Source organism: Musca autumnalis, unplaced genomic scaffold (genome assembly GCF_047663935.1).
Source record: "Musca autumnalis isolate F117 unplaced genomic scaffold, ASM4766393v1 scaffold_5, whole genome shotgun sequence".
NCBI lineage: Eukaryota > Metazoa > Arthropoda > Insecta > Diptera > Muscidae > Musca > Musca autumnalis.
This window is the reverse complement of record NW_027412088.1, coordinates 80050426-80122514: the sequence shown is the minus strand read 5'-3', so window position 1 is coordinate 80122514 and position 72089 is coordinate 80050426. Positions and strand designations below refer to the sequence as shown.

The following is a 72089-nucleotide window of genomic DNA, read 5'->3' as shown; positions in this document are numbered from 1 at the left end:
TCTTCTTCATAAACGAAAGGAAACTAATTGTTCCATTTTACTTCAATACAATTCTTGGTGGAGGGTCCCTGCAAACATTTGGAAGATTGTTGGACGATTTTTTGAAGAGATTATTCTTCTGCGCTTCTTTTCGGCGATCTTTTAGCGAATTTTTATATAAAAATCACCCACGAGAATAATTTGCCATTCGTGGACGATTCTCAAAAATGTTTGTTTATAATCAATCGCTATGACGAATCTTCTGCTATGCTTATGGCCGCTATTGTTAGAGCAGGCGAATAATATATTATTCTTCCGAACCCCGATTACGCGATTGTTACCAAAATTTTTGATTTGGTTGCTTATAATTCTCATAAACCCATTCTACATAATTTTGATACAAACGGCACGTATAATATTATGAGTATTGACAAACACAAATATGTCCGGGTTTTGCCAAGTGAAATGAAGAAAGTGAATGGAACCAGTATACAGCACTACAACATAAGGAATACTTAAAAATTATAACAAATCAGAAACGAAAACAAAAATGGTAAAAATCAAAGACAACAAATGAAAAAAACAAATAACAAGGAAGAATGACAAATAAATTTCCTTTAATTTTTTCTTTATATTTTCTTCTTCTTAAGATCGTCCATATGATTTGTCAGCGAATCTTGGTAGCGATTCACATTGCATAAACATTTACTTTAGGTTGGTGATACGCGGAAGATTTTTAAGCGATATCGCCTGCGAGAAATTGATCGCCCAGGAGAATCGCGAATTATTCTTAGGCGATAGAAAATGTTTGCAGGGGTATAACAAGTTCGTATGTATTAGTTCAATGGTGTGGGTGAAGAGAGAAACATTTCCTGAAAGCATGTGTGCACTGTGTCGTAATATCCCAATAGAAAATCAAATCATCGACGACATTTTCGTCGACGATTCGTTGACGAAATTACCGAAATTGTCATGCACGACGCGATGCATGACCATGTCTTGCAAAGTGTCGTGGCAACAAACTCAAAAATGTTCAAAAAAGAGTGCTATGAAATGATTGTTCACATATTAATTCAAATATACAATTTTCATTTTGGAATAATTGTATGATAATAAAATCATCAAATTCAGAAATCACGTCAATACTAAACAATGTTCTTTAACCAAAGAGCGGTAAGTGAGAAAAATTATGTTAAGGAACTTTTAAAATAATTAAAATTATTCTTTTAATACATATATGTAGTGAAGTCATGGAAAATTCCGAAAATTCCAGCGGTTTTAAAAGTTGCGGCAGTGGTATATGGTAAGATTATAGATTATTTTAGTGGTTAGTGGTTTAGCCAACATACATTCATAATGTTTTCTTTTTACAGAATCCATATATAAAGGAGGTCGCCCCTCCATAGTTTGTGATGAGAAATTGAGGCGCGGATAATTCCAAAAATAGGTGGATCGGAGAATATTCAGGAACAAATCATTATTAATGTAAGCTAAAATTTATAAAATGATGTATTTTTAATGTAATAAAAATAAAAATTTGACACACGACAAAAAAATGAAATTGTCTTTAATAGGGTCGTTAACGACAAATAGCAAGACAGTGTCTGCAAAGCTGTCGTCAACGAAATAATGGTTTTTTGTCTTCGAAGTCGTCGTCGACGACAGCTTCGCTTACCTTGTCGCCTAAGTTGTCGTGCATGAATACTAGGACACTTGTGTGAAAAAGTCGTGAACGATCCCAAAGGCCTGTCTGCAAGGAGTCATGAACGAATTGGAAATGTCGTGTAGGATTCATTAATGTTGTCTTAAAGACACTTTCTACTGGGATGTGGCGTATACAAAATATATTATGATTTAGTAAACATACGCCCAATATATCGCTATTAGAACCAAGTACGGATTTTATGGTAGCAGTAGTTGTTTTCTTGAAAAATGCTTTTGATGCTATTTGAATTTCTGCTGTAAATTTTAAAGAAACATTTCAAATGCAAGCTCCTGATAATAAGAAAATTATATTTTTTCTTTGTAGTTTCTTTAAAAAAAAATCTGGCAACATTGGCGCAACCAAAACTACACTGGCACTCAAATGCCATTTGTTGCGGTATAGCTGGTGTAACCATAACAGTTAGTAGAAAGTTGTTAACTTTTTATGCATTCAAACAAATGTTGGCATGCATACTTTATATGTTTCGTATTCTACGGTGTCTTCCTTGTTGCCTTCTTTTTGTTTCGGAAACACATTTGAAGTGATTGCAAAATCTCAAACCTTCTTTTTATAGGTATGAATATATTACGGGTATGTATGTTTCCTTTTGCTTTTCACTTGATGAAGGTAAAAAGAGTAGTTGTTTTGTACTTTTTTTTCTTCGGTTGCATAGCCCCGTTCTTTGAATATGACAAGTGCTTGCTGGGAACAATAACTGCAATATTGCCATCAGCATCTTTTGGTTACATGATGTGATGTCCATCTAATGAAAATTGTATGCAAAAACAATTATGTACATATGTATGTGTGTAAATGTGCATAGAACTACATATGTTCATTACGTATGAATGTATAATTGCACAATGTGTGTGAGTCTTCATAAAATGAAACTTATGTCGTTTAAATTCATTATTAAGCAAGAACTCATGGCACTTTTCACTTCCAAATTTCAAATGAGATTAGATTTTAAAAAGCAGGGGTTTTCTTGTTCAAATAATGTTTGATCTAAAAATTGTATGATAAAAAACAAGTAAGCAAAGGTTATAGACGGACGGGGCCGACCATGTGATACCCTACACCACTGTCCCTGGGAATTAGCTTTCAGCAAATCAAAATTCCTTTATGGAACAAATAAGCTTATTATTGCCACATTATTACATTAAGCTTGGGACCTACATTTTATCGCCGAGTTCGACAGATTATTATTGCCATTTTATTACATTAAGCTTGGCACCTACAGTTTATCGCCCAGTCCGAAGGGCGTGTCCTAAGACACCACTTTTAGAGAAGTTTTATATGGCTGAAATACTCAGAAAATGTCGCCAACATTACTGAGGTGTATTTTGCCACCGTTGAAAGTTTGATGTTACCTCGCCGAGGAATCGAACAAGGCTGACGTGAAGGTGAAATATAGGTCCACTGTATGGAATAATATTAGAAACGAAGATACGTAATGATTTTTTTGCTTTGAGCATATAAAATGTCTCCGAAGTCTATTCTTGAAAAATCAAAAAATGTTTTGTCATATCTAATATGGTGCAACCGTGGTGCAATGGTATGCACACCCGCTTTCACGCTGAATGCCCGGTTTCAGTTCCTAGGCCAGGCCACATGAAATTTTCAACGGTGACAGAATACCTCTCAGTAAGGATGGTGACATTTTCTGAGTATTTCAGCCATGAAAAACTTCTCTACATGCGGCGTCTTAGGACACGTCGTTTGAACTCATTCATATGAGAGAAGCCTCCCTTGCGCTACTGGGATGTTTGTGGAAAAATTATGTATATCATTATACATTTCTAATAGAAGTTCCAAAATTGGAAAATTGACATTGGTAGCCTCTTCTGATACATCTATAAATTTTCTTTAAATATCAGGATCCTTTTTGGAATACGACTAATATAAATAAATATATAAGCCGCTGCTTCGCAGACGGACATTGCTCCAATTTTATTGAACACCGCAAATGCTAAATACAAATGTTCAAAGGGAACATTGTGAGTTTATTGAAGATTTATCGTCCAAAAAAGTGCACTTTTACCACACATATTGTTTGGAAATGCACGCGATTTTGTGCTGTTTAGGGTATTTCGAAAATAGTTCATTGTGGATATATATTGTGATATCAAAAATATATTTTAACCGGTAAAAAACAACTAATGTTGAGTAGAAATTCAAATAATTTCCATGCAAACAAATTTATGGCTAGGGTTCCACGTAATTTGCATTAATGCTGCGAATTTGTGTATTCTGCACAAAACCTATTATATATAAGGCAGTAGTCGCGTTAGTTAAACAGGAGACACATTATTGCAATTTGCATCAGGGGAAAGGTCAGTAGTTCATTTTCCATATGTAGGCTAATTTGGTGGTACATGCCCTCCACGAAGTAAAATATGAACCAAATATAAAATTTTTATATTTTTCATGCAAAAGTAATGGTCCATTTAACCCACTAGATAATATGAGGTCATTATCCAAAATTGTAGGTATGTTCTTCGACTTAAACTCTTACATCGTGCAAAATCTCGTGACTATTGATCTATAACTGCGACCTCTGGCGTGCTTCTGATTACACTACAAACAAATAACTGGAGATATTAGGCTGTAACTCTGTTATCTGAACACGTAAATCATCATAATAGGCATCAATGGAAAGGTCAAGAAATTGCCTTCCTAATTTTATTTGCGTGGGCGGATTGTATCTTCCAGGAATACTTATATAAGCTGTATATAAAAATTTTTAACAATTTTCACACAAAAGTTGTGGTCCATTTAACCCTCTAAATATTATCTGATCACTATCTCAAATTGCAAGTTTCTTCTTTGTCAATACTCTTACCCTAGTTAAAATTTCGAGGCGATCGGAATATTTTTGCGACCTACAGAGCAGCTACAAAATCGGATAAAAATGATGTATTTGGTCCATTTCACCCGCTAAATATTCACGATCATCACCAATAACAATAGGTGTCTATTCTGGTCAGAACCCGACCTCCATGCAAAATTTCGTGACGATCGGTCCATAATAGCGGCCTGGAGTTTGATTACAATTTATAATGGACAGACGGACGGACGGACACACATCTCAAAATCGCTCTATCTGGTCGAGATATGAAGATTGGTATACCACATTGGGGGTCTACAACCGATATTTCGCGGTGTTACATGAATTTTTCCCAAAACAAACTTATAATACCCTTTCCACATAGTGGTGTAGGGTATAAATATTGTGAACTGTGAAACTCCAAATTTCCACATTGCGGTGATATACAAATCCAATGATATAAAAACTGGGAATAATTGAGACAATTTATAGCATGTATACACACATACACATTATATATTAAGCAGTAGGGCCGTTTTCTAGCAAACACTTTATTGCAAATTGCATCAGGGGAAAGGTCAGTCGTTTTTTCCATATGTAGGCTACTTTGCCGTCAAAGAACTAAAATATCGACCAAAAATAAAATTTGTATATTTTTCATACAAAAGTAATGGTCCATTTCTCCCGCTGAATAATATCAGATTATCATTCAAAATTGTAGGCATCTTCTTTGACCTAAACTCTTACCCGGTGTAAAATTTCGTGACTATTGGGGTAAAATTGCGACCTCACGCCGAGATATGAAGATTGGTATACCACATTGGGGATCTCCGACGAATATTTCGCGGTGTTACATGAATTTTTACCAAAACAAACTTATAATACCCTTTCCACATTGTGGTGTAGGGTATAACAAGTACGAACGACGTTACGTTCGGAACGAAATTGTTATACCCTCCACCACTCCTATAGTGATAGTGATAGGCGATATTCCTATACTGTGTTCCCAACGAAGTACGTACATGGTAAAAAGCAAATTAACTTTACAATTTCATTTGAAAAAAAATTAAAAAAAATTGCGAGAACATCTTCGATTTTTGATATAGAGGTTAAAGAAAAAAATCCGGTTTCAAATCTGTTCGCGTTCATAAAATTGGCCATTGCGCCTAAAAGTTATACCGGTTTTTATTCTTTTATAAAGAGAAAATATTTCCTGTTTCTATTCATTTGGCTTGAGGTCAGAATAAATAAAAAATAGACATACCCCCATTATTATAAGTCTACTTTTGTTATAGTTTGGATTTACCGAACAGATTTATAGCGTTCCCGTTGACTTAAAGTTAAAAGTGATCATTAAATTTCATGGAGGCCCTTTTTGCATTCACTTTTAACGTTAAAATTATATTTTTAATTCCTCCAAATTGGTTTATTTTGCGTTTTAAAATCCACCCAATAGTAAAAGAACACATATAATAATGGCCCATAGTTTATTTTTTAATGTTGATTTATTTTTCCGATATTTCGACTATCATCGATAGACATCATCAGTTGGTTTTGTTACTTCCAGAGCTTATTACATCCTCTTTTTGTTGACAAGAATTCCCTAATGATGACTATCGATGATAGTCGAAATATCGGAAAAATAAATCAACATTAAAAAACAAACTTTGTCTGTTTTTTATTTATTCTGACCTCAAGCCAAATAAATAGAAACAGGAGATACTGATCAAATAATTAGAAACAGGAGATACTGATCAAAGGTCAACTAAAATCATACGAACAAGAAAAAATATTTTAAAATTTCTTATTTGTTATATTGAGAAAATGTATACACTTTCTTTTATAAAGAAAAAATAATTTGAAATTTCTTATTTGTTGTATTGACAAAATGTATGCATATGTCAGTAACAGCATTTGATATCCATACGTAGATGCACCATTATTTCTGGGAGCAAATCTAAATTATACTACATCATAGTACGTATAAACGTATAAAAAATATATCTAGACAACGCGAAAAAAATTATGAAACCGAAATTATTAACATTGGCTTTATAAATTGCATCTTATAGCAACAACAAAAGAGAAAAAACTTATTGCTAAAATATTATTCCAAACATATATTTATACCCTACACCACTATGTGGGAAGGGTATTATAAGTTTTTTTTTTTGGAAAAAAATCGTCGGAGACGATTCGGAGACCCCTAATGTGGTATACCAATCTTCATATCTCGACGAGATAAAGCGATTTTGAGATGTGTGTCCGTCCGTCCGTCTGTGGCAATTATGGACCGACAGTCACGAAATTTTGCAAGGAGGTCGGGCCTAGACCAGAATAGACACCTATTGTTACACTATGCAACACTGAAAATGCAAACAACTTCTAGTATGTATTTTTTGAAAGTACATATTGAGACTACAAAAACTCTAGTAGGTTTTTGTCCTGTCAGGTCCAGTTCAGATTTTATGGCCTCATCTAAACCGGGCTAAAACTACAGTTTTTTGCATTTATCGGGCCTTTATCTCAGAAACGATTAGGAATTTGGCCTTATTGTCTTTGGCACTATTGTAGCCCTAAACTAGTATAACTTATCTTTTGAACAGACTATATAATAAAAACTCCATCTAGGACATCAAAATCGATAACATATGGAAAATTTTACCTAATTGCTAAAATTCTGGTCAGTATCAGCTAAACTTTTCGGAGTTGAACCAAGTAACCTTTTGCAAAAATTTTCCAAATGATGTTCAGCAATTCTTCAGAACATTCTGAAACTCTTAAATGCTTACTTCATGTTGTTTCAGCGGTCTTTTGCATCATATCTTTTACAACACGTATTTCAAACACAGTTAACATCGACAGTTTATTCTCGCATTTGGGATTTCACCATATTATTAAAATATTTATTAAATCGTCGTTGAATAATACATATACTCAATGCAACATGATAGAGACATTTTACAACAATGGCATGTTCTGAAGAGTTGTGTATTACATTCCACCGAATATTTTTCGACAATTAAACATTAAGAAAAAATTAACGGTTTTGCAGATGTGGTACGAAATGTGTGCAAATTATGGAAATTTTCGATATTTTATAAAATTTGAGGCAATAAATGTAGTTTTTCGAATTCATTATTTTTCCAAATAGTTTAATCTTGCCCTTATCTAAAAATTGCTTTAGAGGTCAGATGAAGATTCGCATTGTTTTCCGAGATAGAGCTCAGAATTGCTTTAAAAAGTCAATATTTAACAATGTTTAGATTGGGACATAAAATCCATGCTGAATCTGACACAACAAAACAAAACTAGGGTTTTTGTCGTTCGGGTCTGTACTTTCAAAAAATCTTCAGCTTATATTGTTTGCACAAGATTACCTTAAAAATGTTGCACAGTGTTATTGGTGATGATCGTGAAATATTCGCGGGTGAAATGGACCAAAAACATAATTTTTTATTCAATTTTGTAGTGGCTCTGTAGGTCGCAATAATAGTCTGATCAACGCGAAATTTTAAATAAGATAATCGGTTAATTGGACCAAAACTTTTGTGTGAAATTTTTGAAAATTTTTAATATACAACTTATATCTTTATTCCTAGAAGACACATTTCGGGCAAGTAAGCTACACTTGGAAGACGATCTCTTGACCTTTACAGTGATGCCAATTATGTTGATTTACGTGCTCAGATAACAGAGTTACAGCCTGATATATCCAGTTATTTGTTTGTAGTGTAATAAGAAGTACGCTAGAGGTCGCAATTATAGCTCAATAGTCACATGGACCATAACTTTTGTATGAAAAATATACAAATTTTGTTTTTGGTCGATAATTAAATTCCTGGATGGCATACATATTGATAAATAAAAACTGACATTTCCCCTGATGCAAATTGGAATAATGTGTCTTCTAGATAACGGGCCTACTGCGTAATCTATAATGGGTTTTGTGGAGAGAACCACAATTTCCTCCCATACTACAAATTGTCTCTATCATGACACAGAAATTTTCAGTTCAGTTGTCCAATTGGATTTTTGTACAAATATTGCAGCATGGGGTCGCTTCGCCACCCTTAGCCTTTAGGTTAAAGGGAATATATACAAAATACGACTAAAGATGTACCTCATCAAAATAATGGTTTTAGACCCCATGTATGGTTGGACGAAATTCGTTTCAAACAATCTGGAGTCTCTTACTGACAAATATCAGAGATATGGCAAATTGCATTGAATATATATTTATTAATATTAGGTGCATTTCAAAAAGGGATATTTAAAGACAATTTAAAGATGTAGCAGGAGGTGCTAATCAATGTGAAAATTCACAATTTTGGCATATTGTTTAGAAATGTATAATTTATATAATTGTTACACAAATATCCCAGTAGGGACAAGTGAGGCTTCATGGATTCATGTTATGTCAGTGATATGTGACGTAGTTTTTATCGCCGAATCCGAAAGGCGTGTCCTATGTTGCCAATTGTAGAGATGTTTTTCATGGCTGAAATACTCAGGAAATATCGCCAACATTACTAAAGGGTATTATGCCACCGTTGAAAATTTGATGCGGCCAGGCTTGGGAATCGAACCCGGACATTCAGCGTGCAAAGTGGTTGCACATAGCTAATTTCTAGAGGTTGTGATGTAGGGTATCACATGGTCGACCCCGTCCGACTATAGCCTTTGCTCGAGGCTAAGCGACAATTTTCATTTTTAAGAAAAAAAAAATAGTCTCTAACGGATACTTCGATGTGATGCAAAAGGTTGACGTAGGGGATGAAAGATACCAAGAAACGGCCCTGACCGGCTTTAACATGGCAAATCCCAGACCAAACTATCTTGGTCCCTCTTTCATCTCAAGTGGACACTGACCTACCCTTGGTGTCATCTGGAGTGATGCTTAAACACGCTTTAAAGGTAGTGAGTTAAAATGTGCCGCACGTCGTTCATATATAAGAACGATAAAAACTGGGTTGGGCATTGGGGTAGTACCCCCCAACTTATTATAAAAAAAGAAAATAAAACCCCTCTGAAGCTGACCCCCGCATACGTTTTAAGACAAAGATCTGGGATTCTTCACCTGGAATATCCGAACTCTTTAAGAGAAGAAACAGTTTACGCATTGGCAGATGTACTTGAAAAATACAAGGCCGATATTACTGGGTTGGGAAAAGCGTCACAACAACATCTAAAGGTGACGCACTGTATTATAGCTGACATGACACAAAACATGAGTTTGGTTGCTGATTTGTAGTTTGTCTGAGGTTAAAACATCTGGTCTCTAGCTTCACCCCAGTGAATGAAAGATTTGCCACAATTCGAATAAAAGCAAAATTCTTCAACATTAGCTTTATCTGTGCTCATTCTCCAACTGAAGACAAGGACGTTCAGATTAAAGATATATTCTACGAGCGCTTAGAAGAAAGATACGACCGTTGTCCTGCCCATAATATTTAAATTATTCTAGGCGATTTAAACGCCAAAATTGGAAAGAAGAATATCTTTGGCCCAACAGTCGGGAAATTTAGTCTTTACAGTGAAATACCTGACAATGGAATGAGGCTGATGTACTTTGCAGCGGCAAAAACATGGTAGTTAGCAGTACCACATTTAAGCATCTCGATATTCATAAGGGCACCTGGCTGTCTCCAGATCAAAGAACAAGAAATCAAATTGATCATGTTGTTATAGATGGAAGACATTCATCGAGCGTGTTGGATGTACGATCGTTCCGAGGTGCAAACATAGACTCGGACCACCACCTTGTTGCAGCAAAGTTACGTACCAGATTGCACCGTGGGAAATAAAGTACGAACAGACACAACACGGAAGATAAACATCAGTAGGCTACAACCACAACTTATATCCACAGAATATTGCTCTCAACTGGCCTAATTGCTTAATCAAAGCACTCCTCGTCTCGATAGCATAACAGCACATTGGCAAAGTATTGTCACAGAATGAAATCCGAAAGTTCTACCAAAGAGTGAAAAATAAAACTGATGGTTTTAATACAGGTTCATCCTCCTGTAGAGACCTCTAAGGTAATTTGGTAAATGATACAGAAACTGTACTCAGGATTTGAAAAGACCACAGATCCCATCCCAGAGATGGTGTTGAATGCATACCGCACGGCCTAGTTCACTATACAGTTCAGTGGACAATGGTCGTTTTTATGAACGAACTGCGAATGAGTTATATTATCTCTTTTTTTATGAAATAGCTTATACACAAACGAACTATGGTACTGATTTTATACTATATTTAACAACTATAAACCTGAGCATAGTGTGTGACCGTCCACAAGAAAGGAGATAAGACTCCCTATTGCTTATAAGATAGTGTGGGGGAATTGTTTGATCGACTAAAGCCTCTGGTCTTCAAAAAATTTGGACCATACCGGTGCGGCTTTAGACCTGGGAAATTCACCATTGACCAGATATTTACCCTGCGGCAAGGCCTGGAAAAGATCCAAGAGATGCAGTTTGACATTTACCATATTTTTGTCGATTTAGGGCAGCCTTCCACAGCCACCGCAAAGCTCATTCGGCTTTGTATGATGAGTCTAACTGATACTCGGTCCTAAGTTAAAATAGGAAAGATCCTCTCCGAACAGTTCAGTACCAATAGAGCTTTCGTGTAGCTTCTTCAACATCCTGCTGGGAAAAGTTATACGACAGCAAAACTTACAAGAAAGACGCATTTTACACCAATAGTCGATCAGTAAACGAAGTAACTGGGACCTTTAAGAAGTTCGAAGGGGAATCAGCTAAATTTGGTCTGGCAATAATCGGCGGCAAAACCAAGCTGATTGTAATATATAATATAATTGTTCTACAAACATCCAGGAAGGCACAAGGAAACTTCTCCCGTATCAATGAGTGCACCCCGATTCGCCTTAGCTCAATGATATGGGACCTACTGTTAATCGCAGAGTCCGATCGGCGTGTCTTACGACACCACTTGTAGAGAAGTTTTACATGGCTGAAATACTCAGGAAATGTCGCCAACATTACTGAGGGGTATTTTGCAACCGTTGAAAATTTGATGTTGCCTGGACTGGGAACGTCCAATCGTCTTTAGAGGCCCAAATAAGTAAGTAATATACGTACGAATTTATACTTCCACATGGAATGACACTTCGTTCACTACATTTACCTGTTACATATAATGAGCTAACAAGTAGTTTGAGGCTTCGGGTTGCATTTCTTGGGAAAAAAATGATCTTTTTATCCAAAAATATGGAAAAACAATGAATTTCCCCAATCTTAGCGTTCCTCTAACCGATTTGAGGACCATCATAACTGAACCTAGCTCTGAAATGTTTCGCCAGAGTTGGCTAGTTGGATATTTTATTATGTCCTACATCTATACCGCTTCCTTTTAATATTCATGTTTTTACATAGAAAAATATATTTATGAAAGGTACCAGCTGTTATTTTAAATTTTAATTACAAATACAATATTATCTAAATATGTATATCAAAAAGATTCTTTTATAAATATTTCCATTAACAAAATGAGACCAAGAGTTTTTACACTTACTTCAAAAAATATACATTTTGCAATGTGGAAAAAACATGATTTTGGTGTTTCCCTGAAACTGTCCACTATATTAGCATTCCACCTAAAGAATATTAAAAAATTTTAAGTCAACCGTACCTTCTCCCCAAAACCAAACCACGAATAAATAACCAAGTCCAATATGTACGAGTTACATTGTTTTAAACTTACCCTAGTGTAAAGAATAAATTGTGGTTAGTGGTCGACACCTGCTCTCGGTGGCAATTTTGCTATGAAAAAAACAAGGTAAAGTCCCAATAGAAAATCAAATCATCGACGACATTTTCGTCGACGATTCGTTGACGAAATTACCGAAATTGTCATGCACGACGCGATGCATGACCATGTCTTGCAAAGTGTCGTGGCAACAAACTCAAAAATGTTCAAAAAAGAGTGCTATGAAATGATTGTTCACATATTAATTCAAATATACAATTTTCATTTTGGAATAATTGTATGATAATAAAATCATCAAATTCAGAAATCACGTCAATACTAAACAATGTTCTTTAACCAAAGAGCGGTAAGTGAGAAAAATTATGTTAAGGAACTTTTAAAATAATTAAAATTATTCTTTTAATACATATATGTAGTGAAGTCATGGAAAATTCCGAAAATTCCAGCGGTTTTAAAAGTTGCGGCAGTGGTATATGGTAAGATTATAGATTATTTTAGTGGTTAGTGGTTTAGCCAACATACATTCATAATGTTTTCTTTTTACAGAATCCATATATAAAGGAGGTCGCCCCTCCATAGTTTGTGATGAGAAATTGAGGCGCGGATAATTCCAAAAATAGGTGGATCGGAGAAAATTCAGGAACAAATCATTATTAATGTAAGCTAAAATTTATAAAATGATGTATTTTTAATGTAATAAAAATAAAAATTTGACACACGACAAAAAAATGAAATTGTCTTTAATAGGGTCGTTAACGACAAATAGCAAGACAGTGTCTGCAAAGCTGTCGTCAACGAAATAATGGTTTTTTGTCTTCGAAGTCGTCGTCGACGACAGCTTCGCTTACCTTGTCGCCTAAGTTGTCGTGCATGAATACTAGGACACTTGTGTGAAAAAGTCGTGAACGATCCCAAAGGCCTGTCTGCAAGGAGTCATGAACGAATTGGAAATGTCGTGTAGGATTCATTAATGTTGTCTTAAAGACACTTTCTACTGGGGTATTTCAATACAAAAGCTATTTGTTGGAAATAAAAATGGGGTTATACGGAATGCGAACGCAAACGGAAGGAAGGAAGTTTCAGTTTTATTGTTTCAATATTCCGAATTATTAAATTCAACTTAATATTTCTGTCATTCTGAGAAATTGACAATTTAATTAAAATCGAACAAAATCTCTACAATTTAAGGTATGAAGTTAACAAAAAGTTACCATTTTATAAAAAACAATATTTTACATTTTCGAAGACATTCAGGAATTAAAATCAATACATGAATTTAAACATTTTAATTTTTATCAACTTAAAGAAAAATGCTTGTTCTTAGGTCTTGTTATACCTTGACAATAAAAGACGTTGCTGTCGTTCAGTACTCGTATCTAAATACATAACTAGACATCGGATTTTTGCATGTTTTTTATTTCTCATCCGATTGGACTCAAATTTTGGATCTAGGCGTTTTAAGGGTCAATTTTTCGATATTTGGGGTCATATCAAAAACATGCAAAAAATATGCAAAATATATGCAAAAAATATGCAACAAATATGCCAAAAAATATGCAAAATATGCAAAAAATATGCAAAATATGCAAAATATGCAAAAAATATGCAAAATATGCAAAAAATATGCAAAATATGCAAAAAATATGCAGAATATGCAAAAAATATGCAAAATATGCAAACAGTTTTTGGCCGAAAATCGCCATAAAAGTCGTAAAATTGTCAATTAAAGTTGGAAAAACAATCAAAAAATACATAACAGTGTTCTAAATTAAGACTGTTGACCGTATAACATCGTTTTTGTCAGCAGATTATTATGTTATACGACAGTGTGGTGTAGGGTATAAAAGTATGGTATTGTAATACAATTTTTTTATTATTAAACTATGCAAAAATATAAAATTTGATAGAATACCAAACGCTCTATGTAAAATTCAATACTTTCTTTGTAGTAATTTGTAGCGTTGCACAGAGGAGAAATTTATGTTAAAAGTTGATCAAAAGCCCTAGAAAGCTCATTTATAGTCCGATTGATATAAAATTTTGCACAAAGCATATCTTCTGTATAAAGATTAATCCTATAGAAAATAATGAAAATCGGTCCAGATTTGGATGCAGCTTCCATATATATTCGCATCTGATATGAGATAAAAATGCACCAAAATCACTGAAATTTGACACATGCAGCCTGAACAAGCCTAAAAAAACATTGAACCAATTTTCAAACAAATCGGTACAGATGTATATATAGTCCCATATACATATATTTCATTCCAAATTTTATTTTTTTAAATTTACTTAAATTAAATTTTTCTCAATTCACATGAGAAAAGCCGTGAATGTTTCTGAATAATACAAACATATTCGATAGGTGTAGGTTTAGTCTGATAAATAAGAGCCCCGATTATAACGCGGAGCAAAATTTAGTGTGAGTAAACCATTTCATATTTTAGTTGAGAAAAATTAGATTTTTTCGGAATGGCGCAAATATGCGCAATTTTTTATGATTGAATCTGATATTTGAGACTCAACGCATAAAATATTAGAAGAAACTATGGTCGGGAAACGACGGGGAAATAGACTTTTTCACTATTGAAATAGTAGTAATCTTAAAAATTATCATAAAAAAATTTCATAAAGAGGATATGTATCACCATTATTAAAGAGCAAAGATGTAAAATCAATCTGAAAATTTTAAATGCTAATCTTGTTCGGAGACTGTACAAAAACAATAAATCTTGAAAAATATAAAATTTCGCGAAAATAATGTTATTTTAATGTTCATCTAATTTCTTAGTTTTCGAAAATTTACTTTTTGTTTTCAGTATGGCTGAGTTCAATCGACTGCTGCATTGGATTGGTTAATCTTACAAAGTCGAGGATGGTTATAGCAAATGTAGAAAAGAGTCTGGTTGCCGTTTATCAAATTTTTTCATAAAAAAACGATTTTCATATTTTGAGTTTTGAGCAACTTTAGACCTATGTTTCCCCTCTGTGCGTTGGGCTGGTTATTGTTCAAAGGGAACAAATCGATGTCGGATTTTTTAAGGCAGCAACCGCATAAGGTTTTTAGTTGGGTCAGATTTTAAGACTGTCAAAGTTTGAGCACAATTGGAATATGTTAACATGTGCCACTGGGGCCCTGACGTTATGCAAATCTCGATTTTTTTTTTTTTTGGCTATTTAGCGATTTCGGCGACCCATTTCTCTGGAATGGTTAAAGCTTTTTATCCATATTAAGCATTAAATTAAAGGCCATTCTGTTCTTAACATTTCTTGCTGAACAACAAACTACGTAAGTATTACAGAATTCGAGATAATAAAGCCAATGTCCCGAAAAACGTGACTAGGTACGCCTTTGTGCGAAAATGGAGACTATTAAAAAACATTTTCTTCATTTTTATAAATTTTTGGAATGAAAACAAATGTCTTTGACATTTTGTTCTAAATTAAATTTATTCGAGAGTCAGACATCATGTGGTTTTTTGGTTCTGGGTACAGCTGACTACTTGAAGAACGCTCTGCTATGTAGTTCGCAACTTTCAAGTTGTTTACCATACTTTGCGCCTCCTGGAAATTCGGAGTTAATGTTTAATCTCTTGAACAACAAGAATTATCCCAGATCTTTTTCTAGGATTTTCGGCAGTTGCTCTTTTGGAAGTTTGGATCGAATATTTCTGAAGAAATTTGAATCTTTGCTTTGTTAAGATTTTTGTTGCCTTTTGGCTCTTTACGGCGTTTGCACCGTTGGATCAAACAATGCCAAGCCAACAAGTTCAGGACTAAGATCCACAGGTGATTTATTATTTTGTTATTTCCTTTTTCTGATACTTGTTTGTCTATGTTTTCGTATTTCAATAGATTTTCAATGAGGTCTAGCTCTTGTTTTTATGCTAAACGTATCGTAGAATCTGAAGAACCATCTGTCCCGAAAACAATCAAGCGTGGCTTCAAGAAAATCGTAACTATGCAATTGTCATTGGTGCTGGACCCCTGTAAGATGTATAGGAACGTTACTAGTATCATTATGGCTACAGTAGAAGCTATTGAAGAGGATCCCTACAAATATAAGGTCTCTAGAAGCTTTATCTGTGAACAGCGGAGAATAAACCGTGAAAAATAAACGCAACAGCTTCAAGGAACGAGGCTATTTGTGTGCACTGGCATGGAAAACTATTACCAGATATTCTCAAAACAGAGAAGAAAAAACGGGTTGCTGTTCTGGTATCACATGGGGGTAAAGAACAACTCCTATGCGTTCCTGAAACTGACAGTAGCTCATGGGAGAAACAAGAACTAGCAGTGTACAAATGCCTAGAAAAATGGGGTCCACGAGCTCGAGCAGATATTGGAGAGCTTCTGTACCACCGTACAAACTTGTTAGAAAATTGTTGAGAGGGATTTTTGACTGCAAGTTTGTAAGCACATCCGGACATCAACCAAACATATTCAAGCGATTTCTATAAGAATAGTCTGCGATTGACAAATCCAAGTTCGAAGTAGGCGAGAGTGTTTTTAAACTACTACCCAGCCCACTTCCCAAGAACAAGAGGCCGTAGAAGCACCTTGCGTTTAAATCGTTCGAGACTGGACGCCCCCAGAATGATTTTTTCTATTTTATTTATTTGGTATCCCACACGACAACAACTAAGTGTTATAAGTGAGAGTTTGGGTTATTGATTTTACAAAACGTATTATGAACAAGATAATGTTTATATAGATATAATATAGGATATATTGGGTAAACATTATCAATAGGTTAAAAAGAAATAGAGACAATAGATTGAGTGAAAATAGTGAAAAGCATATTCAGAAATATTTTTAGGTCCAAAACAAGACCTAAACCGCATTGAAGATTTACTTAATACGAAAGGCATTCACAAACAAATATCAGATAAAGGAAATAGCAAAATGATAAATCATATGTGGTACCTTAGTCCTGAACTTATTGGTCTGGCATTATTTGATCTGATAGTGCAAAACACCGTAAAGATCCAAAAGACGACAAAAATCCTAACAAAGCAAAGATAGAAATTTCTCCAGAAATAATCGAATAATCGATCCAAACTTACAAAAATCAACTTCCGAAATTCCTAGAAAAAGGTTTACCAGGCATAATTACAAGTGAGACTTAATTGTTGTTCAAGAGATTAAACTTTAACTCCGAATTTCTTGAAAAAGATTCTGTAGCTTGACCACATAACATCAATTACCGGGAGGGGTAAAGGAGGGTAAATAACTTGAAAATTGTGAGCGACATAGCAAGGAGTCGAGTTCATCACCAAGTTGTCATCTGTACCCAGATGGCTCCAAAACCACATTATGTCAGTCCCTTAATGTCCGTAATTTCAACGCGTAGTTATCTATGAGTTCACAGATATATCCCGTGTAAGCAACATTTTATAATTTCAACGCATAGGTAACATTACTGAGTCAAAAACGGCCGTGTTACTTACACCAAGGATTTTACCTGGTTAATCGTTGCCAATGTGTTAAAAGTTGTAAAACACTTCTATGTGGCAATGATTTTGCGAAATCATGAATGAAAATCACCAATATTAACACATCATTTCAAAATGTACACGCCTCGGTAAATGGCATGTAGAAATTACGCGTAGGCAAAGATAACTAATAGGTAGCTGCGTACCCGTATACCCAGACGTTGAAATTACGGGCATAAGTAAGTTAAAATATGTATGAACAAATGGTAAGCGTTTGTCATTGAAGCCATACAATGAATGTACAAATGTCCATCTTTGTAAAAACAAAATTGCATTTGAAAAAGGAAATGTTTGATGGAAAGCGATGCCATTCCACGGCCGATATGTCTGATGAGTCTCTACAAAAGGCGAACCATGTCACATAATGGTGGTTGTGAGGGTTCGAATCTTCGGCTTTCCTTTTTCACTTGCAAACATCATCGTTCATTAAGCTCGACTCCAACGAGAAATTAATTAAAATTAATATTAAAAAATCCGAGATCGATTTGGTCTTCGAGTTAAAACCAGCCCAATTCTACAAATTAAATTAAGATGCTAAAAAAAAGAAAATATTGAATTTTACATAAAACGTTTGATATTTTATCAAATTTTATATTCTTACATGGTTTAATAATAAAAAGAATGGTATTACGATACCATATTTTTATACCCTACACCTCACTGTCGTAAATGGTCTCAATAACAAATTAATCTGCTGAAAAAATCGACGTTATACGGTCAATAGTCTTAGTTTAGAACACTGTTATGTATTTTTTGATGGTTTTTCCAACTTTAAATGACAATTTTACGACTTTTATGACGATTTTCGGCCAAAATCTGTTTGCATATTTTGCATATTTTTTGCATATTCTGCATATTTTTTGCATATTTTGCATATTTTTTGCATATTTTGCATATTTTTTGCATATTTTGCATATTTTTTGCATATTTTGCATATTTTTTGCATATTTTGTGCATATGCAAAATATGCAAATATGCAAAATAAATACGAAATATGACCCTGCCATTGAATTTAGATTTCTTTGAAACGAATTTTGGTCCAATCAGAATCTTCGTATCTTTAATATTAAAAAATATGCAAATATGCAAAATCCGATGTCTATACATAACGATGGCGAATACATAGAAAATATAGACGAAAAGGAAGATGGTCGGCCATAATGTTCATTCTCGCAGAAGACATGTACATTAATTTTAACAATAACAAATCGTTACGAAATAGAGGTCAATGGTGAAATGTTCCGATGCTCTTTAGTCTAGTATATTTTCTTTATATGATGTCTGTATATCAGTTTATTAGCAAATGCCCGCTACTTTGTATGCTGAAAGGAAATAAAATATGTATAAACAATATTTAATATGGAAATGGTGAAAAGTGAAGATTATCGATTTAATTACTTTAAGTACTGTACACTGTAGTTAGAACTTAAAAAAAAAACAATTAAAAAGCGTTAAGTTCGGTCTGGCCGAATTTTTTATACCCTCCACCACGAACTGTATTGAAGTGAATAGGAAAAATTACTTTAATTTCGTTTTATTACAGGAGTAGTACATATATCTTAAATGTTCATACCCTTATCAAAAACTTAATACCAAATATCAACTATTTCGGTGGGGAACGAAGAATAACTACCAAATGTCAGTCATTTCGATGGGGGCTATATGAAGACGTGCACCTATGCCAACAAATTTCAGGTGGAAAGTTTTTGCCCTCAATGAAGACTAACCCCCTGTTTTTGTAAAAAAAAATGTATTCCTCTCACTCGAATTGTCAAATTTGTAGATCGATTTACTCGCTTTAGCACGAATGTAGAGCGCTGATTTTTAAATGAGAAATTCTTAGCGATATATGGAACGTATATACGAAAATTTAGGTAAGTATGTCTTCCGGGGGCTGGGCTATGAATGCCTAAATTATTACGAAAATAGACGAACGAACAAAAATAAGTTACAGCGAGTCAAAAAGTATCAGTCGGCTTTGCCAACAGAGATATACCCCCAGCCTCTGTGAATTGAAACTTTCATGTACGGTCAGATCGAATGTGTTTTGGTCCTTTCATTATTTTGTGGCCTTTTTGATGGAAGTGGATCTTATTTTGGTAGTCATATCTTTTCGATAGATCTCGCGCCCACTAGTCATTTCAGTTCGTCATCGTATAACTTATGGAGCAGTATGCCAGGAAGCACGGACTTACGGAAAACCTAATACCGTTGTAAGAAGGACAAAAACGAACAGCATCGGCATACATGTCCAAAGGATCTTCGAACAGACCTTAAACTGGACAAAATATTAGGAGATCCAAAGTTTGGACCAAATTTGTTCAAGAGATATTGTGCATACCATTTAAGTGAAATTTTTTAAATATTCGGGGGAACTACCGGAAGTTGTGGACCGGTATTGCCTATCTTCGAACTGAAAGTATGACAAAATATCAGGAAGGCCAAATTAATTATGGACTTGCCCCTGAAAAAACTTTTACCGTCGTAATTGAGGCAGCGAATGGAAATGGCTTCAAAAAAAAAAAAAAAAACAGAGTGAGCAGGTCTTAGAGTGAACCTATCCGTAATTTTGTGTGATAGGTACACAAAGGAGTGGACAAACATAGTCCATATTCGAACCTGATCTATATCTGGTAGATATATTAGGATGTGTAAAGTATGGATCAAATCGGTCACTCCGATCAAGAGTTATCGTGCTCACATTTTTTCCGAACATGTTTGAACTTTTGTGGGGGAGGTACCTGAAGGAGTAGATCGATATGGCTTATGTTCGAACTTAGTTATTATCATTATCGTGTTATCGTGCGCACCAGCCAGACTGACGGACGGACATTGCTAAATCAACTCCAAATTGTCTAAAACACATTTCGTCCAAACATACTTGGGGTCTAAAACCATTATTTCGATGAGGCATACTTTGCCCGTATGAAATGCTGAGGGTATAAAAACAGGGGGTAAGTACCACCTTGCAGCCATTTCGGTGTATAATGAGGCTAAAACCTTCAATATACCGAAAATTCGGATGTACCGTTCTATGGGGGGTACATCAAGACGTGGACGTATGCCGACAAATTTCTGAGGGAAATTTTTGTAGCTCAGAAAAAGACTAAATACCAAATTTCAGCCACTTCGTTTGAATAATAAGGCTAAAACCTTCAAAATACCGAAAATCGGACGGTACCGTTTTATGGGAGCTATATGAAGACGTTGACCTATACCGATCAATTTCAGGTGGAAGGTTTCATACCCTCAAGGAAGACTATGTACTAAATTTTAGCCATTTCGGCGTTATAATGAGGCTAAACCCTTCAAAATACCGAAAATTGGATGTATAAAAAAAAACGTGGATGTATACCGACAAATTTCCGCTGGAAAGTTGCATACACCCAACGAAGACTAAATATCAACATACAGCCACTTCGGTGGAATAATGAGGCTAAAACCTTCAAAATACCGAAAATCGGGCGGTACCGTTCTATGGGTGCTATATGAAGACGTTGATATATACCGATCAGGTGGAAAGTTTGATGCCCTCAACGAAGACTATGTACCAAATTTTAGCCATTTCGGTGTTATAATGAGGCTGAATCCTGGCGACATTTCCTGAGTATTTCAGCCATGTAAAACTTCTCTACAAAAGTGGTGTCTTAGACACGCCGTTTGGACTCGGCGATAAACTGTAGGTCAGTGGTCCCACTTGTATGGGAAGGTGCGAAAAAAATATTTATAATCGTCGGATCAATCTGATTTTTTTCAGTATATGCTAAAAGTAAGTAAAATATACTTTAGCCAAAAATCATCAATATGGGTCCAGTTTTTTCTAAAGCCCCCATGTATTTTGAAGCTTTTATCTAAATTTTAGGCCCTTATTGGCTGTACTTGGGGTTCACAATGGTCAAAAACCTTCTGCGCCAAAAATTGTGGTCTTAGGTCCAGGTCTCGGTATAGCCAACCGAACTTAACATTTTTCTTGTTTTTCATATTATATGTAGCATCATACATATATCAAAAATATACAAATGTAAAAATATACTGATAAGAAGATCCCATAACAAAAATATATAAATCTTTAAAGAAAAAAAAAAACAAAATAAACAATTATAAAAAATAATTTAAAAAATTAAGTTTCAGTGTTTTATCTAGATATGCACATAAAACTAGAAAATAATTTGTCGTTAGCCTCTATAAATATTTTCTTTCTCATGATGGAATCTCTCAAATAAAACGCTTGCCGTTTAATTAATGCAATAAAAAACTCTAAAATTTATAAAACACTATAAAATTGGACCAATATTGATTTTGATTCCATATTCATGTATTGTCATCTAAATCTGAAAAGTGTGCAAAGTTTCAAATCGATTGGTCAATGGCGTGCTCCCTCGTATTTACTACCGCTGGCGCATTGATGTGTTGTTTACATTAATTCGTCTTGTTGTACATGTGTGTATTTGCCAAGCATTGTGTGTATTTGCCATGAATATTGCAGAACTTCCCAGATTATTGGGACTGGAACAGTCTATGCATACGCAAGCGGATATAATTACGAGCGTGTCGCGGGTGGGCAGAGTCATTTGTTAATTAACCGCGATCTTTAAACCGTAAGTGTAAGTAAAGAAGTAACCTGAATAGAGTAAAGCTTTGTGCTTTCTGGAGAGTTAGCTGTGTGAAGTGAAGTGAATAACGTCAATAAAGCATTGTAGAATCGTAATCCAAAACGAACCCTGTTTTATTTGGTACAAATCGTATCCGAGAATAAAACAACGTCTACATAGGATGAAGTTCAAACGTAATTCCGTAACACTATCTATCGATATTGAATTTTTAAAAAGATAATTGATGGGCTTTTGCCGTCTCCAATTCATTCTCGGTAGAGAAAATCATTTTTGAAAAATGGTCAAGAAGCCATAATCCTAATGTACATATGAATATGTACATATAATATAGAGAGAAATTTTACTGTATGTGGTCAGATTCATAACTTTTAACCATTCATTATTCATTGTTGGTTTGATGTTATTCTTGTATTGGTTATTAATTATGTAGTCATTTGCCGTTATGTCAAGTGTCAAGCGGAAATGTTAAACAATAATGCAACTTGTGGATATTAATTAAATTAATTTCAAATTAACTATAACATATGATATAAGGCGTTAGAATGTATTAATGCCAATGAAGATAACAATAAACTTTCAAGTAACAAATACATATAATAAGTTAGAAAGCATTTTGCCAATAGAAATATACCCCTCAGTTTATAATAAAATAGGGAGAAGAAAAACAAACTAAAGAACCAGCGATTTTTAATTTTCAGTTTCAATGAATTTTCGGTCTTTTTCGCTGGTAAGCGGAAATTACATTTCAAGTATTTTTATCTATACGTATATAGTTGGTTGGGGACATTGAAGAAAAAATTCATATTCTTTTCATTTGTGGTTATTTGCTTACTTCAAATTTATTGCATTTTAGTATAACCGAAAAGCATTCATTGGTACATACAGATATTAAGAAAAATATGTATATATGCGCACAAATTAAAAGGAAATAATAGTAATAAATATAGAATAATTCCGGCAACAACACCGTTAAATTGTTTTATTTTTTTGCCCCAAAATCCCCTTCATTCAAAGATTTTAGTCTAACGAGGGTATATAAAATTTGATTCGGGGTCCAAGTGCATATTTCCTGATATTATGACCCAAAAGCTTAAAAAACCTGCCGACTTTTCGTATCGTCAATTTTCAAACTCAGAGCAATGTTCCACTCCTTCATGCATCTCTCTACGAAAAATCCCAAATAATAAACATTTTATTCAATTTGAATGGTGGCATTTTCCGAGTCGTCAGGTAAAAATAGATGTACCATTTAAATTCATTTGAATTAAAACCAACTTCGTCGTAGAATAATATTATTAAAGTTACGCACCTGTCATAATAATGAAGTTTGTTTATGCCACAAATTATACCGAGAATCAAGTCATAAAATATGAAATTACTCTTGCTTTAAGAATGGAAATGTCTTTTTCATTTTGTGGCAGATATGTTAACGAATTTTAAATCAGTACTCATCTCATAGGTATAATTTACTTTTAACGCAATGTTACCTGTCATTTACATGAAAATGTAGTTTAACAATTTTTAACTTTAAGAATTGAAAGTCTTTTTTTTTTTTGGAACCACGTCAACTTTCATCTGAGATTGATTACCTTTCCAGTGTAACATTCTAATGAACCACAAACTACAGAGTACAAAATAAAAAATTAAAAACAAATCTTTATTCCAAAAATAAAATTTAACTGCAACAATTTAACTCAAAATAATTAGGGAAATAATTTTTTCTAGTAAAAACATTCAACGAGTTGAGACCAAAAAATTTAAAAACAAAACAGTGAAGTTTACCCAGCAACTGTTAGTGCAAACAGAATGTCGGAAAATGAAAGTAATGTATTTCGCATAACCATAGGACGACTCAGAGTATTTGGTAAAATAACAAAAAACGCAGAATAGAAATAAAACCATAAAACTCTGAACAAAAGCCATAGCTTGGGGTTATTTAAATAAAGGGAATCTACGTTGGTAGAAAGGTAGAATGTGGTGTAAAAATGTCTGCATTTTAAATACAAGTTTGTTTTGTTGTTACAACTGTACAATTTTTGGCAATAAAAACTAATTTACAGTTCGAAATGGGGTAAAAGTTTTTTATGGGAATATGTATAAGTACAAGTTTTGTCGAAACAATATTTTGGAGGAGGCAAATAAATGACACTGTGGTCTGCTATAGGTTATATATAATCAGGTACAAGTCCCTGTGGTCTTCCATAGATAGAAGACCCTGTGGTCTTCTATAGATAGAAGACCCTGCGGGCTTCTATAGATAGAAGACCCTGTGGTCTTCTATAGATAAAATACCCTGTGGTCTTCTATAGATAGAAGACCCTGTGGTCTTCTATAGATATAAGACCCTGTGGTCTTCTATAGATAGAAGACCCTGTGGACTTCTATAGATAGAGGACCCTGTGGTCTTCTATAGATAGAAGACCCTGTGGTCTTCTATAGATACAAGACCCTGTGGTCTGTGGTCTTCTATAGATAGAAGAGCCTGTGGTCTGTGGTCTTCTATAGATAGAAGACCCTGTGGTCTGTGGTCTTCTATAGATAGAAGACCCTGTGGTCTTCTATAGATAGAAGACCCTGTGGTCTTCTATAGATAGAAGACCCTGTGGTATTCTATAGATAGAAGACCCTGTAGTATAGCTAGAAGACCCTGTGGTCTTCTATAGATAGAAGACCCTGTGGTCTTCTATAGATACAATACCCCCTGGTCTTCTATAGATAGAAGTCCCTGTGGTATAGCTAGAAGACCCTGTGGTCTTCTGTAGATAGAATACCCCGTGGTCTTCTATAGATAGACGTTCCTGTGGTATAGCTAGAAGACCCTGTTGTCTTGTTGTAAATTTAGAAAGGAAAGTGGAATTTGCTCAGCCTAGACTAAATACCAACTTTCAGCCAATTCGGTGGGTTATTGTGGAGATAACCTTCAATATTCCGAAAATCGGGAGGTCGGTTCTATGCGGACTGAAGGCGTGGACCTATACCAACAAATTTAGAATGAAAAGTTGAATAACCCCAACAAAGACTAAATACCACATTTCAACCATTTCGATGAGTTATTGTGGCCGCGACCTTCAAAATACCGGAAATAGGGAGGTATCGTTCTATTAGGGCTATATTAAGGCGTTGCCCTATTCCGACTTATTTCTGAGGGAAAGTTTAATACCCACATCGAAGACTATATACCAAATTTCAGCCATTTCGGTGGAATATTGAGGCCAAACCTTCAAGATAATAAAATCGGGAGGTACCATTCTAAGGGGGCTATATTACCCCTAGCCACGACTAAGTACCAAATTTCAGCCATTTCGGTGTGATAATGAGGCTAAGACCTTCAGAATGCCGAAAATCGGGTGGTACCGTTCTATGGGAGCTTTATCAGAACAGATACCGATATAGCCCATTTACAATACTAAATATCCTAGGAGTAGTAGAAACGACTATACCAAATTACAAAGCTCTATCTTCAAAATTGCGAGCTGTATCTTGATTTCAACAGACGGAACGACGGACAGACGAACATGGTTATATGGACTTTGAATTTACCCTGATTAAGAAAATATATGGGGATTTCTGAGTGATATCGGGCACTTTTTCAAGATGAGGTTTTTGATTTCCTTTATTTTTTTGCTGTGGTGATGCTGCCCATTAGCAAAACATTTTAGTATATTTTCAGATTTTTTTGACTAACGGTTCCAGAGATATCGCGCCTTGAAATGAATGATGAATATTTCGATGTGATACAAACCGAATGACAAATTTAAAAATATACCCTCCATAATATGGTGGAGGGTATAAAACCTACTGGTGCTGTAGGACGTGGTAGCTTGTTTGCATTATTTTGGAATGGGTTATTCATCTCATTTGGCTCCATAATGTTTGCTGGGTGCGATCTATAAACTTTAAAGCACGTTTTTTGTTACAATTTTATAAGGCAAAACTATTTATTTTCCTCACTACTAAAGAGGTGTTTACACTAACCATCAATGACATATGACCTGAAATAAAAACATGCACTGCATTTTAGCTGGTGTGGACGCAAAAAGTAAATGGCTTAAGGAAAATCCCCAATATTGCACACATTAGCGACTGTATAACGATGGAAAATTTCCGGTCATATGACATTGATGGCTAGTGTAAACACCCCTTAAGCAATGAACACTGTGGCATAGAACGTGTGTCCGACAAAAAAACTAGAGTTGTGAATTCGAAGCTCACCGTCTGTTAATAGGTGTAGTCTTATATTGATATATGATCATGTAGACTTCAATGTAAAAATTTGGTTATACTTGTATACATATGAAACGTAAACGGTTCTTTTATAAACAGTAAACATTACTTTCTCATAACTAAAAACTCTATTTGGACTAGACACTGGGCAAATAATATCCCCTTGACATTACACAAATCGAACAGGACAAAAAACAACATGTTGAATACTTTTTTCCTTTTCCTTTTGATCAGCCTTGCTTGCTGTCCCCGACAATGCTGTTGTTGAATTTCTGTTTGGTTTATGTCCGTCGTCACATTTGTGTGTATTTCGGGATTCGGACACCAACAACCACAGTTGCCTAAATGCAACAACAGCAATAACAAAACTATGCTTTACCAACAGACAAAAACCAACTATAAATGGACAATGAAATGGCATTATTAAACAAAAATAGAACGACATTCCCTACATTGGGATGAGCGAACAAACAGCATTAGGTGTGTTCTGCTCACAAATCAAAAGCAAATTGCACAGTATAGGTTAAACAAAAAATGAAACCAACAAAACGTTTAGTTAAAGTTTCTATTAAATAAAAAGGAAGTGAATGTTGTGGTGGTGGTAACATGGAACTAAAAACAAACTGGAATTGAAAAATTTGCCAAACAATTTTTTTAACGATTTTAATAGTTTAATTAAAAAACCGCGCAAAAAGTTTAAAACATTTAAAAGCTTTTCAGATGGTGGAAGCGATAAGAATGCAACTGTATTTTTTATTTGAGAACTGCGCTGCAAGCGAGTCAGAAAAATTAAAAAAAATTTTTTAGACTCCCAGCAACAAATGGCAAAAAAATTAGATCAAAGTTCTTACTATAACCTGCTATTATTTTTATAACAAGCGAAAATCGGAAATTGAAATTCTAAAGCTGTACAAACAATGTATATCTCTAAAATAATGAAGCGCAATGACAACGATCGTGCCCAACTAACAATCCCACAAACTAAAGGAAGTTCGTCGATAGGCCATATCGGTCCACTCTATCGGGTACCCCCCATATAGGGGTCTATATAGGAAAATATATTTGGGTACCTCCTTCACAAAAGTTCAACCTTTTTACACAAGTGCAGTTTAATAGGGTGTTTTTGTAAAAATGCTTGCCTGTCACACGAACCGTTCGTACTAAAACGTATACGTTCAAAATTTGGTTCTTGTAAAATTTTACGAACCACTCGTTTTTATCTGAAAGCTTTCGTCTATTTCATAAAAGCTGTTATATTTCAGGGTTTCCATGATACTTATTTTGTGAATTTTGCATAGGCATCTGCACGTAAAATGTGTTACTTGATGGCAACCCCGATAAACCGATGAAAAACAAAAAATAAGAAAAAAATGTAAACAAATTTGTCCAAAAATAATTGTGATAATATAAAGAAACGAATGCACATATACGCGTGTACTTCTATGGAAATAAATAAAATTGCATTCCCTTCGCGTTTTCGTGTGTTTTGTGCTATTTATTACTCAAATTATTTAATTTTCATTCAAAACGATGGGTCTTTTCCATTCGTTTATTTTTGACGTATTCGTTCGTCTGATTTTGTTACGAAAACCAACAAAATTACGAAAATAAAAAGCTTTCATTTGTTTGTCACACGAATACAAACGTCAACCGCTATGAAAACCAAATTGTGTCTTCGTTCATGAAATCGACGAACGAATGGGCAACAACTTTTTACAAAAACACGCTGTAAGAATCGTTTGCAAAATGTTTCTAAAAGTACTTCTTGTCATCTGTTTTACAACGATATAATGTTTTTTGTGGGCCGGTCCAAGCGTCCTGACATAAAGGTCAAAAAGCTCTAAAAAATCCACTGTGGCCAATTAAAGTGGCTGAAGGGCAGCATAATAAGGAAAGAGGCGATTGACATTGGTGTTCGGTATACTCCTTCGTGTAACTTCCACAAAACATTCCATATTTTTTCGCAAAGATGCAGTTTAGGAACATATCTAGAACCTTTTTGAAATTTTTACTGCAGATAGTCCTCGCGGCGCATATTATATAATTGTTCCACAACATCCCAGAAGGGACAAGGAAGAATTCTCTCATATCAATGTGTGCACCCCGATTCATATTAGCTGACAGATATCGGCGAGCCTATTATGCCACCGTTGAAAATTAAATCTTGCTTGACCTGGTAATCGAACCCGGACCTTCAGCGTGTTTGACGGGTGTGCATTAGGGTTATGATTTTGACCATTTTTCTCAAAAACTATTTATTGTAGGAAGAACAAATGAACTTTTGTCTATTAATGACTAAAATACCGTTTATTCTATTTAAATATCAGAAAAAAAGTTCAAGCAGGAGCCACTATGAAAAAACAAATCTGAAAAAATAGTAAGAAATTAAAAAAAAATTCTCCAAAAAATATTTCCTGTTGCATGAATGAATGATTGATATTTTGCCTATTAATAACACTGTGACACACAATGGAACACAATGGAATGGGGGTGGAAAATTTATTTTGGAGATGAAAGCCCTTGATGAGTATACCAAGAACCCAAAAGAAAATTTTCGCCATAGGTCAAGTTTCAGAGATATCGCGCGATGAAGTTTTTGATTGACTTGGGAAAATAGCCCCATATCTCTGTTTGGCGTTGTTGTAGCTTCGTTTTGAGGTGACATGTCTCCAGTGAAATCGATTGGCGAATCTTTTTGTAGAACATTTCATTCTTCTAACTCAATGCCTTTCATGTCCTTTTCGTTCTTTATTTCTCGAACCGTAGTGAAAGTACCACAAGATGAGATTTTCAGCATCCAAATATTCTACAAAATTATTGCTCAGAAGATTTTATGTGCGGTTCTCTTCGACAACTACCCGATTTTGTTCCATTTTCATTGTCATTTTTGAAATTTATTCGGACTTGGTTCAGAAATAAAATAAGTTTTGTTTTTCTGTATATTCGTATGTAGACATATATATATATATATATATATATATGTCCTTTTTTATTTGATAAAGAAATGTGATACAAAATGATATGAAAACATCTCAAAACAAACAAAGTTCATGTTGAACATAGGGCGGTAATGTAGACATAACAATTAGTTATTGCTTATGTAGACATCTGGGGTGCTTCTGAAATATTTACGACAAATAGCTCTTGTAATGACGAACACGTTAATAACAAATTTTCTTGGAGGATAGATCCGGTTATCTCAATTTTTGAACCGGATATTCCGACATTAAAACCGATTTTTGAACCGGTTTTAAGTAACCAATTAAACTGATATGTATACCATTAAAAACCTTATAGAGTTGTCAATAAAATTAAATTAATTCGCTTATGAAAACTTTGCTAGTTGCATTTCTAGAACAAAACAAGTAATAAAAGCGTTAAATTCGGCCAGGCCAAACTTTTTATACCATCCACCACGAACTGTATTGAAGTGAATAGGAACAATTAGTTTTACTTCGTTTATGAAAGTACTAAACTCTTCCTTTTATTGTAGGAGTAGTACATATACATATCTCAACTGATAATACTCCCTTTAAAAATTGGGCAAAACCGACTAGACCTAAACCTGGATATTATGGATTTGGATAGTTAACAACATCGGGAGCACCGTTCTATGGAGGCTGTATAAAACGTTAACCTGTATCGATAACTTTCTGGAGGAAAGTTTCGTTACTCCAGCGAGGACTAAATACCAAATTTCAGTTATTCCTATTGAATATTGTGGCCAAAACTTTCAAAATACCAAAAATTGGGAGGGATGTTTCTAAGGGGGGTATATAAAAACATGGAACAATACCGGAACTTGTCAGATGGTAAGTTTTATACCACCAACGGAGATGCAATATTAAATTTCCTAAAAATACCGAACATCGGGAAGTACGCTTCTATGGGTGTTATTTGAAGGAGGGGGACCCATGGCAATTTAAATACTAAATTTCAGTCATATCGGTGGTATATTGAGGCCACAACTTTCAAAATATCGTAAATCGGAAGGTGCGGTCCTATCGGGGTATTTTAGCATATTTCGGCTGGATTGTTTCATACCTCTATCAAAAACTTAATACCAAAAATCAGCTATTTTGGTGGAGAACGAGCTATATGTAGAAAATCGGGAGGTACCGTTCTATGGGAGCTATATGAACCCATGGATCAATACCGACAAATTTTAGGTGGAAAGTTTTATACCCTCAGCGAAGACTAAGTACCATCTTGCAGCCATTTCCGTGTTATAATGAGGCTAAAACCTTCATTATACCGAAAATTAGGATATACCGTTCTATGGGGGTACCACCCAAAACATGAACCTATACCGACAAATTTCTAAGGGAAATTTTTGTAGCCCAGAAAAAGACGAAATACCAAATTTCAGCCACTCCGGTGGAATAATGAGGCTATTATTCCAACGAAGTGGCTGAAACCTTCAAAATACCGAAAATCGGGCGGTGCCGTTCTATGGGAGCTATATGAAGACGTTGACCTATACCGACTAATTTCAGGTGGAAAGTTTTATACCAACAACAAAGACTATGTACCAAATTTTAGCCATTTCGGTGTTATAATGAGGCTAAACCCTTCAAAACACCGAAAATTGGGATGTACCGTTCAATGGGGTGTACATTAAAGCGTGGACCGATACAGATAAATTTCTGGGAGAAAGTTTTGCATCCCAAAAGAGGACGACATGTCAAATTTGTGGCATTTTGGTAGTATAGTATAGCTAAAACCTTCAAAAATACCGAAATTTGGGAGATATCGTGCTATGGGGACTATATGAGGGCGTGTGTCCTATACCGACAAATTTCATATGGAATGTTTTTTTTTCCAAATGAAGACTAACCACCAAATTTCAGCCATTTCGGTGGAATATTAAGGCCACAACCTTCAAAATACCGAAAATCAGGAGGTACTGCTCTATGGGGGCTATATGAAGGCGTAGATCTATACCGACAAATTTCATATGGAATATTTTATACCCCAAATGAAGACTAACAACTAAATTTCAGCCATTTCGATGGAATATTGAGGCCACAACCTTCAAAATACCGAAAATCGGGAGGTACCGACCTATGGGGGCTATATGAAGGCGTAGACCTATACCGACAAATTTCATATGGAATGTTTTATACCCCAAATGAAGACTAACAACCAAATTTCAGCCATTTCGGTGGAATATTGAGGACACAACCTTCAAAATTCCGAAAATCGGGAGGTACCGTCCTATGGGGGCTATATGAAGGCGTGGACCTATACCTACAAATTTCCAGGGGAAAGTTTTATACCCCCAACGAACACTAAATACCAAATTTCAGCCATTTCGATGCGATAATGAGGCTAAAACCTTCAAAATACCGAAAATCGGCCGATATCGTCCTATGGGGTTTATATCAAAACCTGGACCTATATAAACATTTTATGGTAGAAATATTTCTTAGCCTCTGGAAACACAAAATACAAACTAACAACTGATTCTATGGTGAAATGGGACTAATACATTCAAAATATCTTAAAGTGACGCGTACTATATACGGGGCGTTATATGGGGGCTATACCAAAACGTGGACTTATGTAAACATTTTATAGTAGATATGTTTCTTAGCCTCTTGAAACGCAAAATGCAAAGTTACAACCGATTCTGTGATCAAATGGAACTAACACATTTAAGCTATCTTAAAATGACGCGTACTATATATGGGGCCTTATATGGGGGCTATACCAAAACGTGGACCTATATAAACAAAATTTGGTAGAAATATTTTTTAGCCTCTGGAGACACAAAATACCAAATTACAACCAATTCGGTATTCAAATGGGACAAATATCTTAAAATTTCCATATAACGACGACGCGTCACTTTGTATGGGGGCTATACGAAAACGTGGACCTACATAGCCCGCTTTCAATACCAAAAGTCCTACATACATATAATAGATTTTACCAAAATTTCATCCACCTACTTTAATCGATTCGGACGCTAGAGTGATTTCCACAGACGGACAGACGGACGGACATGGCTATATCGATGTTGAATTGCACGCTGATCAAGAATATATATATATAGTTTGTGGGGTCTACAATGATGATTTCGAGTAGTTACAAACGGAGTGACAAACTTTATATATCCCCATCCTATGGTGGAGGGTATAAAAACCGTTTTCTTAAACCGTTTTAAGGAAAATATCAGTACGCGCAAATATGGAGATCAAAGGCTGCGGGTGAAAAATTTTTTTGGCGATGAATGTCGATGAAGGTAATATGATGAACACGAAATGACAGTTTTGACATAGGTCAAACTCCCTTATAATTAAGATTTTATGTAATCTTAGGTAAAAACTCATAAAAATATGATACAGGAATACGAGGTTGTAAAAAAGTCATAACCCTAGTGTGCACACCATAGCACCACGGTGGCTCTCCGCGGTTTTTTTTAACAACAGTATAATTTTTATCGGCGGTAAAACCATACTGATTGAGATAATTACCCTAAATCTGTAAAAACCCCACGGCCATCAACTATGGCTTTTAAAGGGAATTTCTGAGAAATTTTGACATCATCGAATAGGTAATCATCTTGCCAAGAACGTCAATATGCAAAAAGTTGACTACAGTGGCACACGAATGGTGTTACTAATTTTCTCTCCTAAAACCATAAACCGGTTAACATTTTAAATACATTTGTAGATCTAGATAAATCCAAATCCATACGATTAAGAAACTATGTGCATACTCATTAAAGCAACGTGGCTCGACGTAAAAAAATTTAAGCGGAATTTTGGTTAAGCGTTAATAACCATGTTTGCATATTTTCGTTGTATTTTCCTAGCCATACTGAAGGTTTATATGCTGTCTGAACTAACTTTAGTTACAGTTTGCTGTCGCAAAATTCAAGGCAACATGTTGCAGAATCCACATTAAGATTTTCGAATTTAAAGAATTTTGTTGCCGAGAAGGAACTGCAGGAAAATGAGAGATACAAACACCCGGTGTGTTTTGAATGATAGTAATGTGGATTATGCGCATTTGTTGTAATGACATGTGTTTGAAACTTCGAACATCTTACCAGCAGATTGTTTGTAAAGGACCTGTTGAATGCAATTGTTTGTATTTCATGACATCCTCATTATTCCCTCCACCATAGTATGGAGGCTATATTAACTTTGTTTTTCTGTTTGTAACACATCGAACTAATCACTTGCGACCATATAAAGTATATATGTATATTCTTGATCAGGATAAAACTCTAGAACAATCTAGCCTATCAATGTCCGTCTGTTGTAATAACTTTAGCGTTCGCAATAATTGAGCTAGAACGCTATATTTTTACACCCAAGCGTCTTTTTCCATAGGCAGGTCAAGTTCGAAGATGGGCTATACGGACCACTTTCTGGTATAACCCCCATATAAAGGTACCTCCCGATTTTCGGAATTTTGGGGATTTTAGCAATATTTTTTGACCGAACTACCTGTAATTCCACGTTTTTGGTTTCCAGTGGTCACAAAACACCTCCACCAAATGTTTTGGTATAGCCCCCATATAGCGGTACCTCCCGGTTTTCAGAATTTTGTGGATTTTAACTAAATTTTTTGAACATTTGAGGTTCACAGTGGTCACAAAACATCTCCACCTAAAACAGTCAATATAGGTCCATGTTTTGGTATAGCCTCTATATAACGCTTCCTCCCGATTTTTGGAATTTTGAGGATTTTAGCTAAAATCTTTCACCGAACTACCTGTAATTTGACAGTTGAGGTTCCTAGTAATCACAAAATATCTCCACCTAAAACTGTCAACATAGATCCATGTTTTGGTATAGCCCCCATATAACGGTACCTCCCGATTTTTGGTATTCTGAGGATTTTAGCTAAACTCTTTCACCGAACTACCTGTAATTTGACAGTTGAGGTTCCTAGTGATAACAAAAAATCTCCACTAAAACTGTCAACATAGGTCCATGTTTTGGTATAGCCCCATATAGGGTACCTCCCGATTTTCTGTATTTTAAGGATTTTATCTACAATTTTTGACCAAACTACCTGTAATTTGACAGTTGAGGTGCCAAGTGATCACAAAACATATCCACTAAAAACTATCAACATAGGACCAAGTTTTGGTATAGCCGCCATATAGGGTATGAGGATTTTAGCTACAATTTTTAACCGTATTACCTGTAATTTAACATTTAAGCTTCCCAGTAGTCACAAAATATCTCCTCAAAAAACTGTCAATATAGGTCCCCCATATAACCGTACCTCCCGATTTCCGGTATTTTGAGGATTTTAGCTACAATTTTTGACCAAGCTACCTGTAATTTGACAGTTGAGGTTCCAAGTGATCACAAAACATCTCCACTAAAAACTGTTAACGTAGGTCAATGCTTTGGTATATCCCCCATATAGCGGTAACTCCCGATTTCGGTAGTATGAGGATTTTTGCTAGAATCTTTAACCGAATTACCTGTAATTTAACATTTATGGTTCCCATGTTTTGGAACAGCCCCCATATAACGGTACCTCCCGATTTTCGATGTTTTGAGGATTGTAGCTACATTTTGCGACCGAACTACATGCAATTGAACATTTCAGGTTCCCAGAGGGCACAACACATCTCCAACAAAAACTGTCAACATAGGTCAATGCTTTGGTATGTCCCCCATATAGAGGCAACTCCCGATTTCGGTAGTATGAGGATTTTTGCTACAATCTTTAACCGAATTACCTGTAATTTAACATTTATGTTTCCCAGTAGACACAAAATATCTCCTCCAAATCTGTAAAAATAGGTCCATATTTTGGAACAGTTCCCATATAACTGTACCTCCCGATTTTCGATGTTTTGAGGATTGTAGCTACATTTTGCGACCGAACTACATGCAATTGAACATTTCAGGTTCCCAGAGGGCACAATACATCTCCATCAAAAATATCTTTCGATATAGGTCCATGTTTTGGTATGGCCCCCAAATAACGGTACCTCCCGATTTTCCGAATTTTTAAGATTTTAGCTACTATTTTCGACATTTGAGGTTCCCAGTGTTCACACAACATCTCTCAAAAACTGTCAACATAGGTCCAAGTTTTTGTATAGCCCCCTATATAAATTGTCAACATAGGTTTATGTTTTGGTCTAGTATTTTTGACCGAACTATCTGTAATTCGAAAAAACTGTCAACAAAGGTCCATGTTTTGGTAGAGACCCCTCCCGATTTTCGGTTTTTGACCCAAGTATCTGCAATTCGACATTTAAGGTTCCCAGTGGTCACAAAACCTCTCCACACTTTGATAAAGCCTCATATGAAGTTCCCGACCGATTGAATACATTTTTATGCTATTTTACCTTATTTAGGTATCAGTGATCTCAAAATATCTCCGCCTAAAATTGTGGACAACAAAATAATTATTCCGTTTTAGTTCAGAATATTTTATTGTGGAGGGTATAAAAGGTTCGGTCCTTAACTTAACGCTTTTTTACTTGTGTTTTTTTTAATTTGTTTTGTTTTGCTTTTACCATATATATTTTTGATCAGTATAAAATTCTATGTCAATATAACCATGTCCGTCTGTCTGTTGAAATCAATCGGAATATTTAAGATACAGCTTTATAATTTGGTAGAGACGTTTATATTATTACTAGGATGTTTTGTATTTAAAATGGTCTATATCGGACCACAATTTTAAACAGCCCTAATAGATCGACCACAACCTTCAAAATACCGAAAAATAGGTATTTCAGTATTTTGAGTTTGTGGGTTCCAATGTGAACCCAAAATAGCTCGTGTGACCTCAATATCCAACCGAAATGTCTGAAATTTGGTATTTAGTCTTCCTTGTCACTTCGAAAATTTTTCCCAGAAATTTGTCAGTACATGTAACTGCTAAACTTAAATAATGACGGGACGTACGCAAATATTTCACCTTTCTACCACAACAACGCTCTCTGAGTGTTCGTATTACCCAAATACGTTGAGTACAAAATCACATTTAAAACACCAAATCCGCGACCAAAACTTATTTAAATGTTTTCATTCGTAAAATAAATAATTTTCCTTTGCAATTAATTGGAAAGACATACATGCATACAAAACGTTCTGTCATAGTTGAATTTGTTCAACTTACAAAAAGTATACGCTCGACGTATTTCGGTAGTTCTCATAAAATCACGTGTGTTCTACTATTTTTACCACACACGCCCTGGGTATACGGACGTATATAGGTATGGGCCTAAAAGTTATGATATTGCCCACATAGAACGGTCCCTCCAGGTTTTCGGTATATTTAAGGTTTCAGTGTCATTATCAAACCGAAATGAATGACATTTGGTATTGTCTTCGATGGAGGTATAAAATATTCCAAAAAGGAATTATAAATATAAGTTAACGCTTCATGGCAGCTTTAATAAGCAATTGTTTCTGTCAATTACGTCGGCCCGAATTCACCACACTTTGTACTTTCCAAGTAATCTATAGAGAGTGCGGACATACCTGGGACAGATTTGCATAACCTGTGGTTATTTGTAGACACACAAACAAACAAATCAATGATATCGATTGTAACCTGTGCACACTCAACCCAATTTCTACCACTATCCACCTGCATGACAGTGAGTATGTTCATTCATAAATGGCATATCCTAATTTCATTGTAAACAAATGAGTAAAGGTAGTCAAAGCAAGAACAGATTTGAACGTTGGGGTGCAAATGTATATATGGATTTAAATAATTTTTTATTTATTAACTCATTTTTATGCGTTAGCTTTTATTTACCGAATCACCTTATAATTAAGATTTTATCTAATTTTAAATAAAAACTCACGGAAATATGATACAGAGATACGAGAATGTAAAAAATCATCACCCTAATATGAGCATACATAAACATATGTATATGAATTCACACACATGTGTGTTTGTATTCATTTGATTTGAATTTTATAAACATTACGTGAACATTGTTGGTTGTCGGTTTTTGATTCATTGTATTTGGGTTTCCAAGTCAATGAATTGAATTAATTTTCATTATATCGACACCAAGAATAGACAATTTTACACAAACAATCAAAAATTTTAATGTTTACCTTTGTATTATATATGATGTAAAAACAATAATAATGTATGTAATGATAGCTTAAATCTATGTTATTGTATCGTATTGTATTGAGGTTAAGAAAATTGTAGGCTATTAAAATATAATGTGCGTGTTCCTGTACACAAAACATACAGTATATTTTAAATTATTAAAAAAGTTATCAGAAAATAAAAAAGAAAATATCCAGTAACATTTGGTAATAATTTTTAGAAAATATCGAATAATCAGACAGAGCTTTCCATAAGTTCAAGTGTACCTACTTCTTCCTAACAAAAATATTGGTAAATGCCGCTGGATGAAAATGTACATCTACACCTCTAAATCTGCCTTAATATGCGTACAAATTCTCAATTGTTGAAATTTTCAAACATTTCATGCTTTTCCACGGCTACTCCTGAAAGCGCAGAATTTATTCTGCTAAATCGTCTGTCTACCCAATTAATTGTATCTAAATCATCATCTTAAATTTCGAGTAGTTCCGATTCTTTGAATACATGGATAGTTTCACACCTTTAATATCTAATTTTTTATACCCTCCACCATACTATGGGGGTTTATTAAGTTTGTCATTTTGTTTGTAACTACTCGAAATAATAATTTTAGACCCTACAAACTATATATATTCTTGATCAGCGTGCAATTCCTTCCTCTGTCCGTCTGTGAAAATCACTCTAAGGTCCGAACGGATTGTATTAGGTGTATGAAATTTTAGTAAAATCTATTATATGTACGTAGGACTTTTGGTATTGAAAACGGGCTATGTAGATCCACGTTTTCGTATAGACCCCATACAAAGTGACGCGTGAAGCGTAGTAATTTTAAGGAATTTTTAAGATATTTGTCCCATTTGACCACCGAATTGGTTAAAATTTGGTATTCTGTATCTCCAGAGGATAAATTTCTACCATAGTTTGTTCATATAGGTCCACGTTTTGGTATAGCCCCATATAACGCCCCATACATAGCACGCCGCACTTTAAGATATTTAGAATGTATTAGTCCCATTTGAGCACAGAATCGGTTGTAATTTTGTGTTTTGTGTTTCCATAGGCTAAGAAACATTTCTACCAAAAAATGTTTATATAGGTCCACGTTTTGATATAGCCCCCGTAGGACGATATTTCCAGATTTTCGGTATTTTGAAGGTTTTAGCTATATTACCTACCAAAATGGCTGAAATTTGATATTTAGTCCTCCTTTGGGATACAAAACTTTCTCCCAGAAATTTATCGGCATCGGTCTACGTTTTGATATACACCCTGCCTAACTGTACATCCCAATTTTCGGTATTTTGAAGGGTTTAGCATCAATATAACACCGAAATGGCTGAAATCTGGTATTAAGTCTTCGTTCAGGGTACAAAATTTTGCGCTTGAAATTGGTCGATATAAGTCAACGTCTTCATATAGCCCCCATAGAACGGTACCGCCCTATTTTCGGTATTTTGAAGGCTTTAGCCTCATTATTCTGGCTGAAATTTGGCATTTAGTCTTTTTCTGGGCTACAAAAATTTACCTCAGAAATTTGTCGGTATAGGTCAACGTTTTGATAGAACGGAACGGTAATTTGAAGGTTGTATCCTCATTATTTTACCGAAGTGGCTGAAATTTGACATTTAGTCTTTTTATGGCTACACAAATGTCCCTCAGAAATTTGTCGGTATATGTCCACGTTTTTATCTACCCACCATAGAACAGTACATCCCAATTTTCGGTATATTGAAGGTTTTAGCTTCATTATAACACCGAAATGGTTGCAAGTTGGTACTAGGTCTTCGTTGAGTATACCCCAATAGAACGGTACCTCCCGATTTTCGGTATTTTGAAGGTAGTGTCCTCAATATCCCACCGAAATTTGTGAAATTTGGTATTTAGTGTTAGCTGGGGGTCCATGACTACATATAGCCCCCATAGAACGGTACCTCACGATTTTCTGTAGTTTGACGGTTGTGCGCTCAATATCGCATCGAAATGACTGACTTTTGGTAGTTAGTCTTCGTTGGTGGTATAAAACTTTCCACTTTAAATTTGTCGGTATAGGACAAAGCCTTCATATAGCCCTCATAGAACAATACCTCCCGATTTCTGTATTTTGAAGGTTGTAGCCTCAATTCCCCACCGAAATAGCTGATATTTGGTATTAAGTCTTTTATAGGGGTACACTTCACCCGAAATTTGCCGGTATATGTCGACGTCCTCAGATAGCACCCGTAGAACGCACAGTGTCACGATCGTGGCCAAAAATGGTAAAAACTAAATACTTCGTTGAACAAATTTAATGATGGGGAGGGATAGAAAACATATTAATTAAGAAGAATCTGAATTTTCGTACTAATACGTGAAGTAGTTTTTGCTATATGAGGATTTAAATCCGACAATTTTAGTTAATACGTATTTTTGTGTTTTTTTTTTTCTAAAATTAATAAATTATATTATGCGTTAATATTTAAATTTTAAAAGTAACGGTCGCTGCAATATTTGTTCCTAAGTTCTTTTGGGATGTAATAAACTTGGCTACACTTTTGTTTGCATGTAAATATTAATCATAAGGTGTTTACATTTACACAAACATGTATTACTAAGTTTATTAATTTTCTGAAGCAAATTTTAAATTGAGTGGAGTGGAAAAAATGGTATAAAAGTATATATCGATATTTTTTGCTGCATAAGTAGTAAAAAGTGAGTACTTCAAACATATAAAGGTCCCAGCTGCAGAGGTTTGCAGAATGTGTCATTTCTCTTTTTCAGCGACCACCTCACTGAGAGGATACCCCCTTTTTTAACAAATCGTTTTGCGGTGTTGGCTATAGCGCGAAAACGAATGAACCGATCATCATATATTTTTGTGGGCTTATTAAGTACCTAATAATCTTGCTTTAAAATGAGAGCATTTTAAAAATATCAATTTTTAAAAAAATTGTGAACAGCGAAAATCAAAATTCAATTTTTTACAAAAACCGTTTACCGTTTTTTTGCAGACAAATTTCAAGGTGAAGGTATAATGCCCCCTACGAGCACTAAATATAAATTTTCAGCAATTTCGGTGTAATAATGAGGCTAAAATCTTCAAAATACCGATAATCGGGAGGTACCTTTGTATGGGGGCTATATCAAAACGTGGACCTAAGCCCACAATTCTCTGTTGGAATGTTTGATACCTCTGCCGAAGACTAACCACAAAATTTTAATACTTTCGGTTGGTTATTGTGTCTAAAACATTCAAAATACCGAAAATCGGGAGGTACGGTTCTATGGGGGCTATATCAAAACGTGGACCGACCAATCCAATTTTTTGTCCTGAAGAAGTCAATAATAGGTACGTGTACCAAAATTGATGCACCTATGAAAACTCCTTCTATTTTTGGCCACAGTTAATATGAACTCGCAACATTGTGGGACGGTACCTCCCGATTTTCGGTATTTTGAAAGTTGTGGAGTCAATATACAATCGATATGACTGAAATAGTATTTAAACTGCCATGGGTGTATAAAATATTGCAATAGATAATTATTACCAAAAGTCCATGTCTTCAAATAGGGCCCATAGAAGCGTACTTCTCGGTTTTCGGTATTTTGAAGGTTGTGCCATCAATATCCCACCAAAACAAATGAAATTTAATATAGTGTATGCATTGGTGGTATAAAACTTTCCACCTGCAATTTTGCGATATTGTTAAATGTTTTTATAGCCCCCAGAGAAAGGTCCCTCCCAATTTTCGGTATTTTGAAAGTTTTACCCCATTATTCAATGGGAATAACTAAAATTTGGTATTTAGTTTTCGCTGGAGTTACGAAACTTGCATCCAGAAATTTATCGGTACAGGTCAACGTTTTAGCCCATAGAACGGTGCTCCCGCTGTTGGTTACTATCCAAATCCAGGCATAGGTCTAGTGGGTATTGCCCAATTTTATGTATTCGGAAAATTGTAAATGTTGATCCATGTTTTGGAAAGAACAAGATGTCGCCCCATATGAACTGTTTTGAAAGGAGTATTATCAGTTGGACCTATACTGAACATTTTTTGCAAGGAGGTATTTTGCTCACTCAGAACTCAAAATGCAAAATTACAGCCAAATCGGTTGGAAAATGTGGGTAAAAGCATCAAAATTCCGAAAATCGGGAGGTACGTTTATGTGGGGGCTATACCTAAACGTAGACCGTTATTGACCATTTTTGCATGGTATTTGGTTCACTCAGAACTTAAAATATCAAATTACAGCCAAATCAGTTGGAAATTTTCGCTAAAATTGTCAAAATGCCGAAAATCTGAGGGTACATTGAATATTTTTTGCAAGGAGGTAGTTTATTCACTCAGAACTCAAAATGCTAAATAACATCCAAATCGGTTGGTAAATCTGGCCAAAATACCAAAAAACGGGCGGTACCTTTCTATGGGAGCTATACCCAAATATGGACCCATATCCACTAAACATGGATTTCTATCCTTTTGGCTTGTTATAAACCTACGTTTAAAATTTGGAGGCGGTAGCTCGATTAGAACTATTTTTGGCACTCTTTTCCATACAAGTGGGACCACTGTGCACTGGTAATTATGATTCGCGTACACCACAGCGTATGATATACATATATGTATTTACATTAAACATAACTATACGTTGAGCATACGTAACCTAAAATATCCATACATAAGGCGCACCGTGCTTCATATGTAATACATATGTACATGATAATTAACTTTAAAGGCAAAGTGCTTAAACTTGGGAAGTTTTTGCGGATTCTGAAACTACAATGTTCATAGATGAGAAAAATTAAAAAAAAATCGACGGAGGAATTTTTAATAAATCGATGTCAAAGATCAAATTTTTTGGGATTTGTAGGATTTTGCTTAAAAACGTAAGTCCTATCGTAATGGGACTAGAAAAATGTTGTAGTTGTTGTACAAGATTTATCTTTATGTTTTTTCCCAGGTTTTACCATTTTAAGATATATAAGTTCAAATTGGACACTGCACTGACTTGATCGCCTGCTTCCAGAAAGTGCTAGTCATGACATTGTTCTACAAGCAGGCGATGGATTCAGTGCAATTTGAACTTCTATATCACAAGAAGTAAAAAAGTATCAGTCGGCTTTGCTGATATACCCTCAGGCTATGTGAATTGGAACTTTCATCTACGGACAGATCGAATGTATTTAGATCTTTTCAGAATTTTGTGGCACTTTTTGGACATTTGAACTTGCCAAAAAAAATGTGGATTAGAATTAAAGTTCAAAAGTTTTGAGGAGGAGGGAATGGACCGACATAGTGCAATACGGAAGTGGATCTTATTTTGATAGCGATAGATATCGCGCCCACTACTCATTTTAGTGGGTTATCGTACACCAATTGGACCAGTATGCCAGGAAGCATGTCCACGAAAAACATAATATGGCTGTAAACAGGAGCACAAAGAACATCATCGGTATAAATTTCCAAATGATCTCCGGACAGACCCTAAACTGCACTTGGACACAAATGTTGAACTTTGTGGGGGGTGTATCCTAAAGAGAGGACAAAATATGACAAAGGCCAAATTTTGGACCAAATCGGTTTATCACTTCGAGAGTTATTGTGCTCTACAGCTACTAAATATGGTGCCATAGAGGTTTTTTACAACTTTCGAGAAGTATGGACTTGCCACTGAAAAAACTTTTACCGTTGTAATTGAGACAGCGAATACATGTTGCTCCAACAGAAATCAAAGTTAGTCAAGAGCAGGTCTTAAAGTGAATTTATACGAAATTTTGTGTGGGAGGTACCCGAAGGAATGGACAAATATAGTCCATATTCAAACCTGATCTTTATCTGGTAAATATATTAGGATGCGTAAAGTATGGACCAAGTCGGTCCTTCCCTTCAGGAGCTATCGTGCGCACAATTTTTTCGAACATTTTTGAACTTTTGTGGGGGAGGTACCTGAAGGAGTAAACCGATATGGCTTATCGTCGAACTTAAACTAAGTTTGGACCAAATATTATGAAAACCAAATTTTGGATCGAATCGGCAGATCCGTTCAAAAGTTATCTTGCACTCCAACCACTATACACGGCTTTGGCTTGGGCTTTTTTGTAACTTTCAGGCTATTTTCTCAGGAAGTTTGGACTTGCCCCTGATGAAACTTATACCATTATATGGGGGGCAGTGAATACAAGGTGCTGCAACAAAAACCAAAGCGATTCGGGAACAGGTCCTAAACTGAACTTTTCCGAAATTTTGTGTGGGAGGTACCCGAAAGAGTGAACCAATTAAGTCCATATTGGAAACTCATCTAAGTCTGGTAGAAATTTCACGATGTGCAAAGTAGGGACCAAATCGGTTACTTCCTTCAAGAGTTATCGTGCGCACAAATTTTCCGAATATTTCCGAACTTTTGTGGGGAGCTACCAGAAGGAGTGGACCGATATAACCCATCTTCGAACTTAAGCTAAGTTTGGACAAAATATTACGAAAGCCAAATTTTGGACCGAATCGGTTGTTCTGTTCGAGAGTTATCGTGCGCTCCAGCCAGCTAGACTGACAGACAGATGGACGGACATTGCTAAATCAACTCCAAATTGTCTGAAAAACATTTCGTCCAAACATACTTGGGGTCTAAAACCATTTTCGATGAGGCACATTTTGCCCGTATGAAAGTGTATATACCCTCGTTAGCATAAATGCTGAAGGAATAAAAATCGACGGAGGAATTTTTACACAAATCAATGTCAAAGATCACATTTTTAGCATTTTCCTTAAAAACGCGAGTCCTATCGAAAGTCCGAGGTTTTACCATTTTAGAGATATATAAGTTCAAATTACACACTGCCTGCTTCCAGAAAATACCAGTCATGACATTGTTTCACAAGCAGGCGATGGAGTCAGGGCAATGTCCCAATTTGAACTTCTCTATATCAAAGATGGTAAAACCGAGGAGAAAATAATTAAAGTCAATATTGTAGAGTATTTTCAAAGCTACTATATAGGACTTGGTGTTTTCAAGCAAACATAAACAATCATACAAATGTGACCTTTGACCTCGACCTATTATCTATGAACATTATAGTTTCAGAATCTACAAAAACTTGCCAGGTGTAAGCACTTTTCATTTAAAGTTATTTAAGGCGCACCGAGGAAACTAAAAGAAACTTAAACCGGGAAAACGTTTAGTATTTGGATCCGTCATAATAACAACATCTGCAATGTTACCCATTTTCCGAAATGCTATTTTTTGAATAGGATACCTATTTTTGAACCTTGAACTTTATGTATCAGATTCCATCAAAAAACGAATTTTGATTTTCATGTGGGTTACGTTTTTGTGCATTTCTGGTGACGATATTTACATGCATTTTTCATCTCTAGCAGTATCAATTGTTATTGCACGAGAAAATATTCGACCAAATAGTCCTTTAATTCCGCTAAAGGCACCAACATATTTAAATATTATATACATGGTATACTTTCACAATATTGTCGAACAACCACATCGCATTCACAAGAACATACAAACACATTCATCAATTTATTCTTTTTGATATTTCACAAATTCACTGTAAAATTATTTATCAGAGTATACGCGAGCGACCAAACGAAAAAATATGAGGTCAACTTGAAATGAAAAACGGTCCGACTCGAACATTGTACAAGTGGGTTTACATTCGTGGTTATTAACCACACATACATTTTCATACATATATTTATACCCTATACCACAATGTGGAAAAGGGTATTACACTGAAAGAAAAATGCTTCGTTGTATCAATGAACGGGTTTCATTGATTATTTTTCATTGATGCTATGAAATGTTACATTAATACAATGAAATGTTTAGTTAATGCTATGAAACCTTACGTTAACTAAAATTTAATGATTTTTGGTTTCATTGAATAAATGAAACGTATTTCATTGATGTAATGTAACTTCTAATTTCTTTAAATTTTAAAAAATATGTGAGTATTGAAACTATTCTAAATAGTATGTGCTTAAAAATACTAGTATTCAAACATCTTTTAAGAAAATGGTGGAAAATTGGATATATTTGATGTTTTTAGTTGGCTCGAAAAATTAATGATATAGATTCATTAAATAAATGAAATAGTTTCATTAAATAAATGAAAAAGTTTCATTGAATAAATGAAACATTTTCATTAAATAAATGCAAGAGTTTCATTAAATAATTGAAACATTTCTGAAGTTCCCAATACTATTTTGCGGAATGAAAAAAGGGTCTGAAATCTTATCTATATTATGACCCTTATATTATCATTTTTCTTCTAATTATTTTTCATTATTAAACAAATGTTTTAAATTTTCCACAATCATAAACAGAAAACATTTATAAATCTGCCAAGTACATACATATGTGTGTATAGAATCACATACATCAAACATACATATGTATGTACGAATATTAGCAGATGCGTCGCTAAAAGCGTAACTGTACAAAAAAATGTACAAAAATGTTTGCTCATTTTTTCTACTTGGGTATCAAGGCTTATTCTCTCGGTATGTTCCCTGCAAGCAAAAACTATCGCGGAAGTGACTTAGGCGTGTCGCGCAGGGCGATGAAAACAGTCGCGGCGATAGTCGAAGAAGTCACCCCGAAGTGACCTCCGTTGTGAAGAAATGAACCACGCCGGGGTGCCGTCTTGGAAGTCACTCCAGAGATACTTCTAGAAGATCATTTCCGCGATAGTTCTAGAAATTAAAAAAAATTATATTTATTTTTAATTAATTTTTTTATTTTTGATTTTTAGTTTTATTTATTTTTTAATATTTTTTATTTTTATTTCTCTTCTATTTTAGAGAAATTATTCTTTGCAATTTCCGCCTACATTAATTTTATCATTTTAAAAATGTGATGTTTTTTGCCTGACTTGGGAAGCGAACCCGGACCTTCAGAGTGCAAAGCGAGTGTGCTTACCACTGCACCACCGTCTCATATAATCATCACATAGAAAATGTTCTATATTTGTTCAAATGTGTTGAATCATTAAATAAATGTAAACAATCGCCTTGGAAGTCACTCAGAAGTCACTCCGAAGTGTCGGCCTACGCGATAAAACGTAATCACAATAAGGCTATAGAAATTGTTTGTGTAATTCACCGACTATCTTCCTTGGGGTGTCTCCGGAGTGACCTCTTAGGCGAAGGAGTGCGAAACTCACTTCCAATTGCTGGCAGGGTTATTCTCTGTCGTTTCTTGTTATGTATTTCATTGTTGTTATGAAGTAAATTCCAGCTGTGCGGTGTGAATGTGCGTGTGTGCGTTTAACAAGCAGAAAACAAGATTAAGCAGAACAACCCTGTCTGCCAAAAAGTTGATCAGCAAATTGCCAACAACATTGTTTTAGTTGACATTATAACGCCGCCAAGTGCGGATGAATAAAAATTTTACGATTCGTGTTTTTAACTTAGAAAAGTAAGTATGTAAATATTGGACAAACTATTTCTGTTAAGTTTTATGTATTCATTTGTTTATACAAGTGAATTTACGTTTATTTGGTTTTTCTCTTTGTAATAGATGCAAGCAATAGAAAATCTAAAGAAGAATGGAATGACGGAGAAAATGCCAAGAGTTTGGTGTCCAGCGACAAATAAAGACAAATAAATTACTAACAGTTTTTATGATTTTCAATTTTACTTAATGGTGACAACGCCCAATAGGATCATAAAATTCGTTGAAAGTAGGTATGAAGTGTTTAATGTGAAAAGAAAATACAAATATTAAACTAAAACTCTTTCACGTAGTTTTTATATGTACAGTTGTTTTATGTGAACTTTGTATGCAGTATCCCAACATCATGGAAGTACACAGGGGATGACTGAGCGGCAAAATATGAAGGCAAGTTATTGTGTAGAAAACCAGTTATTTAGTAACAAATTGTTTATTATTTCAATTTTACTTACAGATGACAACGACCAATGGTATCATTAATGTATTTAGTTAATAACTAAGGAATCAAAAATGACGTATTGTATCCATGGTCAAAACTAATTGCAATAAAATGAATTAAACATATTTAGCGTTGACTTAATTTTTATGCATTATGTGAGTATGAAATGACTTCATGAAATAAATGAAATCTTACGTTACATCAATGAAATATATCATTGATTTTGAGCCAACGTAAGGCTTCATTGCATTAATGAAAGTATTTCTTTACATTAATGAAAGTATTTCATTACACTTATGAAAATATTTCATTGCATTAATGAAAGTATTTCATTGTATTAATGAAAGTATTTCCTTATATTAATGAAAGTATTTCATTGCAATAATGAAGAAGTTTCATTGCATTAATGAAGAGGTTTCATTGTACTAATGAAGAGGTTTCATTGCATCAATGAAGAAGTTTCATTGCACTGATGAAGAGGTTTCATTGCATCAATGAAAAAGTTTCATTTCATTAATGAAGATATTTCATTGCATCAATGAAGAAGTTTCATTGCAATAAAGAACAAATTCGTTAATTTTACTTCAATGAAACTCAATGAAACTTTTTTCGTTTATTCGATGAAGCTCTACGTTGGCTCAAAATCAATGACAAATTTCATTGATGGAACGTAAGATTTCTTTTATATTATGAAGCTTTTTCTTTCAGTGTATAAGTTTGTTTTGGTAAAAATTCATGTAACACCGCGAAATATTCGTCGGAGACCCCCAATGTGGTATACCAATCTACATATCTCGACGAGATAAAGCAATTTTGAGATGTGTGTCTGTCCGTCCGTCCGTCTGTCCATTATAAATTGTAAACACGCTCCAGGCCGCAATTATGGACCGATCGTCACGAAATTTTGTATGGAGGTCGGGTTCAGGCCAGAATAGATCCCTATTCTTATTGGTGATGATCGAGAAATATTTAGCGGGTGAAATGGACCAAAAACAAAATTTTTATCCGATTTTGTAGCGGCTCTGTATGTCGCAATTATAGTCCGATCGCCTCGAAATTTTAAATAATGTAAGATTATATGACAAAGAAGAAGCTTGCAGTTTGAGATGGTGATCGAATGATGTTTAGAGCAGGGTTTCGGAGTCGAGGTATTTTTGGCTCGACTCCGACTCCGACTCCAGACCAGTTTTTTTCACGACTCCGGCTCCGACTCCGACTCCGGGTCGACTCCGAGAGTGAATTGCCGTAACACTAAAATTAAGAAAATGGCACAAATGTTTAACTTCTTACTATTTTTTGGCCTATATAGGCTAATCAGTTGGTTTTTCCTTACATATTCTTAAGAAAGGTCATTCGTTTGAAAATAATACTCAACTAAGGAACATAAATATGAAGTAAAGGTCATATCTATATTGAAAAAAGTAAGACAGTTTTTACGTTTTTTTTGCACGAGTATATTCTGAACGGGATATGGAAATATGAAAATAAAGGGGTACTACAAATCATAAGTACTAAATGCGAAACAAATTATAAGCAATTCATGGCCAAGTTTTAAACTGGATGTAAGCCAATGTGCTTAGCCCCCCGAAATTTCTCCAATCGACTTGAAAATTTGACCACATATTCTATGATATTTATCCTTTTTTCAGAAATTTACATGTAGGAATCACCCCTTAAACTAAAATTTATCGCACACATTTTAAACTTTTGTGTGGAATTCTGTAATCCATTTTTTGAGTTACCGACAAAAACAGGTAAAATTAAAATGCTTATAATTTCGGTAATTGGCGAAAATTTTCGGCAAGTTAACAACGAAAATAAAGCTGTTGCTAAGTCCTACCGATAGCAACAATGTTGTCAAACTTTTCTTACAATTTTCATTCATAATTTTGCGTTTTAATTATACCGACTTTTGTCTGTAACTCAGAAAATGAGTTACAGAATTCCACTACTGATCCTACATAAAATGTTCGGTGAACATTTTTGTATAAAATTTAATCTTGTGTTACTTTTCCAGTTCTTGAACAAAAAGGACATGGAAGGAACTAAGGTAGAAGGACCATATATTAGACTCAAAATGATGAGATAATATCTCCAAACAGAGATATCAAGCTATTTTGTCAATCATTGTTGGGGGTCAATCAAAAAATTGATTACGTCATAACCCAGAAATTTCAGCTATGTAATCCTTTGGGGTTCTTAATATACTCAATATGGGTTTTCATACGAAAGGGAATTTTGCACACCAGACCTTCCTTGACTTCCATTTTGTGACACAGGGTATTCAGTAGGATTTCCCATAGATACCACAATCCCTTTAATAAAATACAAGGATGACTTTTCATACAAAATATATCAGAGGACCAGTGGACTTTTGTGAGAAGACCAGTAAGCCTTCTGGCAAAAGAGATTGTAATAGATACTTTACTTTTGTTTGCAAAAATTTAAGGTGTCAATCGGACCAACAAAATAGGGATGAGTAGAGTAGACTTCAGAGGATAGTAAATATCCTGTGAATTGTCCTATAACTTAGTATAATATACCGTTTGTATGTATGTTTTCTTAAAGCTTTCTTTTAAAATAATGATTTTTGAAAAAAATATTGGTGTGCCGAATTTAATGTTATATTTCTATAACGTTGAAAAAAATTTTTGCCCGGAGTCGGAGTCGAGATATTTTTTTCGACTCAGACTCCGACTCCGACTCCAGCAAAATTGCTCGACTCCGACTCGTAGACTCCGACTCCGACTCCGTCTCCGAAACCCTGGTTTAGAGGGTTAAATGGACCACAACTTTTGTGTGAAAATTGTGAAAATTTTTAATATACCGGTAATATCTTTATTCCTGTACCACACATTCCGCCCACATAAATAATATTTGGAAGGACAACTCTTGCCCTTTCAATAAATGCCAATTTTGTTGATTTATGTGGTCAGATAACAGAGTTACAGCCTAATATATCCAGTGTTTTGCTTGTAATGTAATCAAAAGCATACTAGAGGTCGCAATTATAGATCAATAGTCACGAAATTTTGCACGAGGTTGGGGGTTTAGGTCGAAGAAGATGCCTACAATTTTTGATGATGATCTGATATTATTTAGCGGGTGCAATGGACCATTACTTTTATATGCTAAATAAAAACATTTTATTTTTGGTCCATATTTGAATCCCTGGTGGCCATATACCGGAAAAGTCGCCTATATATGAAAAATTAACTACCCATCTTTCCTCTGATGAAAATTGCAATAATATGTGTGCTTGGTAACGGACCTACTACCTAAGATATAATGAGTTTTGTGAAGAGAACCACATCTTCCTCCCATGCTACAAATTGTCTCTATCATGACAGACAAATTCCCAGTTCTTACAAATTGCGTGGAACCCTATCATATTACCTGTCCAATTGTCCAAAATTTTAAGATGTAGCAGAAATTGCTAATCAACGCCAATTTTCAAATTTAAGAATATTTCTTAAAATGTACTGTATATAATTGTTCCACAAACATCCCAGTAGGGACAAGGGAGCGTTCTCTCATATCAATGAGAGCACCCCGATTAATATCAGCTCAATGATATGTAGACAGCGGAATTTTATGCAACACCTATTTTTGTAAAATTTGCATATTTTTGGCTTCTAATTAAATTCCAATCGAAATATATCACATATGCAAAAATATGCGAAATGTATAAATTATGCATATGCAAATATTATTTTTGCATATGGGAAATTTCTGTATTTCACATATTTTCGTATGCTAAATATATATTTCAATTATATCTTCTAAAATGTTTATGTGTACATTTTTCTGTTTGAAATTCACTTCAGACAAGTCAATAAAATAGAGAAATCTTTAACCAGAGCCACAATCTTCAAAATGTCGAAAATAAGGGCTTTCGTTGTATGGAACTATATGAACGCCTAGACATATACCGACAAAATTCAGATGGAAAGTTTAATACCCCCAATGAAGACTTAATACCAAATTTTAGCCAATTCGGAGGGATATTGAGACCATAACCTTCAAAGTACAGAAAATCGGTAGGTTCTGGTTATGGGAGCTATATGAAGACGTGGACATATAACGACAAATTTTAGGTGGAACGTTTTTTTACCTCCAACGAAGACTGAATACAAAATGTCAGCCATTTCAGTTTGATATTGAGGCCACAACCTTCAAAATACCGGATATCGGGAGGTACGGTTCTATGCGGACTATTTGAAGGCATGGACCTATACCAACAAATTTAGAATGAAAAGCTATATGAAGACCTATACCGATAAATTTCAGGTCGAAAATTGTGATGAACGAATACTTAATACAAACTTTCAGCCAATTCGATGGGATATTTAGGACACAAAGTCTTGCATATGGTTTAGCAAATATGTCAAAATATGCAAAAAAATTAGGTCCAGACTAAATGTCCGTTCTAAAATTACTTATTGGTGCCACCATGGTACAATTGTTTGCACACCCGCCTTGCACGCTGAAGGTCGGGCTTTCGATTCCCGGCCAGCAAACATCAAATTTCCAACGATGGCAAAATACCCCTCAGTAAAGTTGGCGAAATTTTCTGAGTATTTTAACCATGTACAACTTCTCTACAGGTGGTGTTTTAAGACATGCTTTTCGGACTCGGCGATAAACAGAAGGCCCCATACTATTGCTGTAATATGAATCGTGGTGCACGCCATGTCCCTTCTGTATTGTTTGTGGAAACTTAAATGAAAAACTAAACTTAATGTGATAAGGTTGCAGACTCTAAAAATTTATTTCTTACAATGAGCTTATTTGTCAAAATGAAACTTTGATTTGCTGAAAGCTAACTCGCAGGGTAGTGGTGTAGGGTATCGTATTGTCGGCGCTGTCCGACTATAGCCTTAGCTTACTTGTTTTTACATTAAATTCACATTTAAAGTAGATATATTAATGAAAATCATAAAGTGAAAATGTAAACATAATTTAAAAGAATGTGTCGGTTTGCTTTTATTTAATCCGTCATTCTAAAATTGGCAAATATCGATTTCTGTCATACCAAAGAGTACACCCGGATAACATTGAAGTTATATGTTTCTAACCTCCTTTGACCATTATAATAGTTCAGCCATTCCTTGTTGGATTGGCTCACATGCAATCAATATCATTAACTATGAACTCCATATATGTATGTACTAGCAAGTGCCCGCTACTTCGTTAGCGGAGAATTAACACGAATGTAAAGGACGATAATAAATAAATAAATTGAAATGCAGAGTATAGTTTCACCCGTTCCTATTTACAAATTCTTTATCCAGTAAAGTACGACAGTTTAAGGTTTTACCACATATTCTTTCTAAAAATCATACCTGTGTTTTTCAAATAGAACTACATTAATCGATTAGTGTTAATTTTGCTTTATTGATGTCGCGAAGAAGTAGCTAGAAGCTATCAACGGCAAAAATCTGTTTTCGAAAAATGTGGGCCGTAGTATTTTTAAAACTATATTCTCAACCACTATTGTTAAAACTACATATTCCTTTAACATTTGGTACCCTACACTACTTCGAATATGGCATAACTAAATCCCTTTAGTAATGAAAGTACTTAGCTCAACCGTCACTTCAATGTTCCTCGGAAGGGCAAAACAGTTGAATTGTACTACACTAAGCAGTATTTCATTAAACATGGCTCGATTATCTGCTTACTTACAGTATTATTGGCATTAAAAATAAGTGCAAACAATGACAATGTCTTAAACATATCAAGCAGTAATTAGGAATTCAAATTTATGGAGCTATATCCAAATCTGTAGTGCGATTCTCTAACAAATTTTTTGAGTTACACACAAAAATCGGTAAAATTAAAACGCATAATTATAAATGAAAAGTTCAAATAAAAGTTGACAACACTGTTCCTATCGGTATAACTTTACGACTGCATTTTATTCATCGCTTACTTACCGAAAAACATCGGTAATTACCGACATGATAAGCATTTTAATTTTACCGACAATTGTCGGTAACTCAAAAAATTAGTTAGTGAATCGCACTACTGAACCAATTTCATTACACATTTGTTATAAAATAGTTGTTTGGTGGATAAAATATACGGAATCGGGAGAATATATGGGAGCTATATCCAAATCTCAACCGATTCTCGTCAAAAGCAATAGCTATAGTCCTTTGGTCAAAATTGCGGATAGGATAATAAATGCGACAAAAGTGCATCAACGGATGGACGGGCACGTATAAATGAACTCAGAATGTGAAAGGAACCATTGACCTATTTCGTTTCCTTTTGCATGTTTCATACAAATGCACAAATTGATAATACCCCTTAACACAGTATGGTGTAGGGTATAACAAAAAATTCTAAAATCGACAAACTTTATCATAAGAAGATTTATGGCCAGTTTCATGAATACGATATATAAAAATTTTTGAGTCATGTTTGTTTTCAGTCAAACAAATATTTTCTACAACAACAGGAGTTTGGTTGGTAGTAATTCGAACGGATTTGATTTCGAATCATCTTAGAGAAACAGGCCATTAATTAATTATTTTGTCTTAAAATATTCAGCGTTAATAGAAATCTACTATACTTGAATCATTCAATAACCATTATTCAAAAACGCAGATTTATTTCACTGAATAGTAAATGTATTGAAAATTGCAATTTTTCTGCAGAGCAGAAATGTATTTATTTTCGTTGTAATTTTAAATATGTGTTATGTACATATGTAATGGATACTTTACACGATATGTTTTTACATATGCGTTGAAACTTTGCATATACATTTTGTATGTACATTATTAGGGTTGGACGATTTTTGTCATTCTTTTTCAAATGAACATTGAGGATGTCCGAAGAAATCATTCTGCGAAAAATGTATACATTTGACTTTTAATTATCTAAATGTTATACAAATTTTATTTGTATAACATTTATCGTATCGGGACTTTCAGGAAAAGTTGGTCTTAATATAACGTATACCTACTTTGGGCATCAATTACAGCTTGTAAACTCCTGGGATTTAAAAAAATACAATTCGAAATGTCATATTTTATTGGTATTTGTGCCATTGATCTTTAATAAGCCTCTCATATTAGTGGGCTGTCTTATTCCCGACTTCTGTCTTCAGATGAACCCATAAATTTTCAATGGGGTTAATATTTGGACTTTAGTGTCAATGTCTTCGTTGTAGTTGTATAACAACCAAGTACTACGTAAATAAGATTTACGTTTGTCCAGACTGTCTTGTATTGGTAGAGTTTATATTATAATTTTCAGTGTCCAAAAACCCAATTTTGACGTTGTCGATTAAATAATTTTAATTTTTCCTCCGAAATCCGTATTTTACGAAGGCCCTTGCTTTATATACAACCCCATGCCACAGAAAAACGGATTGTATAGATAAAGGACTGCTCTCACCAATTTTATTAACATTGAGTTTGTTGGCAGAACAAATGAATTAAAAATACAATTGTAATAATATTTTGTTCAAACAAAAACTGTATGGGGTTAGTTTTTGACGAAATCTACATCCTCAGATAAATGTATAAATGAAAATCTTGCATTTTTTTAAATCGCCTTCGAAAAACAATGAGTATTTTGAGTATTTTTGTTTGGGTCGGTTAGCAGCATATAACATGATGCCGTTCTCTTGAACCAACATTAAATGAAAGGAGCTTACACCTGGGAATAAAACAAATCGGCTGAGCGTTTTTTAAATAAATCACGGTCAAAGTTCACATTTTTTGGGGGTTTTTAGGTTTTCACGCCCTATCAAAATGGAATAAAGAAAATGTTGTAGCATCGAAAATTCTCTACAAAATTGTCCTTTATGATATTTTTGTAGGTTTTACCATTTTTAAGATATAGATGTTCAGATTAGGACAGTTCACTGACTGTATCGTCTCCATATGAAACAATGTCATGACTGCAATTTCCCTACTTTAACTTATATATCGCAAAAATGGTACAACTTAGGAAAAAATTACGAAATTTTCACAGCTATAAATTTTTTTTAGTCCCATTTTGACAATACTTGCCGTTTTCAAGCAAACTCGCGAAAACTTAACAAAAAACCTAAAACTGTGACCTGAACTTCTATATCTCAAAAATGGTAAAACCTAGGAACAAATCGTATGAGTAATCCTTTGTCTATACCATTCATTTGTTAACATCGAGTTCGATTACAGAACAACTCAATTAAAAACACAATTTTAAAACATTTTGTTCTAACAAAAACTGTATGGGGTTAGTTTTTGACGGAATCTACATCCTCAGATGTAAAAGAAAATCTTGCAATTTTTCTCAAAAATCGACTTGGAAAAATGTTGTTGTCAACATGAGTAATCCTTTGTCGATACACTTCATTTGTCTATGCCCATACCATAACTTACAGTTCTCCGAACTTTACAGTATGTATTGCATTTTTATTTTCCAGGGCTGTGAGAGGGTTGCGCCATATTTTTTGGGTTCCGTCGTAATAGTGCAACATAATTTTCATCTCATCAGAAAATATAACGTCATCAAAGTACTTTAACGGGCTTGAAATCTTCTTAGTAGCAAATCTGATTCGTTGCTTTATATTTTGCGGGGAGAGAACTTTTTCCTAACCCTTCGTGATGAATACTTGTTATGTAATACTTTTCTGCCTTTTTCACGTAACACACATACTCCAAAATCGTTTTCAATTGCAGAACCAATCTTTTGTCTCTGGTTTGAGGCCTATTATTGATTTCATTAATTATTTAGCGTTTTCTTCAAATTACAGATTTTGAAAATTGAATAGTTATGACTGTACATCTCCATATACGATAAAATTCTTAATTGGAAATAAATCGTAGTAATATGCACAATTTTATTGCACTTTCATTGATTTGCAAACATTTAGTTATTACCAAAAAGTCAGGTCCATACAGTTTTTAGTAGTTATTATTTCTGGCCGATTTCTGAATTTATTTCCCTAATGTTGTCTTCAACAGCAACTCATTTGTTCAACAAACCCAACATTATTTATTGAAAGAATTTTTGTTTAAATTTTAAATTGAAAATCAAAATTTTTACAAATGCATCGTTTGTAATCGTTTTTTCTAACTGGATTTTAACGAATGAAAATCTTTTGTGCGACACCTGTTATGTTATCGGTTTGTCTTTGTCTTTCTATTATTTAGTGGTTTACGATAAAATAAGTGCGCCTAGAAGTAAACTACAACATTTGAAATTATGTGTGATCGTTTACGGTATCAAGAAGTTATAGCATTGTTAATTTGACACATGTCTTGCAGAGGGCTAACTAAGTGAATAAGTACGTAATAATAATGAAAAATAAGGATTTTTGTTGTTGTTATTTTTTGTGGTTCCAGGACGAATTTTCTAAAATCCGGCCTTATCTCGCACATTTGCATCAACAGTGACCCACTGGTAAAATTTCAAGCTCCTAGCTTTAGCCGTTTTGGCTGGGCGTTGATGATGAGTCAGTCAGTCAGTCAGTCACTTATCACCAAGCTCATTTATATATATATATATATATATATAGATACATCAGAGCAAATTTATTTCAATTTCTATGATTTCCTTATGTGAAAATGCTAACTAACTTTAAAATTACTTCTGCGACAAAAAAGAAAATCGATTTCCAAATCATATGTACTCAATTTCTGTTACACAAAACAATATTTGACAGAAAAGTAGTTTTTCCGTGACGTGGGCAGCTGCCAAAAGCAAAATCAATTTAGAAGACATACAAATGTAGACATATCGCACCTGTTCAACAAAAGGGTGGTAACTCAAAGTGTTGAGATTTTTACTTCTTATTAAAAAACAAGTAAAAAACTATCAGTTGCCGACTGAGATATACCTTCAGCCTATGAGAATTGAATCTTTTATCTACGGATAGATTGAATGTATTTGGGGTCTTTTAAGAATTTTTTTCGACATTTGTATTTGCCGACAAAAATGTGGGTAAGGATCGAAGTTCAAAAGTGTTGCGGAGGAGGTACTTGAAGGATTGGATCGACATAGTCCATTATGGAAGTGGATCTTATTTTGGCAGTTATATCTTTTCGATAGATATCGCGCACACTAGTCATTTCAGTGGGTCATCGTATAACTTTTGTATCTGTATGCCAGGAAACATGGACTTTTCCACGGAAAACATAATATCGCTATAAACAGGACCACAACGAACAACATCGGTATACATTTCCAAAGGATCTTCGCGCAGACCCTAAACTACACTTAGACACAAATGTTGAAATTTTGACGGGGAGGTTCCCTAAGGAGAGGACCAACAATGGTCCATTGTAGAAGTTAAACTAAATTTGGACAAAATATTAGAAGATCCAAAGTTTGGGCCAAATTGGTTGCCCCTTTCAAGAGATATCGCGCATACCATTTTAGTGTCACTTTTTAAATATTGGGTGGAAGTATCGAACTTGTGGACCGGTATTGTCCAACTTCGAACTGAAACCTCAAACTTAAGTTTTACACCTTTCGGGCTGTTTTCTCAAGAAGTATGGACTTGCCCCTGAAAAAAACTTTTACCGTCGTAATTGAGGCAGCGAATGCAAGTTGCTTCAACAAAAAATCAAAGTGATACGAAAACAGGTCTTAAAGTGAACTTTACCGAAACTTTGAGTGTGAGGTTCCCGAAGGCGTATACAAATATAGTCCATATTCGATCCATGATCTATATCGGGTAGATATATTAGGATGTGTAAAGTATGGACCAAATCGGTCACCCTCATCAAGAGTTATCGTGCAAACAATTTTTCCGAACAATTTTGAACTTTTGTACCTTCCCCAGTACCTGAAAGAGTGGACCGATATGGCTCGTCTTGAAACTTATACTAAATTTGGACAAAATATTACCAAAGCAAAATTTTGGACCGAATCGGCAGATCTGTTGGAAAGTTATCTTGCGCTCCAAGCACTACACACGGTGTCATAGCTGTTTTTTTGCAATGTTCAGGCTATTTTCTAAGGAAATATTGACTTGCCCCTGATGAAACTTGTCCCGTTGCATAGGGGACGGTGAATGCAAGTTGTTAGAACAAAAATCAAAGCGAACTTTTCCGAAATTTTGTGTGGGAGCTACCCGAAGGAGTGGACCGATTGAACCATATATGCAAATATGGACCATTCAGATATGCAAAGTATGGACCAAATCGGTTACTCACTTCAAGAGTTATCGTGCGCACAAATTTTCCAAACATTTTCGAACTTTTGTGGGGAGCTACCGGAAGGAGTGGACCGATATAACCTATCTTCGAACAACATTTTTGGACAAAGTATTACGAAAGCCAAATTTTGGACCAAATCGGTTAATCCGTTCGAAAGTTATCGTGGGCTCCATCCAGCCTGATAGACAGACAGGCGGACAGACATGGCTCAATCAACTCCAAATTGTCGGAAACGGATTTCTTCCAAAATACTTTGGGTCTAAAATCACATTTTACCCGTATGAAAGTGTATATTCCCGCGTTAGCATAAATACTGAGGGTATAAAAATCAAAACGATTCGAGAGGTGCTCCTACACTTCAATTTTCCGAAATTTTGTTTGGTAGGTACCCAAAAGAGTGGACCGATACGTACTTTGTATTCGAAATTGATCTATGTCTGGTAGAAATATTACGATGTGCAAAGTATGGACCAAATCGGTTAGTCCCTTCGAGAGTTACAGTGCGCATAATTGTTGTGAAAAAATTTGAACTTTTGTGGGGGAGGTACCCGAGGGAGTGGACCGATATGGCTCACTTCGAACCTAAACTAAGTTTGGACAAAATATTACGAAAGCCACATTTTGGGCCAAATCGGTTAATCCGTTCGAAAGTTACCATCCAGCCAGCCAGACAGATTGACGGACATTGCTAAATCGACTCCTAATTGTCTGAAACGAATTTCGAACAAACGTACTTAGGGTCAAAACCATTATATCGATGAGGCCCATTTCCCGTATGACAGGGTATATACCCTCTGAGGGTATAAAAATCGAATAGTGTTCCTAAACTGCACCTTTCCGAAATGTTGTGTGGTAATTACCCGAAGAAGTGGACCGACATAGTCCGTAATCGAAATTGATGTCTGGTAGAAATATTACAATGTGCAAAGTATGTACCAAATCGGTTAGTCCTTTCGAGAGTTATCGTGAGCATAATTATTGCGGAAAACTTTGCACTTTTGTGGGGGAGGTACCATAGGGAGTGGACCGATATGGCACATCTTCGAACTTAAACTATATTTGGATAAAATATTACGAAAGCCAGAACGGTTAATCTGTTCGAAAGTTATCGTGTGCTCCATCTAACCAGCCAGACAGACAGACGGACATTGCTAAATGGACTCTAAATTGTCTGAAACGGATTTCGTCCAAACATACTTAAGGTTAAAAGCCATTATTTTGATGAGGCACATTTTTCCCGTATGGAAGTCAGTCTAAGGACTGACTGTACGGCGTATGACCCATCAATTCCACGTTTTGTCCGGTCAAACAGGCGCTGATTTGAATCAATGTGTGAAAGCTCGCATTGTCATGATTCAGAACGATTCGCCTTGTCTTGTTCGTTTTTCAAATTTCTCTGGAGACTTCAGGCAAACAAATTGTAGTGTACCGCTCAGAATTAACCCTCCTACATTGCTCAAGCCGTATAGTCGCCACACGATCAGTTTTGCCGAAGAAATAGGCGACCATTTGCTTCGAAGGTCTTCTTCCATGAACAACTTGGTTTTGGCTCGCTTTCGAAGACCCAAACGCTCCATTCCTCTTTTGTTTCGCGCTCCCAAGCATAGATCCAAGATTCGTCTGTGGCGATCTTATAAGTGTCTTCTGAAGCACCTTGATTGCTTTTATTCACAATTTCTTTGCACCAATCCACAAGAACCTTATTTTGAGCGATTGACCAATTTTGCTGCATCTGCCATTCAATTTCCTTTGTACCCCGCGTGAATTTAGTTTTTTTACGCGACGGATCTAATGAGCCCATCCGCGATCGAATCCAACCCCTAAACCCGCGGATATAGATACCCTGAAAATAGGAAAATCAGCAAAAATTTATTTTGACAAATCCGCGTACTAACCCGCGATTTTCTTAATTTTTTTTACGTAAATAAAATCCTTTATACGCGATTGTAATATTTGCGAAAACGCGTGTCATAATTTACAGAGATTCGCGAGTAATATGGATTTTTTTACCAAAAATAGAATGTGGAGGCACATCCGCGGTTCTTAAGGAATCTGTTTGAAATATGTGTATATAGACGTATTTTTGATGGGTGCTACTGAAACCGGATGCGCATCAAAATCGTATGCAAATTGCGAGATTTTTACCCAATTCAAGGTTTTTTGCATTGTGTGATGCAACTGGCGGCACACTTTGACCGCTGAGTGAAACATCGAAATATGCTTAAATATTGAAAGAGATTGATTCGCTATATCCAAAAACGGATGCGCATCAACTGATTTTAACTAATTCGCGAATAATAGGCTTTTTAATTTCCACATTTTTTGAATGATTGTAATTTCAATATTACCCTAATTTCCTATCCTCATAAGTTATCACAGTAAGCAAATATGCTTTCACGATGGCAAACCATATTTATTGATGAAGTTTTAGCAGTACACATTAATTATTGTATGGGATTTTAGCGAAATAGTTGGAGAACTCCCAAATATTTTTTTCTCATTTTTGGAATCAAACCAAAAAATATATTTGCAAAAATATTTTCCAACAATAAGTTTTTCTCTTTTGTTGTTGCTAAAGTATGCAGTTTCTGTACCCAATCTCTATAAATTTGGTATCATATTGTTATACGCATTGTCTAGATTCCGCATATTTTTTTAATTTATTTTCTGAGGGATTGTACGGACTCTGGGACAGGGTAATTTGGATTTTCTTAAATTTTTTTTTTTGTTGTTTGTTAATTTTCCGCGAAAATAATAATAAATTTAATAACTATTTAAATATCTACGAATAGGTATGGAATGCTGCACTGAAAGAAAAATGCTTCGTTGTCTCAATGAACGGGTTTCATTGATTATTTTTCATTGATGCTATGAAATGTTACATTAATACAATGAAATGTTTAGTTAATGCTATGAAAACTTACATTAACAAAAAGTTAATGATTTTTGGTTTCATTGAATAAATGAAACGGATTTCATTGATGTAATGAAAATTTTTATTTCTTTAAATTTAAAAAATATGTGAGTATTGAAACTATGCTAAATATTATGTGCTTAAAAAAACTAGTATTCAAACATCTTTTAAGAAAATGGTGGAAAATTGGATATATTTTATGTTTTTAGTTGGCTCCAAAACTTAATGATATTGGTTTATTAAATAAATGAAACAGTTTCATTGAATAAATGAAACATTTTCATTAAATAAATGCAACAGTTTCATTAAATAAATGAAACAATTCTGAAGTCCCCAATACTATTTTGCGGAATGTAAAAAGGGTCTGTAATAATGAAATCTTATCTATATTATGACCCTTAATTATCATTTTTCTTCTAATTATTTTTCTTTATTAAACAAATGTTTTTAATTTTCCACGATCATAAACGGCACACATTTATAAATCTGCCACGTACATACATATGTGTGTATAGAATCACATACATGAAACATACATATGTATGTACGAATATTTGCAGAAGCGTCACTAACAGCGTAACTGTACAAAAATACCTTACTTGCTTTACTAGCGATTGGCATTGATATACATACATATTCATTCTCATTAAAATGCTTGTCTCATTTTTTCTACTTGCGTACAGTGTTGCCAGTATTTTTTAGCCTCTTTTCCCCAACTTGTCCAAAACTTTTCCCCAAAATTCCCCAGATTTTATTGAATTTCCTCAAAAAAATCCCCAAAAATTTTTTAACAAATAATTACAACAAAATCAAAAGTAGTCTTATTTTACTATTGAAATTCATATCATTAATATTGTAAAGTATTCTATACACTTATATATGAATTAAAATAACGATACTGAAAACTTCACTTTCAAGTGATTCAGAATCATTAGTCTCACTGGATTTACATATATAACTTTTTATAATGAATGAGTTGTAAAATTCCTTTAGGTGGGTCAAAATTTGTACAACAAATTGAGTTGTTAGAAAATTGATTATTTACTCTAGTAACTTTTACTGCATTTTATTCCTGAATATGGTTCAAAATAGAAGACTCTTTCTACTTAAGAATTACTTGTTGGAACGGAAAGCATATTTAATACCATCTCCAATTTACTAATGATAATTTTCTCCATTGCGATTCGGAAACATCCGTGGAGATTTTTGTGTTGACAACTGGTTCCAAAAACGTTCGTAGAGAGCTAAAATTGCGTTGACCCTCTGAATATTGAATATTGGGGTAAAATTGCTTGTAAGTTTAAAAAATTGCATATTTGTAGGCATCGGTTTCAGCATTTGTATTAACAGCGTTTAAGATATTCGGCACTGGTCTTTTTAACTTTAATAATTGTTTACTCAAAAAAGCACAAGTCAAAAATAAAGCCTAGGTCCATGGCTCCTCATGGCAAATATGCCGAATCATTTTCGTTCGATTCCACTATTTTTTTTTAATATCTTCTTAATTTTTTTATAAATGGTTTCAATATTTGAGTGTACAGGGAAAATGCATATTAGCCTACTTTAAGAAAAATAAGGAATAAAGTTCGCATTACCAGGGATTTGTTATTACATCTTGTTGCATTCCGCCGACAGTGGCGCTATGGTGGGGTTCACCTAGCTCAGTCGATGGCCACATTCAGGGGGTTCTCAACCCTGCCACCACTAGCACGACGGGGAAGAACAATCAAAATTGGTGAAGTCGATCAAAATAAACACAAAACAAAACGATCACAAACACTACATACACCTATGACACGGGGGCTTGATGGAAATTGCCCCCACACTGAGCCCGCCCAACTATGACCCTTTAGTTCCATGTTAAACAAATACTTAATTCAAAAGGGCCCCGTTTCCCACACACACTTACCTCCCTATAACATTACCTTAACTCCCACTCTCACAAACAAATTTAGCTCAACATATTAGATTTTCCTTAAGATTTTAAACATTTAGATACTTTACTGACAAGGTCATTCTCTTAATCCTATTGTACAAGCAAACATCAAAAGGTACGGGGAAATCACTAACACCGGTTATAAAATATCTGCAAACCATTTCCTCAGATTACATCACACAAAGCGAACGGAATAAGGCAAATATAGCCATATACTATAGAAAAATAAATTAAGCTAAACCTTCCTAAAAGAGCTCTCTTAAGGGTTAATTGGACCTCTCCATTATTGGTCCCAAATTACATATTCATATGCATCTAAAAGTTCACTTGTAACAGGGTAATCCTACTCTTGCGAAAATAATAGAATTATACGGCGTTAATAACCCTTACAATAGGGAATCATATACTAATTTTTACACATTCTACTAAATAGGACAACACAACTTATACTAGGTTTAATATATAAGATCAAGAATAAATTTAAGGTTTTAGAGTTAATTTCGATTAAGTAATTCTAGCATTATAAATGTCAGTATTTAATTACTGTAGCTTATAAGGTCCAAGAATAAAATGTTGCACGCATCCTCATCATAAATTTCAATTTTTTCATCATTTCTATTTGGATTTTCAGATTGGATCTTGGAGTTTAAGCGCGAGTTTCTTGGTGGCAATTAATCCGATTTAATGCTTCACAACTGGGAGCCTTTTATCCGGTTAGTATATTAATAATCAAATCGTTACCTGGGTTTCACAATACTTATTAACTTTTTATTCTCATTTCAGGACAGCGTGCTTTGGGTGGCTGGTACAATCTTTAAAATCAAAGAAAATACTAATTGTAAATTCCATTTTTTTTTTGATTTTCCCCTCACAAAAATACTCACATATCTGTTTGCATACACCTGACATAAATCACACAAGGCAAAATTTTGAACAATATATGCCACCAATAAACTGCTCTTCACTTTATATTAAACTGGGTTTAAATGTGTTTTAATCTGGTATTGGTAACACTTGGTGTAGACTACTACAGGCGACGCTTGACAATAATGGCAAATTCCTTGATTTTTCTCTTTAAATACTGCCAACACGGGCGCCGGCATGAGATTTCTCAGGCATTTTCCCACAATTTTCCTGTTTATTTATTTTCCTTTTGGCTCATTCCCTTGCTGAATTTACGACATGGTAGAGTTGTATTTTACCAATTACGATACGCGCCCAATAACCAGTAACTGTCAGCTGACCGATCTATCAATGGCAACACCCCTATCAATGATGTCAACCGGCCACTCATCACGTCCGTTTTTTCTGGTCTTCGCTCGTTTAGCAACGCTAAATAAAAGCACACGCAACAATCTTCCATTCCATTTCAAACAAAACAGTCTGTATACATCAAATTTACTCAAATCGGATGGGTTGATTTGAACTTGCTCTCAAATTGTTCTTGTTTTTGGGCGCACTTTAAATTTTAAAAGGAACAAAAAGTTTCTTTTTATTTATCTGACACTTAATTATTAAAGCAAACTTTTGGAATAAAAACGGGTTATCTGTCCAAAATCGGCCAACATTGCACTACAAAAAGAATAAAATAAATAAAAATTAAAATAAAGGGCCTAAGCATATTTATCTCTTTTATAATTGAAGCCATGAATGTTAAATAAAGTTTTATTTCATCATTTCCCATCAATCCAGAAATCATTTCTGCAGTTAAGTCCTCTTCAGCAGTAGAAATTATGGAAAATGTTATTTCAATTCAACCCACTGTTTTAGTACGCTGTCAGTCGTCGAACCACATGATAACACTTCAAATCTGTCATAAATTATAGCTTTGTTCCTTTACTTTTTTAATGGTAAGAGTGGTAAAAGAGAAAAGTGTCAAAATTGCTCTCTCATGAACATTTTTACCAGAAAAGTAAAGGAACGGAAAAATGGTAGATCCGGCAGCAATGTCAGAAAAAAAACATAAAAAAATCAATTTTCGTCTTTTATTTCACAGTTTTTAATTGAGTTTTGTCAGTGTTCGACTTTTTCTTCAGTTTTTCGTCAAACAAAAGTCGAAAAATCAGTTCTGCCATTTTCTACCTGTAGAAATTTTGCTGGTAGCCTGTGGTAGAAGAGAAAGCCATTTTCGCTCTCTCTCCCCTCTCACTCTCTTAAAAATTGCTCCCAGTTTTGCCACTTTTCGGGGTTAAGGAACGCTTTGCAGGTTAAAAATGGTAACAAATGATAAAAATGGTAACCTCAGGTAAGTAAAGGAACACAGCTTATTACAGCTGCGAGCAGTTAGTATATGATGCACGTAATTTGTGCGTCACGCATGCGCACGTATTGAAACTAAAAAGATCAGATAATCTGAAGTAATAGCTCTGTTCCTTTACGTGCAAGAATCTTCAAGTTTTACCACTTTTTACTCGAAAAGCGTTCCTTTACTTCAGGCACCATACAATTCATATGGGAGCAATTTACAACTTTTTCCGGTTTTACCACTTTCAAAAGTAAAGGAACAGACCAAATTAGTCAAAAAAGAAATTCCCCAAAAATCCCCAAATATTTTTCAGATTTCCTCAACATTTTCCCAATTCCCCAAGTCGAATTTTTCCCCCCATTTCAAATAAAAATTCCCCAATTTGGGGAAAAATCCCCAATACTGACAACGCTGCTTGCGTATCAAGGCTTATTCTCTCGGTATTTTATTCTCTGTTGTTCCTTGTTATGTATTTCATTGTTGTTATGAAGTAAATTCCAGCTGTTCGGTGTGAATGTGCGTGTGTGCGTTTAACAAGCAGAAGACACGATTAGGCAAAACAACAATAAGAGCTGGCTTAAGTTGATCAGCAAATTTTCAACAACGTTGTTTTAGTTGACATTCTAACGCCGCCAAGTGCGGATGAAAAAAAATTACGATTTGTGTTTTTAACTTAGAAAAGTAAGTATGTAATTATTGGGTAAACTATTTCTGTTAAGTTTTATGTATTCATTTGTTTATTTAGGTGAATTTTCATTTATTTGTTTTTTTTTTTTTCTTTGTAAAAGATGTAAGCAATAGAAAATCTAAAGAAGAGTGGAATGACGGAGATAATGCCAAGAGCTAGGTGTCCAGCGACAAAAGACAAATAAATTAATAAATTTTTTTATGATTCTCAATTTTACGTACTGGTGACACAACGCCCAATAGGATCATAAACTTCGTTGAAAGTAGGTATGAAGTGTTTAATGTGAAAACAAAATACAAATATTAAACTAAAACTCTTTCATGTAGTTTTTATGTGTACAGTTGTTTTATGTGAATTTTGTACGTTGTATCCCAAAATAATGGACGTACACAGGGGATGACTCAGGGGCAAAATATGAAGGTAAGTTATTGTGTAGAAAACCAGTTATTTAGTTAGCAAATTGTTTATTATTTCAATTTTACTTACAGATGACAACGACCAATGGTTTCATTAATGTATGTAGTTAATACCTAAGGAATTAAAAATGACGTCTTGTACCCATGGTCAAAACTAATTGCAATAAACTGAATTAAACATATTTAGCATTGGCTTCATTTTTATTCATTGCGTGAGTATGAAATGACATCATAACATAAATGAAATTTTACGTTACATCAATGAAATGTACCATTGATTTTGAACCAACGTAAGGCTTCATTTCATTAATGAAAGTATTTCTTTACATCAATGAAAGTATTTCATTACACTAATGAAAATATTTCATTATATAAATGAAAGTATTTCATGGCATTAATGAAGAAATTTCATTGCATTAATGAAAAGGTTTCATTGTATTAATGAAGAGGTTTCATTGCATCAATGAAGAAGTTTCATTGCATTAATGAAGAGGTTTCATTGCATCAATGAAGGAGTTTCATTGCATTAATGAACAAATTCGTTAATTTTACTTCAATGAAACTCAATGGAACTTTTTTTCGTTTATTCAATGAAGCTCTACATTGGCTCAAAATCAATGACAAATTTCATTGATGGAACGTAAGTTTTCGTTTATATTATGAAGCTTTTTCTTTCAGTGTGTTAACGATTTATGCATACATTTTCTCATAACAACAAATAAGATATTTTTAAATATTTTTTCTTTATATTAGAATAAAACCCGCTATAACTTTTGCGCGCATCGTCCAATTTTGTAAACGCGAACAGATTTGAAACCAGAATTTTTTTCTTAACCTGTATGCCAAAAATTGTAGATGTGCTCACAAAAAAAAAAATTTTAATTTTTTTCAAATGCAATTAAAGGGATTTTTGGTTTTCGCCATATGTATGGGAGCTATATCCAAATCTGAACCGATTTTGATATAATTTGGCATGTTTATTTCCAGACCAAGTTCCGTCACGCATTCCAAATTTCATTGAAATTGGACATAAATAGCATGTTTGGTACATAAAATAAGGAAATCGGCCGAAAATATATGTATGTGGGAGCTATATCCAAATCTGAACCGATTTGAATATAATTTGGTAAATTTATTTTTACATTCCGTCACGCATACAAAATTTGGAGATTGTATCTGTAACAGTTCTAAAGATATTTGCATACAAAATCTAAATTGTTTGGAGGTACCTCCGGTTTTGATGATATATCTCCAGATCAACGCGAAATTTCAAAAAATGATATAGCCTATTTTTATTCTAGGCCATGTAGCAATGTACCCTAGAAATTTCAGTAAGATCTGTTCAGCGGTTTTCGAGTCTATAAGGCACAAACAAACAAAGAAACAAACGTACAAACAAATTTCAATTTTATATATATAGATAGCTGAACCCGGTGCGCTTTACTGCCCCGACTACGATAAAATATAATGGAATGACATAATTATATTAACGTTTTTAATATTTTAACGAATAAATATAAGAGATATGAATGCGTTATATACCTATTCAGGGTTGTTATGGAGCTACTATGGTATTTTTGTATGTTTCAGGAGGTAACACTCCTCCGAAAGCCTTTCCGCCTATAAGTATTCCTAATGATTTAGATATATCATAATAAAACATAAATCTTAAGAAGTCTCTCAAAGATATGATACTTAATAGCTGTAGCCTTGGTCAATTCCTTCACAACTATAAGTACTTGTGTAAATAATGATAACTTCTACTGACTGTTAAGTCTTCAAAATTTAATTGAAATTGAACATATGTAACAAAAGCATGAAATCGACCGAAAATATATATGGGAGCTATATACCTATATGAACCGATCTCGATATAATTTGTGAAATTTAGTTTTAGACCAAATCCCGTCTCACATTCCAAATTTCATTGAAATTGAACATACATAGCGAGTTTTGTGCATAAAATACAGAAAACCAGGCGAAGATATATATGGGAGCTATATTCAAATCTGAACCGATTTCGATATAATTTGTCCCATTTATTTCTAGAACGAATTCCGTCACGCTTTCCAAATTTCAGTGAAATTGGAGATATATAATGTGTCCAAATCTGAACCGGTCTCGATACAATTTGGCACATTTATTTTTGGAACGTATTCCGTCAGACATCCCAAATGTCAGCGACACTGGACACATATAGCGTGTTTGATGCATCAAATACAGAAAATCGGCCGAAAATATATGTAGGAGCAATATCCAAATCTGAACCGATAATTTGGCACATTTATGTCTAGACCAAATCCCGTTAAGCATTCCAAATTTCACCGAAATTGGACATATATAGCGAGTTTGGTGCATAAAAAACAGGAAATCGCCGAAAATATATACAGGAGCTATATACAAATCTGAACCGATTTCGATATAATTTGGCACATTTATTTCTAGACCAAGTCACACGTTCCAAATTTCAGCGAATTTGGACATATATAGCGTGTTTGGTGCATCAAATGCGAAAAATCGGCCGACTATATATGTGGGAGCTACATCCAAATCTGAACCGATTTCGATATAATTTGGCACATTTATTTCTAAAACAAATTCCGCCACACATTCCAAATTTCATTGAAATTTGATATAAATAGCGTGTTTGGTGCCTCAAATACATGAAATCGGCAGAAAATATATATAGGAGCTATATCCAAATCTGAACCGATTTCTACACCAAATTCCGTCACACATACAAAATTTGGAGATTGTATCTGTAATAGTTCTAAAGATATTGGACATATATAGCGTGTTTGGTGCATAAAATAAGGAAATCGGCCGAAAATATATGTATGTGGAAGCTATATCCAAATCTGAACCGATTTGAATAAAATTTAGCAAATTTATTTCTACACCAAATTCCGTCACACATACAAAATTTAGAGATTGTATTTGTAATAGTTCTAAAGATATTTGTATACAAAATCTAAATTTTTTGGAGGTACCTCCGGTTTTGATGATATATCTCCAGATCAACGCGAAATTTCAAAAAATTATATAGCCTATTTTCATTCCAGGTCATGTAGCAATGTATCCTAAACATTTCAGTAAGATCTGTTCAACGGTTTTCGAGCCTATAAGGCACAAACTAACAAACAAACAGACAAACAAATTTCAATTTTATATATATAGATTACTAGCTGAACCCTGTGCGCTTTGCTGCCCCGACTACGATAAATTATAATGGAATGCCAGAATTATTATAACGTTTTTAATATTTTAACGAATAAATATAGGAGATATGAAGGCGTTATATACCTATTCAGGGTTGTTATGGAGCTACTATGGTATTTTTGTATGTTCAGGAGGTAACACTCCTCCGAAAGCCTTTCCGCCTATAAGTATTCCTAATATATATCATAATAAAACATAAATCTTAAGAAGTCTCTCAAAGACATGATACTTAATAGCTGTAGCTTTGGTAAATTCCTTTCCGACTATAAGTACTTTTGTAAATAATGATGACTTTTACTGACTGCTAAGTCTTCAAAATTTCATTGAAATTGAACATACGTAACAAAAACATCAAAACGACCGAAAATATATATGAGTAGCTATATTCCTATATGAACCGCTCTCGATATAATTCGTCAAATTTATTCTTAGACCAAATCCCGTCTCACATTCACAGTTTGTGCATAAAATACAGAAAATCTGCCGAAAATATATATGGGAGCTATATTCAAATCTGAACCGATATCGATATAATTTGTCCCACTTATTTTTAGAACGAATTGCGACACGCTTTCCAAATTTCAGTGAAATTGGACATATGTAGTGTGTCTAAATCTGAACCAGTCTCGATATAATTTGTCACATTTATTTTTGGAACAAAGTCCGTCAGACATCCCAAATTTCAGCGACATTGGACACATATAGCGTGCTTAGAGCTTCAAATACAGAAAATCGGCCTAAAATATAGATAGGAGCAATATCTAAATCTGAACCGATTTCGATATGATTTGGCACATTTATGTCTAGACTATATTCCGTTACACATTCCAAATTTCAGCGAAATTGGACATATATACAGTGTTTGTTGCATCAAATGCGGAAAATCGGCCGAAAATATATATGGGAGCTATATCCAAATCTGAACCGATTTCGATATAATTTGGCACATTTATTTCTAGACCAATTTTTGTAACACGTTCCAAATTTCAGCGAAATTGGACATATATAGCGTGCATGGTGCATAAAATACAGGAAATCGGCCGAAAATATATATGTGAGCTATATTCAAATCTGAACCGATCTCTATATAATTTAGCACATTTATTTCTAGAACAAATCCCGTCAGACCCTCCAAATTTCAGCGAAATTGAACATATATAGCGTGTTTGGAGCATCAAATGCGGAAAATCGGCCGAATATATATATTGGAGCTATATCCAAATCTGAACCGATTTCGATATCATTCGGCACATTTATGTCTAGACTAAATTCCGTTACACATTCCAAATTTCAGCGAAATTGGACATATATACAGTGTTTGGTGCATCAAATGCGGAAAATCGGCCGAAAATATATATGGGAGCTATATCCAAATCTGAACCGATTTCGATATAATTTGGCACATTTATTTCTAGACCAATTTTTGTAACACGTTCCAAATTTCAGCGAAATTGGACATATATAGCGTGCTTGGTGCATAAAATACAGGAAATCGGCCGAAAATACATATGGGAGCTATATTCAAATCGGAACCGATCTCTATATAATTTAGCACATTTATTTCTAGAACAAATTCCACCAGACCCTCCAAATTTCAGCGAAATTGGACATATATAGCGTGTGTGGTGCATAAAATAAGGAAATCGGCCGAAAATATATATGGGAGCTATATCCAAATCTGAACCGATTTCGATATAATTCGGCACATTTATGTCTGGACCAAATTCCGTTACACATTTCAAATTTCAGCGAAATTGGACACATATAGCGTGCTTGGTGCATAAAATACAGGAAATCGGCAAAAATATATATAGGAGCTATATTCAAATCTGAACCGATCTCTATATAATATAGCACGTTTATTTCTAGAACAAATTCCGTCAGACCTTCCAAATTTCAGCGAAATTGGACATATATAGCGTGTTTGGTGCATAAAATAAGGAAATCGGTCGAAAATATATGTG

The 72089-nt window shown here is 34.5% G+C and overlaps 2 long non-coding RNA genes across 2 annotated transcripts; both read left to right on the top strand.

The window, feature by feature from the left end:
- The first annotated feature begins 12536 nt into the window (after positions 1-12536).
- LOC141387530 (uncharacterized) lies at positions 12537-12856 on the top strand. The gene is made up of 3 exons (XR_012408577.1): positions 12537-12597; positions 12668-12727; positions 12798-12856. It is a non-coding gene; the product is annotated as an uncharacterized lncRNA (long non-coding RNA).
- A 34152-nt stretch (positions 12857-47008) lies between these two features.
- LOC141406317 (uncharacterized) lies at positions 47009-47487 on the top strand. Its single transcript, XR_012413363.1, has 3 exons — positions 47009-47064; positions 47167-47329; positions 47394-47487. It is a non-coding gene; the product is annotated as an uncharacterized lncRNA (long non-coding RNA).
- Positions 47488-72089: the final 24602 nt, after the last annotated feature.